At 39.0% G+C, this 72,089-nt stretch overlaps 1 protein-coding gene across 1 annotated transcript; it reads right to left on the bottom strand.

Moving 5' to 3' along the window:
* Positions 1-43,882: 43,882 nt before the first annotated feature.
* LOC127946715 (39S ribosomal protein L23, mitochondrial) lies at positions 43,883-71,566 on the bottom strand. The gene is made up of 5 exons (XM_052543438.1): positions 71,448-71,566; positions 70,443-70,565; positions 65,433-65,515; positions 56,956-57,029; positions 43,883-44,627 (listed from the first exon to the last, which is right to left on the bottom strand). Exons 1-5 carry the CDS (start codon positions 71,462-71,464, stop codon positions 44,463-44,465), a joined length of 462 nt encoding a protein of 153 aa, XP_052399398.1. The 5' UTR covers positions 71,465-71,566; the 3' UTR covers positions 43,883-44,462.
* Positions 71,567-72,089: the final 523 nt, after the last annotated feature.

Here is a 72,089-nt window from a genome sequence, read left to right as displayed (position 1 = left end):
ATTATTCTCGGGCCAGATCTTTTCAATGATCAGTAAATTCAGTTCACAAAACTTTTCATTTCCCAATGACTGATCTCAGGTTCATTTCCAAAACAACAACATTGGAGAAGCTAACTAACCAGCTAGACATAGCTGTTCTCGAAAACAAAGAAACATTGTCATTCATGTGTTGTTTAAACCATATTGGTTAGAACTGCCGTTAAAGTGTTAGTTCACCCAAAAATGAAAAGGCTGTGTTTTACACACCCCCGTGGAATCCTAGGTGTATTTGACTTTCTTTTTTCAGACGAATCCAGTCTGAGTTATATAAAAATGGTCTTTGATCTTTCAAGCTTTATCATTGTAGTCAGCGGATGTTGTGTTGCTTTAGTCCAAAAGAAGTTAAATAAAATTGTCAGGGATACGCAGGACTCAGATGCAGGTAACAGAGTTTATTAGCCCTCACTGGGCAAACAGGAAAAAAAAAGAAAAAAGAATGGCTACTCCTCAGAGCAGAGCAAAAGAAACCTCTCAGCGGGGACCAGTCCAAGCGTCTTCTGTGACACAACGTCCAATCACATCCACCAGAGCGTCGTTGGGGACGCAACGTCAAGTCGCACCAAAATCCCTGAAGGAAAGGACAGAGTGCAGAGAGGAGCTGGGGGTCAGGTTTCAGAAGATCCAAAAGAAAGGTGAGGCAGGGACCGGAGGCAGAACCAGTCTAGACTGACAGGAACAGTACCAGAGGTAAAAAAAAAAAAAACACAAATCCAAAAACACGACTAGGCAGACAGGTTGAAACAATCACACTCGAAGCACAAAACAATCACAAAGGTCTGACAAAAGACAGAGCACGAGAGGAACTAAAATAGAGAGCTAATGAGGAAGGAGTGGCTACAGGTGTGACGGAACACAGGGAATTAAGGGTAATGAGTGGGAGGGGGAAGAAACACTGACAGCAGAACACATGAGCTGTCAAAACAAAACCCATGTGTTCTGAGACTAGACACACAGACAACAAGACAAAAATATAGCAACACAGACCTAAGTCATGACAAAAATGCTCCCTTCCATAATAAAAAGTGTCTCACAAGGCTCTGGGGGTGAACCAAGGCCTCCTATTGTTTGCATTTGTGTAAGAAAAATATCCATATTCAAAACTTAAAGGGGGGGGTGAAATGCTATTTCATGCATACTGAGTTTTTTACACTGTTAAAGAGTTGGATTCCCATGCTAAACATGGACAAAGTTTTAAAAATTAAGTTGTACGTTTGAAGGAGTGTTTTTGTTCCAAAAATACTCCTTCCGGTTTGTCACAAGTTTCGGAAAGTTTTTTTCGAGTATGGGTCTGTGTGACGTTAAATGGAGCGGAATTTCCTTATATGGGTCCTAAGGGCACTTCTCCCGGAAGAGTGCGAGCTCCCATATAGCGAGGCTGAGCACAGAAATTTCACTGATCAGAGCGAGAGCGTCGCGAAAAGTCACAAAAGAAGTGTGTTTTTGGTTGCCAGGGCAAGACAACCCTGCACATATCACCAAAAGAGAAACAGCATTAAGGGACCAGTGGATGGAGTTTATTTTTTACAGAGCATCAACGGAGTTGTGCAAGTGTTTGTGTTTGTTCCCTGCATTTCGAAGATGCTTGTTTTACAAACAAAGCCCAGTTTGACGACGGATTTGCACATCGTTTATTTCTTAAGGATAATGCAGTTCCCAACGAAAAAGGGTCACGATCGTGTGTTGGAACCGCAGGCGGTGAAGTAAAACTGCTTCAAATATCTCTGTGTTGTTAGCTTAGCTATCGGCGCGTGAGCACATCAAGTAAACAAAATGCGATGTTGTCATCAAACTGCACTTTCCACATGTACAGCTTAAAAAAATAAATAAAAAAAAGATGACATAAAGTGGAACTTAGTCATTTTCCAAAACCGCTAAGCAAATATATACAGTTTCAGTACATACCACATAGAGACGCTGTTGTTGCTGCTGCTCTTGTTAAATTTCAGCCTCTGGAACTGATTCTGGATCATAAATAAATGGCTGAATCTGACTGTTAGCCATGGTTTGTTTTGGATGATGGTTTTTCCCTCACGGTAATGTCACAGCTTCCACACGCTCTCAATGCAAAAGCTTACTCACGCTCGTGATTCTTTAGCTCCGCCCACACGTCACGCCTCCAGCGGCTCGTGTTTTTCCGGGAAAAATCGGTACAGACTATCTTTCTCTTATAAATATAATAAAACTAAAGACTTTTTGGAGTTATGAAGCATGCAGTACTACTCTATAGGTACTCAAGATTAACAGGATATTGAGTGAAAACTAGCATTTCACCCCCCTTTAATAATCACTTGAATCTAGCTCGCGTCAACAATTGTACTTCTTCTTATCCACTGTAAAGAATTTCCAAAACACAAGAGAAGAAGAAAAACGATCATCAGACATAAAACAGCATCAAAAACTGTGGCTGTGTTCGAAAAGTGAGTGAGGTGACATTCAGTGAGTGAAGTGACATTCAGCCAAGTATGGTGACCCATACTCAGAATTGTGAAAGTGTGAAACAGTATACAATAAACAACAAATGTTTCAGAGTAGTATGCTAAGGTGTTGTCACATGACAAAACATTAATTCAGCACAGCACTAACCATTGTTTACAGTCTTGTTAATTAAGGATTCATACTTGTAAACAAACCCCAATTGCCCAATTGAACAATTTCCTAATTAATGGACTATACATACTGAACAGAACTAATAACAATTGTGTAAATAGTAGTTAGGTGGTATATATTTATATTTCAGTACTGTAGTACATTATAAAATAGTATGCAATAACATAGTGTGTTTGAACTATCATACATAAAAATACCATTAAATAAACAAAACTTTATCAGGACAAAAACCTCTAAAAACCTAATTATAATTACTTTTCCCCACCTCCAAATATCCCATGCAGTGTCTTCAGATGCATACATACATTTTCAGCAAATGTAGCAGGTAATCCGAGAAGACATGTCCAATCATATAGGCCCAGTATACACACAGCATACTGCAAAATAGTAGGAGTTTTATGGCAGTATGCCATTCAGAACACAGATTCTGTACTGATTTCAGTGTACTTGAGTTATATTTAGCCCATTCTAGTAGATATAGTAGGTCATCTGGGTATTTTATGCATACAGAACATTTGAACACTATGCACAGCATACATACTGGATGCTGCAGAAATAGTAAGAGTATATGGCATCTCGAACACAGCATGTGTAACATTACGGAATAAAATGTTGACCCATAAAAAGGTAATGACTGTCTAGCTTTGGTGTGTAGATCCATCTATGGTTTGATTATCACTCTGAATCCGATTCATAGTTTTTTTTTTTTTTTTTTTATGTTGTTTATTTATTTTGAATTTCTGTATGACACTTACCACATTCAAGTGTTTATAAAAAAAATGGTAAAAAAGCATGGCACTAAAAAAAAAAAAGTATTTTGTTTGTTTACCAGCAGATAACCTGTTAATTCTTTCTTTTGATGTTTTGTGTGTTCAGATATTCATATAACAAAATCTATATATAAATGAATACTTAAATAGGGACATAGTAGTATACTTAAAGTACGATGTAAAGTTTACTTAAAGACACCTTATGAGTATAATTGCAGTAAAAAACTACTGAACTAGTATTTTACTGAGACTATACTTCAAAGTGTACTAAAAATGCTACAAGTGATTAATAATTAGTAAACTATCAGTATACCTATAAGTTCATTTTTAGTTTAGTTGCAGTACAAACTAAAAACTAAGATGTAAGCTAGTTGTTTACTCAACGTTTACTGCTGTTATACTGAAGGGATACTTAAAAGTATACTTTTATATACAAGAAAGTGGGCCAATTGAGACCCAAGGAGTATGGAAATATTACACTTACAAGTATATTACTAGTGCACTGATATTTGAATACTTAGTACATAAAGTTTACTTTAAAATATATTTGAACTTTATTTAAGTATATTTAATAAGATAAAACTTGAAGTATACTTCTTTTTGGTAAGGGCTATTTAAGTCTATATGTCATACACGAAACACTGCTTCTAACCACAGGAGTTCCAACCACACTTTGTGATACTGTTTGCGAATGTTTGTTTGATTCGAAAACACCAAATCATTGAACAGTGTTGGTAACAACAAAACTTGAGCAATGTTTTTGGAAAATACATTGGCTTCTCAAATTAAACTCAATCAGTGGTTCAGTTGCAGTAGTTAACAGCTCACTGTTAGGACAAGAACAACTGTAATTAAAAAAAAAAATTCTCTCATATATCATAAAACTTTTCAATATATTATGACCAATTTTTTTCTGAAGAGGCACTTCCAGAGTTTGTCCTTAGAGAAAAGTCCCCTTCTAAGTGTGCTGTTGAGTGCATGCATTGTTGAAGATGAAGACCATTTACCACAAGCTTTTGTTGACATCATGACAGCATTTCCTTTGACCTTTGTGTAGATCAGTAGTGTGGTTCTTTCGAGGGAGCAGGCTTGGTCAAACCCACCAGCATTCCCAGAATGTGAGACACAATTAACCATCCAACAACCTCCTCTGTATTTCAATTCATCGAAATGTCACTGAGAATCTCTCAGAGTCCAAAAGAGGGCAAAAAATGAAGCATCAAATATGTTAATATGGTTAGTTTTGATGAGATATGCGGAACACTGGGCTGCTGGTGAACTTATACTGTAGATGCCGAGGGATTCAACAGCCATTTTTGTTGGTCCTTTTGTTGGTCCTAATGAACATCACAGTTAATGGCATCACAAAAGCTTGTTTGCTGTTAAAGACAAAACAGCTTTTATTTCCCCTCACTGGCTCTCTGACCTTGTAAACAAGAAAGCCTTGGCACCCTCTAGGCGCCATGTTGAAGAGTTCACCAAATCATGTATCTTTTCGTGTCTGGTCCTTTAATTTCATTCCATCGTGACAGGCTACATTTTTTCATCCATATTTAATTTGGATTTTGCATCATGCGTAACTATAAACAAAACGTAGCAGTCCAAATTCATAAATCTGGAATGTTTCAGAACTATCAGTTTGTGTTCACCAAGAATACAGTAACACACAATTACATTGGCATAAACACACTCTGACACACTCCACATACCAACCATCCCCCTCCATTCGGCTGGTCTGGTGCCTCTGAGAATGCCAGCAGTTATTAAAATTCCAGGATCTGAGACATGTCCAATCATATAGGCCCATTGATCCTCACACAATGAATGTAAGGATGGGCAAAACGGGCATGGTTATTCACAAAGATCACATGAATGAGACATCAAAAGGCCACAATTGTATAGCATTCATAATTTAGTCTACATCAACATTTTTAACCATTTCTGACCTTCATAATTAAGATAATAATTTTTTTTTTCAACTGTACCTTTAAGGCTACTATATGTAAGTGTCGTTCTTCATGGTGTCATTCTTCAGGATATACCAGTTTAAATTCATGCATTTGGAATACACTTTTAGTTAAACTGGCTTGCATTGCATTAAAGATACTCCTTTTATCAATTCATGCAATCCCTGGGAAATGAACCCATGACCTTGGCATTGCTTATGCCATATTCTACTGCATGAGCATGAGAAATCTGTAACACTACTGGAATTGCATTGTTACAGTATATACCGTAAGCATAACTGGATATAAGTTAAAAGAGTTCATGAACATCAACTTAGACTAGTTGGCAGACCTAGGTCAGAGACTGACGTCAATCAGCAAAGCCCCCATTTGGTTTTTATGAGAAACTTGTACTCGGTCTTTATTCACGTGAATTGGTTGAACTAATCTGAAATGCACAGTTTTTCAGTGTTACTATCATAAACAACATTTATAATACTATTCATGTCAGATTTATTGCTGTTTTGAAATACTTTATTGAAATGAGAGTTTGGCAAGCAGTTTGTGAGATTTCAGTTATTTCCATATTCAGTTAGACAAGACCTATACTTGGATGACTAAAAATAGCTTAATGAGTGCATGCCCAAGAATATCGAAGAGTGATGAAAGGCCGAATGCCTGGTACCTACTGTAAGGCACACAAACTTGAAAACACTTTAAGGAGATTTGAAGTTCTTGCCTGACTTGTGTCACATTCTTAAACTGTCCACCTAGAAACAAAGCTGTGGTGCTGCCAAACCCCCTCATGGAATAAGAAACTAATCATGTTTACAGCTGTGACAATGATATCAAATAAACGCTGAATTTTCAAAAGTATGTTAAGTTCATGGGAAAGACCAGTGATCTCCAACCCTGCTTCTGGAGAGCTTGAATACCACAGACGTCGGTTTTAACCATGCTCCAACAAACTTGCTTGTAATTGTCAAGCAACCCTGAAGGCCTTGATTAGCTGGTTCAAGTGTGTTTGAATGGAGTTAGAGTTGAAATCATCAGAATGGTAGCTCTCCAGGAGCAGGGTTCAAGACCCCTGGCATAACCTGCGCTATTGTTGCAATAAACTTGCACAATGTTCTTGAATGAATGATTTATTGGTTGTTTGCTGGTCTGTTATTGTAAGGACATCGGCTTTACATTTTCATAATCCCCAAAAGTTGGAAGTGAAGTCTGTAGGAAGGTAGCTCTCCTGGAGCAGGGTTGGAGAACCCTGGCCTATGGCCAATGAAAGCTGACTTGGAGTCCAAACCTTCTGCTGTCAGTCTGAAGGTCTGGCTACACCAGACTAGTCAAACTCAGGCTAATTGGACAAGTGTGTCTGTTGCGACATTTCTGCAAAACAATATAATTTTTTTTTGCACATTTCACAACATTTTTAAGGTGAAATGTCCAGTGAGTGGCAATAAAAGCATGTTCGATTTTTTTTTTTTCAGATACAGATGAGCATGAATTTAGTTATATTTTGAGGTTAAACCCATTTGAAAATATTGTAGCATCTACACTTAACCTAAACCTAAGGACTGCAAGCCCAGCATTCTGCTTCTCAACTGCAGCGCTGTATCAGGTTCGATTTCAAGCAAGTTTATTATGTCAGAAAAGCCATACATATGGAAATGGTCATGTGATGTAAACTTCAAACTGTGTTACTTTACAAATCATGCATTATGGTAAATATATTTTGAGGTCATTACATAGTATAGTACAAAAAATTTAATGAAAATAATTGGCCCTGAAGTCATAATTTGTGTGAAAAGGAATAAAAGTTGTTGGTGTATTACTGACTCTACTGTTCACTCCAGCTGGAAACTATTGTATATCTGTAAGTTTTTAGAATTTAGCAAAAATGTATGTAAAGGCAAGCCTTTATTGGATTTTGTCTAAGTATCTGTCAGATGGGGAAAATGTAAAGGGGGTTGAGGGATAGTATGGCTCCCTTGTAATGGGTGTGTTTTAATTTGATTGCAGTGTAGTGTGCAGTGTCAGTGTGTAAAGATATTGAGCACGTGTGATGTGTGTTTATAATGAGCACGTGTGTTAACGTTGTTTTGTTGGAAGCCTACTGTGGGTGTGTAATGGACTACTACAGGTGATCCCCATTGACTAAATGGCTGCCACACCTCCTTATCATTATAATCATAAACTTATAGCTCTATAAAAGGGACGGAAACTTACGATGCAGGAGGGGAGTCCGGACGCTGATCTATCTTTCCTATGCGGGTGCTCCTCGGCTGGCAGACAACACGATTGATCGAAGATACGAGTAAACAACGCACGCAAGTATTCCTATAAAGGGACGTTCTTTTTTTTCCTTTCGAAATCCATTGCTTGATGCCGATGGTCTAGCGCTCGCTGTGGTTGCTTTGCTGAGGACTTCCTTTTTGCTGATTCTTTATAGGACAGAAAGTTGCCAAGCCACACTAGAGACAGGCCGCCTGCTCGACAGCGCAAAGGAGTGGAAGGCGTCATTCCCATCCTGGACAGGAAAGTAGTTTTTCTGCACTCGTCCAGGAATGAAAGTTTGAGCTCTGTTGCGGTTCTGTCTTTTATTGATTTGCCATATTACTCCTTGTTTGGGTCGGAGAAGATCCGTTGCCGGTGGTGAAGACATTTCCGGGATTCCCCGCTCTAACGCGTCTGCATTCGGCCACGCCTCCAGGGAACCCCTGTGTCTCGCTGTCGCCACGCCCTCCCTTCTCCTCCCCCGGCGTGGGTTGACTTAAACGGCCAGCTTGAAGAGCAATCTGTGTAGCTGTTGTTTGGGAACAGATCTTATTTTATTTGTAGAAAACTGTGTATTTATTCATTGTGGCAAAATCTGTCTTAGTTTTAGTGTGTGAATTATAAGGAATAAATTGGATTTTAAGGTTTCTAAAATATCTGTTTGGCTCTAGTTCCTGGGATTCTGTTAGTGTGTAGAGGGGTATTTCCGACATTTTTGGCGTAGTCGGCAGGGTCCCAGCAACATGAGCCAACAGAATGATGACGGGCAGTCAGGTAGTAATATAACAGTTCCACCTATGTCGCCACTAATTATGCCCTGGTTTTTTAGTGCGTCCTGGGACCCTAAGTTCGCTGGGGAGCGACACAGGTTTGGGGAATGGCAGACCCAGATGAGAGCCATGCTGCGTGCCCAACCCCTGAATGGCCAACAACAGGTAGATTTTGTCTTTAGTACACTGGATGGAGAAGTCCGACGGGAAGCAGCCCTTCTACCGGATGCGGACCGTGCCGATGGTGAGAAAGTCATAGAGGCCTTAGGAAGAATTTTTGGGGATACAGCCACCCATGCACAGCGACGTGCAGAGTTCTATAAATGTCACCAGGGTTCAGATGAGGGCGTCAGTCTATTTGGCTTGAGGCTACGAGAATGCTATGCTAGGTGGTGCGCCACCGAACGAAATGCTGCCATGGACGAAGATGCCCTATTACGCGACCAATTGGTGTTGGGCCTTCGGACAGGACCAGTGAGACATGAGTTACAGCGACTTTTGCGAAGAGACGAGAGGCTAACATTTCAGGCCGTCCTGAAAGAAGCTCGTGTATTGGAAAGGGAGTTAGACAGCCCCCCTGCTGAAGCAGAGGCTCATACTATTCGTACCCAAGTAGTTTCTTCTGATGCAAGGGGTGGACGTAAGTCTGACCTGGATGACCTCCGAGAGACCCTGAGGTCCGAGCTGCGGGATGAGCTGGCAGCGCAATTAAAAACCCTTAGTAGCAAATTGGTAGAAGAACTGCGGAATCAATCTCCCTATGTGGCTCCGGTAGTTAGCCAATCAGCCATTCCTGGGACCCGGCAGGCTCCTCCAGTGCGACGTCAACGTCCGCCTCCATCCACCATGAATTATCAGTGGGACGTACATGGCCGGCCAATCTGTCTGGATTGTGGTGAAGCAGGTCATACACAAAGATACTGCCCAAGGCGAGGACAATCAAAGGGTTTTTAGCGACCCCCGTCACAGGGGAAGGAGTGGCGGGGGTGAATGCGACAGAGGGTGGTCCGTTGTCAAAACCTGCTTTAATAGGTACGTGTCCTGGAGTAGAAGTTGAAGTTAATGGTAAACGAATTAAGTGTCTTTTGGATACAGGTTCTCAAGTGACCCTCTTTAGTGAGACCCTGTTTAAGAGCCAACTCCAGGAGACCGTCCTTAATACGATAGATGAATCTAACTTGTTGACACTGAAGGCAGCCAATGGACTACAAATACCTTACATAGGCTATGCCATGATGGACTTTAAGGTAGGAGGGGTATACATTACTAACAAGGGTGTGATAATTGTTGAAGACCAGTGTTTGGGCAGTGACAGGGCAGTCTTGGGAATGAATGTGATAACCGAATGCTGGAAAGAACTCATGCAGGGTATCCATCCAGGGGTGGTGGCTTTCCGGGCTGCTGTGGCGCCAACTGAAGGTAATTTATGGGAGAAGGCCTTTGCAGTGTGTCGACGAATACAGCAGAAGGGGTTACCAGCATTGGGACATGGGGTGGCAAAGCTAACTAAGCAGCCTTCTGTTGTTATTCCTCCTCAGACAGAGATGGTGCTGTGGTGTCGAACGAGTGATGAAGTGCCTAGAGACAACTGTACAGTGCTGATTGAACCAATGGCAGAGGAGGAGTCAAGTTGGCGTACAGCACGCACTATTGCTGTAGTGCATGATGGCCGCCTACCTTTGAGGCTCTGCAATCCAACTATGTTCCCTGTAGAGGTCCCCCAGCGTCGTCCACTTGCAGAGATTACCCCACTGCCCCCCGAACACATCGTAGGACAGAGGGAGCTTATACTGACACCGGGCAGCCCTGGAGTGGTTGAAGTTGGGGTCAGCACTGTCTGTGCCGATCCCCCCACCTTACCATCTGGCCTGGAACAAGAGGGTGCTGCATTGAACCAGGAGCAGCGCCAACGCCTGCAGGAGTTGTTGGTGAAATGGCGTTCCATCTTTGCGGCGCATGATGAGGACTTTGGCCACACTAATATTGTGAAACACCAGATCAACACCGGGGTTGCCCCTCCTAGCCGTGAGCGATACAGACCAGTCCCACCCTCATTATATCCTGAATTAAAGAGCTTGTTGAAGAATATGCTGGATGGTGGGGTCATCAGGGAGAGTTCTAGCCCGTGGGCTGCACCCATCGTACTCGTAAAAAAGAAGGATGGGTCCTGGCGATTCTGTGTAGATTACCGGAAGTTGAACTCTGCCACGCATAAAGATGCTTACCCCCTCCCCCGCATCGAGGAGTCTCTGACTAGTCTCAAAGGTGCCCAATGGTACTCGACATTGGATCTGGCCAGTGGCTACTGGCAAGTCAAGGTGGACGAGCGGGACAGGGAGAAGACTGCCTTTACCACCCCTCAAGGGCTATATGAGTTTGAGCGTATGCCCTTTGGGCTTTGTAACGCACCAGCAACGTTCCAAAGACTCATGCAGCGCTGTCTTGGTGAATTTTTGAATGAATCACTATTAATATACCTTGATGATGTCATTGTGTATTCATCAAGCTTTAATCAGCACCTTCAGGATTTGGACAGAGTGTTTGAGCGACTCAGTGGCCATGGCTTAAAACTCCAGCCCAGAAAGTGTCGATTATTCAAGAAACAAGTGACCTATTTGGGACATATAGTAAGCTCAGAAGGGGTAGCCACTGACCCTGAGAAGACTGCAGTCATCCAGGCCTGGACTGCCCCGCAGAATGTCCGCCAGGTCCGGTCCTTTCTTGGATTGGTGGGATATTACCGTCGGTATATTCCTGGGTTCGCAAAGATTGCTGCTCCCCTCCATGGCCTGTTACGCGGCATGGCAACCGCCCACAAGACTGCACCCATCCATTGGACCACAGAGTGTGAACAGGCATTTCAACAGCTGAAGGAAGTTTTGGTGAGTCCTCCCATTTTAGCTTATGCCGACTTCAACCTACCTTTCCGTTTATACACTGATGCGAGCCTGGAGGGTCTGGGTGCAGTGTTGGCCCAGGTTCAGGATGGAAAAGAACGTGTCATTGCCTATGCCAGTCGAAGTCTCCACCCTACGGAAAGGAATGACCAGAATTACAGCTCGTTCAAGTTAGAACTACTGGCCCTTAAGTGGGCACTGACCGACAAGTTCAAAGACTATTTGTGGGGAATGGAGGTAGAAGTCTTTACCGACAATAATCCACTCGTGCACTTGGAGACAGCGAAGCTTGGCGCAGTAGAACAACGGTGGGCAGCCCAGCTAGCCAATTTTAAGTATACAATCCGATACCGTCCGGGGACTGCTAACCGTAATGCTGATGTGCTATCTAGACTTCCAGGGGAACAACAAGAGGTTATGACCTGGCTGGTGGGAGCAAAGTCCACTGAGGGGGGGGATTTTACAGAACAATCTGTGTGGTACAAACGACAACGTGAAGATCCTGACTTAAGTCAGTTGCTCTCCTGGAAACAACAGGGTCGACCCCCTCCTGTAGAAGAACAGGTTGGACTAAGTGTGGGACTCCAGCAGCTCTTACGGGAGTGGGACCAGATTGAAGTAGGCCAGGATGCCCTGCGGAGAATAACCAGAACCGAGGGGCATATGGGTGAGTCCTGTAACCAGATCTTGGTTCCCAGTGCCCAAACGAAAACTCTGTGGCAGGAATACCACATAGAAGGTGGCCATCCTAGTGCGGAGAGAACACTCTCCCTGCTGAAGAAGCGCTTTTTCTGGCATGGGATGAGACGGGACTCGATTGGGTGGGCTGCTGAATGCCCTAGGTGTGTGGTGTACAAAGCAGGCCCCGAGGTAAGAGCACCTTTGGTGCCCATAGAGACTTCATATCCATTTCAGATGGTAGGCATTGACTTTTTGTCATTGGGTCGTCCAGGAGACGCGCATCCCTATATTCTGGTAATGACCGATTTGTTTTCAAAATACGCTCTTGCAGTGCCTACAAAGGATCAAACCGCTGCCACTACTGCTAAGGCAGTATGGAAGAACCTATTCCAGGTGTTTGGGAGCCCGGAGTATATCCTCTCGGACCGCGGAGCGGCCTTTACTTCAGATTTATTTCAGCAGCTTTGTCTCTTGTATGGATGCCGGATGAAGCGTACTACGGCGTACCATCCGCAGGGTAACGGAGCCTGTGAGAGATTTAACCAGACACTCCTGAAGCTGCTGGGAACCTTAACAGATGAGGCACAGTTCCAGTGGCCATCGAGATTACCTGCCCTTCTTCAGGCGTACAATAACACTCCACATGGTACTACTGGACTCACTCCTTACTATGTTGTTTTTGGAAGACATGCAAGGCTCCCAGTAGATTGGATTCATGAGGCTGGGCCGGTGACCAAGCGACAGACCCTTAATGGGTGGGTCCAGTCCCACAACCAGGTACTTAGCCAGGCGTACAAAGTAGTCCAACAACATACCTGGCAGAGGCAGCAAAATGATAAAGCTTGCCGGGATCAGAGAGCCAGGGCATTGGACCTCCTAGTTGGGGAGCGTGTTCTCCTTAGGCACTTCCGTCGGCGAGCCCATGGAAAGCTGGCACCTCGATGGCGACCAACACCCTTTGTGGTAGTTTCCCAACTGCGCCCGGGCCGACCGGTATACCTGATTCGTCCAGAAGGTGAGGAAGGTCCTATTCGTACTGCTCATAGGAATAACTTGCGAGTGTGCCCAGTGTCTTTTCCACAGCTGCCAGCCAATGAACCGGCGCAATCCATCCAGGAGGAAGGAATATCTTGGCCACAGGGGGGTAGTAACCACCGTGGATACAGACCCCTGGTATTCTGGAGCACTCGGCCCCCACCAGTACCGGAGGTAACTGTACCAGACCCTCCACCACACTTGGAATTACCTCAATTAGAGGAGGTGGAGGCCACTAGCAGCGACCCTGACTCTCAAGGGAGGCCCAGTACAGCCCTTCAGGTACATGATGGTCCCACAGAGATGGAATGTCCACCATCAGAAGCCCCTGCAGAAGAGTCCCTAGGGCCACGTCGCTCCCAGCGATCTACACAGGGCACCCGGCCATTGAGGTACCAAGTGGTGACATAGTCGGGACGACTTATGTTAAAGTGGGGGGGTAGCTGTCAGATGGGGAAAATGTAAAGGGGGTTGAGGGATAGTATGGCTCCCTTGTAATGGGTGTGTTTTAATTTGATTGCAGTGTAGTGTGCAGTGTCAGTGTGTAAAGATATTGAGCACGTGTGATGTGTGTTTATAATGAGCACGTGTGTTAACGTTGTTTTGTTGGAAGCCTACTGTGGGTGTGTAATGGACTACTACAGGTGATCCCCATTGACTAAATGGCTGCCACACCTGCTTATCATTATAATCATAAACTTATAGCTCTATAAAAGGGACGGAAACTTACGATGCAGGAGGGGAGTCCGGACGCTGATCTATCTTTCCTATGCGGGTGCTCCTCGGCTGGCAGACAACACGATTGATCGAAGATACGAGTAAACAACGCACGCAAGTATTCCTATAAAGGGACGTTCTTTTTTTTCCTTTCGAAATCCATTGCTTGATGCCGATGGTCTAGCGCTCGCTGTGGTTGCTTTGCTGAGGACTTCCTTTTTGCTGATTCTTTATAGGACAGAAAGTTGCCAAGCCACACTAGAGACAGGCCGCCTGCTCGACAGCGCAAAGGAGTGGAAGGCGTCATTCCCATCCTGGACAGGAAAGTAGTTTTTCTGCACTCGTCCAGGAATGAGAGTTTGAGCTCTGTTGCGGTTCTGTCTTTTATTGATTTGCCATATTACTCCTTGTTTGGGTCGGAGAAGATCCGTTGCCGGTGGTGAAGACGTTTCCGGGATTCCCCGCTCTAACGCGTCTGCATTCGGCCACGCCTCCAGGGAACCCCTGTGTCTCGCTGTCGCCACGCCCTCCCTTCTCCTCCCCCGGCGTGGGTTGACTTAAACGGCCAGCTTGAAGAGCAATCTGGCTAGCTGTTGTTTGGGAACAGATCTTATTTTATTTGTAGAAAACTGTGTATTTATTCATTGTGGCAAAATCTGTCTTAGTTTTAGTGTGTGAATTATAAGGAATCAATTGGATTTTAAGGTTTCTAAAATATCTGTTTGGCTCTAGTTCCTGGGATTCTGTTAGTGTGTAGAGGGGTATTTCCGACATTTTCTTGCTAGTTATCCTGGTTCCCTTTCAGCTGGTCACTCTCGTCATCACGTCGGTGACCGATGAATTGGAATATCACTTCCATAGACCAATCTAATTCGAGTGTAAACTAAATGAGCCAATGCACATTGACATGCAATTATTGCATCAAGCTGCCGGTGATCAAAGCATGAGTATAATAAGGCAGCAGGTGCAATGCATGCCAGCTTTCACTTCGGAGCTGAGCGACAACATCGTTCTTCTCCATCCAAGTGTCTTCAGTGAGCTACGAGCTCAGTGTATTCTTGGAAGCTTTTAATGTTGGTGGTGCGGCGCTTCAGCGGTGGTCGTTCATGTGTCAAGTTGGTTGTGCACTTCAGGTTGCACTACCCCTAGTTGTGCTGCAAGAGGCCATTCCCCTGTGTGCCTCAGTACATAAAAGAGCATTTCCCTAAAAGAGAAATTTCTCTAAAAGAGCAATAAATGTGCGTCTTTGTAAAGACGACGTGCGTTTCTGAATGCGGACGTTACCTGGCACTGGGTGATGGTCATGATCGCTACCTCATGTGTCTGGGCAAAAATGCTGAGGAGGCATTAGCGGAGTCATGCTCCCATCATGGGAAGATTACCGTCTCTGAGCTGCGGGCCAGTCTCCGTTTCCTCAAAGGGGGCAGAACTCAATTACCCCTGCTGTGATCTAAGGCTCGTCCTGGTTTTGAGGATCACAGCGGTGGGAAATCCCTCAGGGAACCAACCCTCAGGGAGCACTGCTCCTCTAGCACTCCGATCCAGTAGAGCAGCCATATGGAAGGTGCTGGGCCCTCTAAGAGTGTATCAGTGGTATCCTTTGGTGCTCCTCCCGACTACCGGATGTCGATCGCTGCATTGGAGTGCATGTGGAGCTCACCAGGTTGTTGATGGCACCTTTTACTGCCAGAAATCAGCCTGATGGTTCCTCCTTCCTCACCACCCTCGACGGTGGTGCAGTGAGGTGGTACACAAGGGTTCCCCTGGTGGAGCGGGCGGTTGCGATGCAGTTGTGTCCTAATACCGCCTCCAACTGGCCTGGGTAAACTTTGCCTCCCCTCCTGGTCTGTAGGTACTCATCTGGCCTGTCCGGCAATGCTTATACATCCTGTGGAGAAGCTGCCTCCACATTACATGCTGCAGCATTACTGCAGGTGCAAGCTCCAGAGAAGGCAGACCCAGCCCGAGCTTTGCTCTGTCCCTTCCGAGCATTAAGATGGTATGTAGACTGGACGCAAAGTTTTAGGTCCTCAGACCAGCTCTTTTTCTGGTACGGAGGCCTGCAGAAGGGGAATGCCATCTCTAAGCAGAGGATGGCCCACTGGATTGTGGATGTCATTGCTCTGCCTTATCAGACACAGGGTGTGTCCGTTCATGGTTGTGAGCTCACTCAGATAGAGGTGTTGCATCCTCCTGGGCGCTGGCTTGTGGTGCCTGGGCGCTGACAGATATTTGTAGAACTGCGGGCTGGGCGACACCCAACAGGTTCGCTAGATTCTATAGCCTTCTTGTAGAGCCGATATCCTCCTGTGTCCTCACCTCAAATGGGTAGTAGCACTAAGAGGCCCCGTTTAGTGTCGGTTGCTTAAACTGCTCCAGAGTGTCCATACTGTAGACCCTGTTGAGATCGTCCATCACCCTTTGCAGCCGGATGCGGGCGGAATTTCCGGCACAAGGCCTTCACGATGAATTCGTGATAACTGTGGAAGCCTGGGTGACATATTAAGGTCTAAGTGGTACTCACGTGTGTATAGTCCATGGTATAGACTTAGAGCCTTTCTTTCCCTGACAGACTTCTGCTTTCCCAAGAGTGTTACAATCACCTCAGATTTCTCTAAATACACCTAAAATGATGCTATATGTGTATTTGTTTCCCAAAACTCCTTCGGGAAGGATGGGGCTTCTGCAGCATGCCTGTTCCAAGTGGAACAGGTACGTTTTCCCAGTGTTATCCAATCTCACTCAGTGTGGTAGTGCTTTGACAATGACGTCGAGAGTGACCGACTGAAAGGGAACATCTCTGTTACGTATGGTAACCCTCGTTCCCCGAAGGAGGGAATGGAGACGTCATGTCCCGTTGCCAAGGTTATTGTACCACTGCTGAGCCACCGGCTCACTGGCTCAGCTCCTCAGTGAAAACCTGGTATGCATTGCACCTGCTGCTTTATTATACTAACCCTGTGATCAGAGGCAGCTGGATGCAATAACTGCATGCCAATGTCCATTGGCTCATTTAGTTTACACTCAAAGTAGATTGGTTTATCAAAGCGATATCCCAATTCATTGGTCACTGACGTGACGTTGAGAGTGACCGACTGAAAGGAAACCAGGCTAACTAGCAAGGATACTTAGACAAAATCCAATATAGGCTTGCCTTTACATACATTTTTTGCAAAACTCAAAAACAACGTACAGATATACATACAATTCGGTGCAGTTTTCAGCTGGAGTGAACACTAGAGGCAGTAAAACACCAACAGATTTTTATTGCTTTTCACACAAATTATGACATCAGGGCCAACTATTTTCATGTTGTTTTTTGTTCTATAGTATGTAATGACTTAAAAATATATTTACCATAGTGCATGCTTTGCAAAGTAATACAGTTTGATGTTTACACCTGATACAGTACTGCAATTGGGAAGCAGAATGCTGGGCTTATAGTCCTTAGGTTTAGGTTTAGGTTTAGTGTAGATGCTACAATATTTTCAAATGTGATTTTAAAATATAACTAAATTCACGCTCATCTGTATCTGAAAAAAAAATCGAATATGCTATTAAAAGTGTTGTGAAATGTGCAAGAAACAATGTAATATTGTTTTGCAGAGATGTCGCCGCAGATACGCTTGTCCAGTTAGCCTGGGTTGGACTAGTATTGTGTAGCCAGACCTTCAAACTGACAGCAGAAGGTTTGGACTCCAAGTCAGCTTTCATTGGCCATAGGCCAGGGTTCTCCAACCTTGCTCCTGGAGAGCTACCTTCCTACAGACTTCACTTCCAACTTTTGTGAAAATGTAAAGCTGATGCCCTGATGCTGATTAATAACAGACCAGCATGCAACCAATAAATCATTCATTCAAGTTACCATACAAGAACTTGTTTATCTGTTGGTGGTTTGCTATAGCTTCCAGGTTATACAGGGTATTGACCTACAACTGGAAAATAATTTTGAGAGATACCTTGATCATGAGAGGCTGCTGCCATTTGCACAAAAATGGTTTCTAAATGTGATTAAGTGGCATTTTTATATGTTTACTTTCTTCTTATTGTGTTATTTTTGCCAGTATGTAAAGGATAATTATCAAAAGCAAAGTTTCTAACACAGTGTTGTTACACTGCATTTCTGTTCCAATGCATAAAACAGCACTGGCACACACACCTTGACAAACACACACCTGATGACTTCCTTTCTTGTTCACTCACTCGGACGCCTGCCCACATTTCACTTCAGGCCGTTTTGCTTCTTAATTTTTCATGATGACCTTTTCGTTCTGCTCCCTGGAGCTGAGAAGTCTTCCTCTGCCAGGAACATCAATTCTTTATTCCTCTGCATCATCCGCAACTATTCATGCCAACAGCTGTCACTTGTCAGAGCCTGTGAAAATGTTTCGGTCCATGATTTCTCTTATTCTGCTTCTAGGGTATTTTGAGTTATAGCACTATTAGGACAGTAAGTGTTTATCAGGGTGAAAGTCAGTGAAAGAACACACATATAGACATAACAGCTGTAATATAATATAATATAATATAATATAAAATTAAAACATGCTGGAAATTATGTTTATGACTTTGACTGAATAATAAAAACTTACAAATGAAAAAGTTGATTCTAATCAAGAATATTTTATTAAAACATTTATAATTATTCATTGTAAAAAAATAGGTTTGAAATGTCATTGAATGAGAGTGAAATAATAAATATTATAAGCATTATTAATAAAACTTCTTAATTATAACCATTAATAATAATTTAAAAAAGTTATTTCAGACATGTCTATTCAATGAAATGTTAGAGGTGGTTCACAAAACCTGTCTGAAGGGTATATTTACAATTAGGACTGAATCATTCTTGAGTCAACTGAATCATTCTGAGTAGTTCATGAGTCGATTCGATGACTCATTTAACCAAGAGTCATATCTTTTGAGTCAGTAATTTTTTAGGAGAAAGAAAAAAGTTACTTCAATAGCCAAATAGCTCTAAATAAAAAGTAGTGCAAATATATTTATGAATTAATTGAATAGCAACTGAAACAGTTGAACAACAAAAAAAAGTATATATATATATATATATATATAACAAGCATTATTATTAATAAAAAAAATGGTAGATACATTGTACCTATTTCATTCATTTTTATCAGTTCATGACTTTTCTGGGAAGCAAACCTGTGACCTTGAGATTGCTGGTGATTATATCTGCTGTTTTAAATACAAAAGTGCTAATAATTGCCTTTGTGACTTTAAATGAATGTATCAGAGCATGTAATATGCCATGATGTCAGTGACTTAAAAGAACCACTGAACTGTTCGGAAGAACCAATTTGTGGAAATGAGTTGGACTTCCCGTCATAACACAATCCTCAATTTTATCTTAAATTTAAACTCATATATTCTCCTACAATACATGCACCCATAGAACAGCATATCTCTTCTGATTCCTCCCCTTTATTTTTCTTTCCTTTTGGGTCATGCAGGGGTTACTGCCACAGTTGCTGCCGCGCCTCACACTGCATAAACGCCAGAGTCACTCACAATCATACAAGACATTTATACGTTTCCTTTTTCCGCCTCTTCTTTGAGTTTTGGAACTTATATCAATGGTCTATCTAAAAGCCACATGGCTCTTCTACGGGCTTCTGCATTTGGCTGAGGACACAGATGAAGAAACCCTTTATCCCTCCCTAGCTCTGTTTATGAGTCGCTTCCAATCTTTGATACAGTTGAGACTGCGAGATAAAAGCGATGGTGATGATGCCAAGTCCATGAGTCTGTGATGTGCGCTTAAGCTCAGTCTCCTGAAGATTGGCTATTCTTTGAAAAGAGGAGACAGATAACCAATTGCCTTGATTTCCCTGATAAGAAAGTGAATCACAGGAATTTGTCAGAGATAATTGAGTGCTGTGCTGGTATGCTCCTCACTGGAAATAAGTGGAAATCCTGGTCACACCCCTTTCAAAATCTTTTGCAGATGTATAATCCCTATTATGAAAGCTGTCTGAGGGTTTCCTCTCAAATGCCTCATGGTTTGGTGGAATAACTCAATCGCTTTAAATGTGTGCAAAATTTGAATGTGGATTCAGATGAGGTTTATGGTTGATCTGGAATTTGAACTCTGGCTTTTGACACGATCGCAAAATGTGATATGCTGGTCTCTTGAGAATTGTTTGTGAAATTAAAAATGAAGTCTGTCATGCAATGGTGAGGTTATTCATTTCATTCAGTGGGTGTATATCATACTTTTGCATCATTATCATTATCACTTAACGTTTCTTTGAACAGCTTGACCAAACATTGACCAAAAACCTGACCAACTTTAGTTAAACCAATGGCGATCGATAGCAGGAAACCTGTTTGAAAACAGTAGCTAAATTAAGGGGTGAACTTAGGTGAAAGTAGAGATACTGGCCAAAAGCACACTTGAGTAACAGTAAAGAAGTAGAACTTTTTTTTTTACTTGAGTATTAAAAAGGTACAATTACTCCAAATAAATAAATAAATAAATAAAGGAGATTCTTATTTCAGCATGTTGAACCATCATCTCAATTCAAAGTAAAACTGCTTAAAATTAGACTGTTTTGTCAGACTGACATACTGTCCAAATGTTTGGATAAAGTGAAAAACAAAACAACACACAATTGTAGTCATCTAGTGCAACAACAACACATAAAAATAAATATAATACAGCCCTTAAAGGCATACACCATCCTTTACACCCTCATACCATCCTATAAGTATATGACTGCCTGTCATCTCTCTGTATATAATGCAAGTGTACAGGACATCCAAAAATAATGCTTGAAAAACTACACAATTACACAGTGAAGACAACGGTAACCCAAACAACTCTTATTGATGAATAAGGCAAAATGATAGGCTTGTGAAATAATAATATTTTGAACTTTACTGTCATGTTCGAGTTGTCAGGTTTCTGAAGCGGTCCTTTACACTTGCATTATTTGCACATACTAAAAGTATGTTATTGTTCATCTGAAGAAAGAAATTCATAAACAGCTGGGATGGCATGAGGGTGAGTAAATCATGAGAGAGTTTTCATTTTTGGATGGACTATCCCTTCCAAGATCCAGATGTGATGCAGAAGCCAGAGACATATAATTAAAAGATACAAAATTAACTTGAAAAGGGCCCTTTTTGTGTTGTCCGTTCAACACCCCTGTCTGTAACAATAATTCATGTTTTAATCGTTAATTTAATGTATTTAGAGTTTTTTTTTCTCAGCAAATACTGATATATAATTATTAGCAACTAATTTTATGAATTAATGAGCAAAGCATATAATTGTTTAGATTAAATAATTCTTAAAAAACAATATTAATTGACAAACCTAACTGTTACTCAATATATTATAATACCACTGGATCCACTCCATAATAAGAGCAACACATGATTTACAATGAACCATTTTTTATTTTTATTTTTATTTGTTATATTTAATTTTAAAAAGCAGTCATTCCCACCACAACATGAATTAGCAAATCTGAGGAAGCTGTGTAATATATTGGCTGATAAATCAAAATCAAAATGCAAATAAAATCAGTGTGGTTAATTTAAATATGGCAAACTTTTGAATAAACCACATTGGTTCTCACACATCAAAAGCATTTCTAAGCTTCTGTTTGTCATATTTAATGTGCATAAGAGAAAAGAAAAAATGCAAAAATGTAATGAGTACTTTTCAAGTTGAAATCAAATGGTAAGTAGTCAAAAGTACTGTTTTGTTTTTCTTCAGAAATATAATCAATACATCACCACTGAATTTCTCATCCAATTGACAATGGAATTATATGGGAACAGAATTTTATATATATATATATATATATATATATATATATATATATATATATATATATATATATATATATATATAAAATTCTGTTCCCATATAATTCCATTGTGTGATTCTTATGCCATCTCTGACAGACCAATGATGTATTTATAATGATATTGCCTCACCGTGACCAAGTAGTTATGCAATAGCCGTTAATGGATTTGCAAACGTAGATGGTCATTGATGTATTTGAATGACGTCAAGACGTTGCAGAAGTTCAAAACAAGTGGTTTTGGGAGTCTATTATATGCTCCTTTTAGACTTGGGAGGGAGTTTTATGTTCTGAAAGTTACCGTGCATTTTCCTACACCAGAAAAGATCACCGAAAAGGTCAAGGAAGATTTGTTTCCTCGTGAGGTGACCTCATAAGTCGTTGTTTCTCATTTGTTAATCATAGAGTTGTTCATAGGGAAAGCCTCCAAAGACCCAGCAGTCTCCCCAGACCAACATCACAAAAGACATCTTGCTCCCAGACCCCGACAGCTGTTTCTTTTTTCTCCCGCCACACAACCTTTATTCATTCCGTCCATGAATCCGATTTGTTTGCAATATAATCTAAAATGAAGAAAACTCCTGAGGAAGTGGTGTGAGAGCTAGCTACTTTCCCTCAAGAGGGGCTATTATTCTTTAACAGTGTTTAGAGTGTAAGGCCTCTGTTGTTTTTCATTACGAAAGGAATCACCTTGGCTTTGCCAAGGATCTTGATCAAAACCAGCCGCTTATGACTTTTAATTGAAGCAAGCTGGACCTCCGCGTAGAGCTCAATACACATAATGTGACAAGTTAGCCCATCTCTTTAACAGCATTTCTTGAAAACAAGGCCGAAAGAAAAACACACAGAATGACTTTTCTATTAAGGCAATCTGTATTTGTCATAATTCAGCGTCTAGGTTATAATCAAGGAAACATAAAGCCAGTTTGGCATTTGCAACGTCTCTGGTACAGCTGCGTGCACTCTTTTGTGTTCATTATTGACGTGTTGTGGGTTTTTTTCTGCTCCCTCAGGTCAGTTTTAGCTAGAACAAAGTCGAGCGCAGTCTAGTTATGAAGGCCGGCAAATTTTGAAATCACAATAACTCTCCATTATTCTCCCACACATTCTCCCGCTTCTCAGATGTTTTTCCTCTGAAAGACACCAGTAATCACAAACATTTCTCATCCAATTGATTAATGTACCAATGATCAATGAGCCATTCTATCAGCATTCATTTAAAATCTAGGCCTATAGTCGTCTCGTTTTGTTCCGTTGGTATTTTTAAGACAAACATCTGAGATTTTGTTTGACAGAATTATTATTATTTTTTTCTTATTTCTAACCTGAGAAATGATCTGAATGTCTTCATTCTATCTAAGCTGTTGTGGCCTCTTGACACATCATTACAACTAGTGTGGTATCCAGCACCCATGAACATAACCTTTGACCCCCCCCCCCCCCCCCCCTTTTTTAAGATTTAGGAGTTTGTGAATTATTCAGTGATGACTTTCTACATGATTGTGTATAGGACCACACTGTGGGCATATAGCGATGGACATGGTCAGCAACAATACTCAGGTAAGCTGTGGCATTTAAATGATGCTAAGTTGGTACTAAAAAACCCAAAGTGTGAAATATCCCCAACACCATTACTCAACCACTAGCAGCTTGAACCAGTGATACAAGGAATGACGGATCCATGCTTTCATGTTGTTTATGCCAAATCATCTCTTCAAACTCCTCAGAACAGGCAACCTTCCTCCAATCTTCTAGTGTCCAATTTTGGTGAGCCTGTGCAATTCGTAACCTCAGTTTCCTGTTCTTAGCTGACAGGAGTGGCACCCAGTATGTGCTTCTTCTGCTGTAGCCTATCTGTTTCAGGGTTCGATGTGTTGCATGTTCAGAGATGTTCTTCTCAGTTGAGTGGTTATTTGAGTTACTGTTGTCTTTCTAATCAACTTGAACCATTCTGGCTGTTCTCTGGCATCAACAAGGCATTTTCACCCACAGAACTGCCGCTCGCTGGATACTTTCTGTTCTTCAGAACATTCTCTGTAAACCCTAGAGATGTTTTTTATTTTTGTGTGAAAATCCCAGTAAATCAGCAGTTTCTGAAATACTTAAAGGGCAATTACCCGACACACACACACACACACACACACAAAAAACAACGTTTTATTCATTTCGGCCTTTCATTTACATGACAACGGTGTCTTGGGGGTTTGAAAACTTTTAAAAATGGCTTTCAAAATGCAAAAAAAAAAAAAAAAACGGTAATGTGTAAACATCAAAAATGCAAATGGTGATGTTGTGTGCATGCATCTTATGTGTTCGTGTAGTGTTTCTTTACCAAGTGATTTCTCCAGCTAAATGCTTCACATGCATAATACAGTGTTTTAAGTCATTTGTGTGAATGGGAATCATAATTTCAATGTTATCATCTGTACATGAAAAACATAAAGGAAAAATGTTCCCTTTTCTTTTTAGTATACCGTTGTCATGTAAGCGTTAAACAAACCCATCGGGTGCCAACAATCATGACACATTCAGTCACTTAAATCACCTTTCTTGTCTATTGGTGATGTATTATACAATGTATTGTACAAATAATGCTCAAGCAGCATACTGTTGCTATGGTTCATTTACATGTCAACCGACAGTTTTGCCAGATATAAAGATTCTCAGAGTCGTATCATTCCAATACTTGAACAAGAGAGCTTTGGGTCACTTAAACTTGAGTCTGGCTAGCGATCCCACCCCCCTCTCTTAAATCCAATCGTTTCTCATCTCTCTTTGATTTTCCAGTTAAAATAAAGACAGAAATGCCAAATATTTCACTTTAAAAAGTTAAAAGTTACTTATTAATCAGTGACGCAACAGTGTCAGTGAAGAGCTTGTAATGAAATATGAGATGTGTGTAGAAAACAAAGAAAATGAAGGTAAATATCAACATTTTTAATCATACATCCTTTTTGATCAAGATATGCAAAGAGACAGAGAGAGAGAATTGTGTGTATTTATGTATAAATAAAAATCTTACTATGAAATTTGTCATATTTTATTCCAAAAATGTCGGAGATTGTCGTTTCTGCAACAGAATGAACAGTGCATTTGAGATCACAGTCTGTTTCTGTGTTAAAAGTGTATTTTAAGAGAGTGTAAATACTTAAGACCCCCAACCTTTTATTTCGACTTGCTCTGAATTCAAAAGAATTCAAAGAAGCACAACCAGGTTTATTATCACTGACTAAAGCTAAAGCTATTCACTTGAAATAATGTTGAAACAATATTTGTTATTCCTGCCATGCTATTTTCTTTGGTAAATTACTTCATCTCATTGCATTTCTGCTTTCACTACTCATCCATCAGAAAGCTTGACGTCTTCCAGGATGCTTTCTGAGTCGAAAACCTCTCCCAGGAAGGTCTTTTTGAAGTTGCTTTCGGCTTTGAGCTGCGCCGAACAACAACCGAATGTGGGAGGCAGATGAGTGGCGAACGGTCTTGGCACGTGATCAGTGGAATACAAAGAGGGATGCAATACGTCCGCCGGCGTTCGCTGTGGATGACTGAGCTGAGGCTGGATGATCAGATGCGGAGGACACACAATGCTTGGCTTCTCTCAGAGATGCTTGAGTTTCATCACCCTCTAGAAAAGGAAATGATTCATAACGGTTAAACACGAATAATTAGCCAGTGCAAACCATCTCGCTTTGAAAAGAAAGCTGAGAGGCATCTGTAACTCCCGTTTCAAGGTCGCCCGCTCGCTATCTCTCAATAGCCGATCGTAAATCTTAACGTGGAAGTGGCCCCTTCGGCATGAGGAAAGGAAAGACAGCCTGGTTCAGGAGGTTTGTGCGAAAGCACCGTCATGGGGAACACAACTGAGGATCACATCCAGGAAGGCCTTGGCAAAGCTTCGGGCTTAAAAACAAACACAGTGTTCCGACGCCCAGTGGATTTGCCAAAGGTTAAAACAATATCACTTGTGCAATTAATTCAACTGTTCTGCTTTTTCATCAGTTTGCCTTCGCTGACACATTTCTTGTCTCTTTTACGTGTCTCCGACATAGACCATCACTTCATTGTTTTCCCGTGACCGCTATGTTTATTTCGCCCAAAATATTTAGTGACTTGGTCTAATGAGAATCAGTTGCGCAGCCAGCGGCACACGAGGGAAGAGTTTGAAGTGGGACTCCTTTGAAGAAAGGAAATGATAACACACAGCTGGAGACGCAGCCGTAAAAGAAACCCCCGGACACCCATCATGGACATTTACCATTCATCATGACCGAAATTTTGCTTTCTACATTAGACCAGTCATAACAACCACAAGTAGACTGAGTAATATCGTCATTCATTCCCTTCAACGCGCTTTCGGTTAGTCTTTGTTCAACTTTTCCACATTCTGCTATTTGTATCTATTAAATGTAACTATAAACTGCAGAAAAGCGAAAAAGCTCAACAAAAGTTTAGCATTCTACAAAATGGGCTATTTGTATGGTTGTTAATGTTTTGACAGGCAGACTATTGTTGTGTAGCAACAAAGTCTTTTACATAATTTAGCAATAACGTAAGAACTTACATAACAACTCATTCATTTCAATTCAACTACAGCTCCCAGCTTGGCCCCATGATTCGCAGACGCACCTCGGCCAGCTGAAACTGCACTCTGAACTTGTTCTACAGTGTTTACAAACTGCTCGGAACAGCAGGGGTCCCAACAGGCCGCCTTAGACCTTTTGACCTCCACACCTATTGCGACTCTCTCCCAGTGTGGGCTCACTGAAAACAATAATAGTAAATGTCTGGTAGACATTAACTAGTAGATGACATTTCAACGAACAGGATATGCTTTGGTGCCCAATGACATTTATTTTATTTTTTTAAAGCATCAGAGGTACAAATCCTGTTTGGTATTCTAGAAAAACTATTATCTTACATAAGATTAACGTAGCATGAAGAGTAGCTAGTTTTAAACGCATCAAATGTCTGATAAGGTTTATTGCATAGTAACAAAATTACAGTTTTAAATTATCTCTAAATCTGATGTATCAAATTAAAAATGTTAGGTTTAGCTCATTAAATCAAATTTCTGCAAGATTAAGTCCCTGCTTTCACTGAAAATGTATTAATTTAATGTATTTCTTTCTTTCTTTATTTTTACAGGTAGTGTTTCTCTAAGGAGGGTAAAACAAATCAAAATAGATCCAGTCAGTTGAATAAATAAAATATATAAATAAATAAATAAACAAATTAATTAAGTTTTAATTAATTTGAATAAATAATAATAACAATTTTAAAGTAATAATAACTAATAATAAATGTATTTGTTGTTTAATATTTAAAATTACATTTTATATGTTATATATATTTTAAATATAGAACATTATACATATTACTAAACATAAAATAGATTATTATAATTAAATTAATAAATTAAAATTATGGATTATAAATTAATAAAATTTTAGATAAATAAAATTTATTTAAAATAAATAAATATACATATGTATTTTTACTAAAATAATAATGAATAAATGATAAATATATATATATATATATATATATATATATATATATATGTGTGTGTGTGTGTGTGTGTGTGTGTGTGTGTGTGTGTGTGTGTGTGTGTGTGTGTGTGTGTGTGTGTGTGTGTGTGTGTGTGTGTGTGTGTGTGTGTGTGTGTGTGACTCTGAACATGTGCAACAATATAATTATTGTGAGTTGATTTTCTTGGCTTTTACATTCGAACACATATCATATTTTCAGATTGGACACTGTTATCTTCTTTAAATAGCTTTAACATGCCAGTAAAGGTTGGATTGCATACACAGAAACACTCATATGTGGTGTAGACACGTTTGCAACACTGAGTCACTGCTCTCCCACCCAATGGCTGCTTATGGACACTCATATGTATCCATACAGCCACAGTCTGATGCTTGAAATAGATCAAGAAAAGGGCAAATAACTAAAAGGTACATTAATCAAGTCAGGGTTATAATAATTAAATATATATATATATATATATATATATATAGCATGTATATATATATAGCAGCATTATATAAAGAGGAGTTATTTATGAGTACTTAAAAATGAGCACAGAAGAAAAATGCGGTGAAGGAAATGAAAATAGACCCCTTTTGCCTTCCAAACGACAACAAAGTGAATAATATCCTGAACACTTCTAGCTTTAGTGCGCTATAACTCATTCTTCGGTACAAGCAGTTCAAACATACACGAAGACTGCAATATTTCGGAGAGAATTATTACAACTAGATTTAGTTGCATAAAACTGAGAGTATATAGCAAATGTTTAATTTATGAAATGTAAAAAAGCAGAGCAAAGGGTCTTGGGAAAGCTCAGGAACATGCCTCCCATTGCAGATGGCTCTGAAAAACGCCAACATAGACATAATTGCTCACATTTGTAGTTTTCCTGGCCATTTTTATCCAGCTAATAGTAGAAACTAATATTTATTTGATGTTTAGACATCACATATACACATCACAAGGACATTTCTTGATTCCAAACATCACGTCACGCTTATGACGTCTGTAATCTGCACACTGGTAAACAGACAGATGCATGTGTAAGAAAAATAAAAGAAATAAAAATCAACAGTGAGCTAGTCATCTGGGGGATGCATTTCATAGCAGTTTAAAAGGGAAAACGTAGCAAGCGGTTTGATGTGGGGAAGCCCTGTTGGTTAATTGAGAGAATGAAAAAAAAAAACTCTCCAAAAGTGTAGCTGGAAAATCCATGACATCATTCCAAACGAGAGACATCGAGCGGGGGAGAGCGAAATGAGGAGCAAAAACAGCAAAAGGTCAAAAATTGGGCCTGATTAGCAATGGTTTCCAGTCGGTGAGGCACGCCACAGGTTTCCCAAATGAAGGGAAACAGTGGTGTGTTTTTGCGTGGGTCTCGTTTTCACCCTCTCACTTTCCCCTACCCGCTGTGTTTTAGGGGCGAGCGGGTTTGTCTTTGAGGTTCATTGTGGTGGCAGAGTTAGTGCTGTGTGATCTCGTCTCTCTCTGAGCAGTCTGTGCGTGTTTGTGTGTGTCTGACAGGAGCAGAGGTCATGCTAAGGTTCCGATGAAGTCAGAATGTAATTATGTCTCAATGAACCAAAGGGGAAAATAATACAAAACAGCTGGATATATTTGATTTTGACTTAAGAAATATAGATAGGGTTATGAACAGCGTTTTCTCTCTCTCTCTCTCTCTCTCGCTTTCAGTCTTAGCCGCTAGTGAAAAACAGATTGTTATGATGGAAGGTGTTCCATTTCTTTCTTTTTTTTTGGTTTTGGTTTATGGTGTTGTATCCTTTATTTAATAAAGTTAAAATGCACTCAAGTTTTGTGTCTTTGCATTCCAAAATGTGGACCGCAATTCTTAGTACTACCACAAGGGGCACTAAGGCAGGCATAAGAATGAATTATTTAAATTCAGTTTAAAACCCTTGCTGTAAAGTACAGGAAAACCTGTCAGTTACATTATTAGCATTAAAATAATAACTGTCTGATTATTTAATTATACTTTTACTCTGACTAATTTTTTTTAAATGAAAAAAATAAATAAAGGGAGGGTAGTTGATTTTGAAGAAGCTAACAATAGCAAGCTAGCTTTGAAATGTCTTGGTTACGTATGGTAACCCTCGTTCCCTGAAGGAGGGAACGGAGATGCCACGTCGGTGACCGACGAATATGAGTTATCGCTTCGATAGACCAATCTACTGCGAGTGTAAACTAAACGAGCCAATCCACATTGGCATGCAATTATTGCACCCAGCTGCCGCTGATCACTGCGTGAGTATAAAAAGTTAGCAGGTGTAATACATACCAGTTTTTCGCTAGAGCCGAGCCGGGGACCCGGCAGCTCGGCAGCGGTAAAGCAAACAATGGCGACGGGATGTGGTGTCTCCGTTCCCTCCTTCAGGGAAAGAGGGTTACCATAAGTAATCGAGATGGGGGAGGTGTTGCTTCAATTTATAACAACGTTTTCAGGATTTCTCAGAGGGCAGGCTTCAAGTTTAACTCGTTTGAAGTAATGGTGCTTCATATAACATTATCCAGAGAAACAAATGTTAATGATAAATCCCCTGTTATGTTTGTACTGGCTACTGTATACAGGCCACCAGGGCACCATACAGACTTTATTAAAGAGTTTGGTGATTTTACATCTGAGTTATTTCTGGCTGCAGATAAAGTTTTAATAGTTGGTGATTTTAATATCCATGTTCATAATGAAAAAGATGCATTGGGATCAGCATTTATAGACATTCTGAACTCTATTGGGGTTAGACAACATGTTTCAGGACCTACTCATTGTCAAAATCATACTGTAGATTTAATATTGTCACATGGAATTGATGTTGATAGTGTTGAAATTATGCAGCCAAGTGATGATATCTCAGATCATTATTTAGTTTTGTGCAGACTTCATATAGCCAAAATTGTAAATTATACTTCTTGTTACAAGTATGGTAGAACCATCACTTCTACCACAAAAGACTGCTTTTCTAAGTTATCTTCCTGATCTATCCAAATTCCTTAGCATATCCAGAATCTCAGAACAACTTGATGAAGTAACAGAAACTATGGACTCTCTCTTTTCTAGCACTTTAAATACAGTTGCTCCTTTACGCTTAAGAAAGGTTAAGGAAAACAGTTTGACACCATGGTATAATGAGCATACTCGCACCCTAAAGAGAGCAGCCCGAAAAATGGAGCGCAGGTGGAGGAAAACAAAACTAGAGGTATTTCATATTGCTTGGAGGGAAAGTAACCTATCCTACAGAAAAGCATTAAAAACTGCTAGATTCGATTACTTGTCTTCTCTTTTAGAAGAAAACATACATAACCCCAGGTATTTATTCAATACAGTGGCTAAATTAACGAAAAATAAAGCCTCAACAAGTGTTGACATTTCCCAACACCACAGCAGTAATGACTTTATGAACTACTGTACTTCTAAAATCGATACTATTAGAGAGAAAAGTGCAACCATTCAGCCGTCAGCTACAGTATCACATCAGACAGTGCATTATAGACCCCTGAGGAACAGTTCCACTCATTCTCTACTATAGGAGAGAAAGAATTGTTTAAACTTGTTAAATCATCTAAACCAACAACATGTATGTTAGACCCTATACCATCTAAGCTCCTAAAAGAGGTGCTTCCAGAAGTCATAGAACCTCTTCTGACTATTATTAATTCCTCATTGTCATTAGGATATGTACCCAAAACCTTGAAAATGGCTGTTATTAAGCCTCTCATCAAAAAACCACAACTTGACCCCAAAGAACTAATTATAGACCAATCTCGAATCTCCCTTTTCTGTCCAAGATACTAGAAAATGTGGTATCCTCACAATTATATTATAGGAAAATGGTATATATAAGGATTTCCAGTCATGATTTAGACCGTATCATAGTACTGAGACTGCTCTTCTTAGAGTTACACATGAGCTGCTTTTATCATCTGATCATGGGTGTATCTCTCTATTAGTTTTATTGGAACTTAGTGCTGCGTTTGACACAATTGACCACAACATTCTTTTGCATAGACTTGAACACTTTGTTGGCATTAATGGAAGTGCATTAGCATGGTTTAAATCGTACTTATATGACCGCCATCAGTTCGTAGCAGTGAATGGAGATGTACAAGTAGCTCCACTCACAATTGTCAAAGCACTACCTCACTGGGTGAGACTGGATAACACTGGGAAAACGTACCCGGTCCGCTTGGAACCAGGACGCTGCGGAAGCCCCATCCTTCCCGAAGGAGGTCTCGGAGGCAAATACACATATAGCATCCATTTAGGAATATACGGATAAATTTGAGGTGATTAAAAACCCTCTTGGGAAGGCAGAAGTCTGCCGGGGAAACACGGGCTCTAAGGCTATACCATGGACTATACACATACGAGTACCGCTTAGGTCTTAATATGGACCCCACCCTTCCATGGTTCTCACGGATACATCATGAAGGCCTGGCGCTGGACGTTCCCCCGCATCCAGTTGCTTAGGGTGATGGAGGATCTCAACAGGGTCTACAGTACGGACACTCTGGAGCAGTTTAAGCAAGCCGACACTAACCGGGGCCTCTCAGTGCCACTACCCGTTTGAGGTGAGAACACAGAAGGATACCGGCTCTACATGAAGGCTATAGAACCTAGCGAACGTGTTAGGGGTCGCCCAGCCCGCAGCTCTACAAATATCTGTCAGCGAGGTGCCACGAGCCAGCGCCCAGGAGGATGCAACACTTCTAGTTGAGCGAGCTCGCAACCTCAACAGGCATCAAGTACATCAAGTATGCGGCAGTCCTGTGGGCGAAAATGCCTTGTTGATGCTATATAGAGGTCAGAGGAGAATGGGCTGATTCAAGCTGATAGAAGAGCAACTTTGACTGAAATAACCACTCGTTACAACCGAGGTATGCAGCAAAGCATTTGTGAAGCCACAACATGCACAACCTTGAGGCGAATGGGCTACAACAGCAGAAGACCCCACCGGGTACCACTCATCTTCACTACAAATAGGAAAAAAGGCTACAATTTGCACGAGCTCACCAAAATTGGACAGTTGAAGACTGGAAAAATGTTGCCTGGTCTGATGAGTCTCGATTTCTGTTGAGACATTCAGATGGTAGAGTCAGAATTAGGCGTAAACAGAATGAGAACATGGATCCATCATGCCTTGTTACCACTGTGCAGGCTGGTGGTGGTGGTGTAATGTGTGGGGGGTGTTTTCTTGGCACACTTTAGGCCCCTTAGTGCCAACTGGGCATTGTTTAAATGCCACAGCCTACCTGAGCATTGTTTCTGACCATGTCCATCCCTTTATGACCACCATGTACCCATCCTCTGATGGCTACTTCCAGCAGGATAATGCACCATGTCACAAAGCTCGAATCATTTCAAATTGGTTTCTTGAACATGACAATGAGTTCACTGTACTAAAATATATATAGTAAAAAATATCTATTTAATATCTCTAAAAATAATCATCAAGTAAAAAGCAATTAAATACATGAAAGTGACAACGTCTGAATCATTGTTATTATTATTTTTTTAAATAAATATTTTAAGATGTTTTTGATATCATAAAAAATATGGAAATTTATAAATATTAGGTTTGTTGGTCACTATACCAAACTCCTTTTCAACAAAAATAAATATTTTAAATTAGTTTATCTTCATTATGACACCTGGACAGTTGTTTCACATTAAAATGAATACAGATTTTTCATTTCAAACATTTTTAAACTCTATTGAAGAAGGCATTTAACAGTAACTGAATATTCAAGGTCATGTCTGCTGAAATAAAAATTAAGAGTTTAATGCCAGAACATGGCGACCCAGGAACTGGACGATCCTATTATGTTACCATTATAAAAGACAGTTAACTCAAGACTGCTCTGGATAAAAAAGTGGTACAATGTCTGTCCCTGCAGTGAGTTCATTGTTCTCTTGAGTTAAAAAAATCTCATTCTCATATATGTTTTTGTACTTTAACACACTTTTCCAATGTCATAATGGGTCCATTCAAAATTGATTACTGGCCTGCTCCACCTGAGTTTCAACAAGCTAGTTTTGTTTGTGTTGAAACAGAAGTCAATTATGCTTCCACTGCATAATTATGGAAAAACCCGGGACACCTCAGCCAAACAGGCCATGGAAATCTTTGGAAAACCTTTAATTCAAGCCTGTGTAGAAGAAACATTATACACAATACTGAAATCAAGGCTTTTGGAAAGGTACTTCAAACATACTAAAGCGTTGTAATGTCAGAAAAATAATTCTGTGGTCATCTTGGTATTTTTATATGGATTTTTGACTGAAGTTGTCCATTAATTTATACATAGACCAATCACTCAAATAGTCAATATAATAATTCAAAAATAATATTTAACATAATAATGCCAATTTAACAAGTAACTTCTGTAAAATTATTTGAAAAAGATAAAACATTTAACTTGGCATATTTTCTCTACAAATATTGATATATATGATTCATTGCAATTTGATTATTTAATTGCCATTTAATTATATTATACCTTCTTTTAAACAATCAAGAGTCCTATTAAATTGAAAAAAGTCAAAGTCATCACGATTAAATCTTTTCAACTTCTTCAATTACAGGTCTCATCAATTCTGAGCGCTGTGAACCGTTTCCAGCTCCCCTAGAGTTAAGATGAGGATAAAGAGCCCCTTCAGGCGAGCTCACAGAATGGACAGCTTCTAAATCCCACCAGCTGCTGCCTTGCTGTAAACTTCCGACCTATGTATTTGTAAAGACGGATCCATGTAGGGTCATCAGTGTAGTTGCTCTGTTTTGTGTCCCAATGGCAACTATCCAAACATTGAGCTCAATCCTCGACAAACTTTCCGCCATGAGACAATAAGTGTCAGCATGCATAAACTGAATCCAGGGTGTTTTATTAATATCATCTACCATACATACTACTGGGTTCACAGAGAAATCAAGCTTTGAATTATCATAACAGAACCAAATTAAGAAGAATTTCAGAGACATTGAACTGTAACCTTCTTTTTTTTTTTTTTAAGGAAATTACAGTCGATCTAATTCAGTCCCAAAGTTCTTTAAATTGAATGTGTCATTTCTCTCAAGCCATTTGTAGGTTTTTTTTTTCCCTGAAAAAGTGTTAAAACTGTTGCCAGACACAGAAATAGTGGCTTAACCAATGGCTAAAATTTGGCAGTGTGGCTGTCTGGTTTTCCGATCAATGGCAGAGGGTGAGCATGTTTGGGAAACGGTTACTTTTACTGTATGAATTATTATAATTTTTTTATTTTATTTTTTTCATTTCTATCCAATGTGCCACTCAATTATGTAGTCCCATATATATATATATATATATATATATATATATATATATATATATATATATATATATATATATATATATATATATTAGAGTTGGAATTGTTTAAAGTCTGAAATCTTGGTCAGAACGCATCATACAGCCTTTTGGGTTTGATCTATTTTTACTTCGTGACTTTACAGTGCCTGCCAGTGACTCTAGAAAGCAAAAGCAACGTGTCGGATATCCTCACTGTGAGTCCTTCAAATTTGGCAGACTGTTTCTGAACTTCCGAGCTTTTGGGATTTTTTAACAATATGTCAAACATCAGCAGGATAAAGAACTTTAGAGATGACATTTCTCTGTTTTCTCATAAAGCTGCAAAGCCCGTGTGAGTTGCATCTGTGAGGTCAACAATCTGTTAGGTTTCTGCCAAAAACAAAGATGTCTGACTGAAGCTGTTGCTCCGTGAGCGTGGGTTTGTTTAAAGAAACACAGCCTTGAGGTTTTTCTTTTTTTTCTTCTTCTAGGAATTCCAGAGGAGATTTCTAGGAATTCTGTATGTGGTAAATGTGCCGTCTGTTGGAGGGAGTTTGAAGACTTTGTCATTCAAATGTAAAAAATTTAAAAAGACATATATTTCTGCGGTGTGTATATATATATATATATATATATATATATATATATATATATATATATATATATATGTATGTAAAAGGTAAGTATATGTTTTTACTTATAATTTTTTTTGTGCTTAACTAATCCTTAAAGCAAAATTAACCCATGTTTTTTGAACTTATTAATGAGGGGCTTCTTAGTTAGAAAGTGCAGTTTTATTAATTTCAACCCTTTAAAAGTTCAGTTGCTCTCTGCTGAGCTCCTTTACATCAGTTTTTCCTCAACGTGAGACAAAAAAGGCATGATGCCAGTAAACTGCACACATGAATCATTTACCTCTATTTGTAATGCATGATCTGGAAGCTACCACCATTGTACAAATGCTGGTAGAAATTTGTACAATTGATTTTTACATTCACATTAAAGTTATGCTCCACGTGGAGAAAAGCAAACCCATTTGGCAGTTCACAATTATATGATCACATTTAATGGTGTGCAAAACATTGCAGCACAGGAAGTACTATTTTACATTGTTTTTGCCCCTGTTAAATGTTTATGTTCTTGTAAAAGTAGGGGGAGAGGGGTTTAAAAGCACTCTCCAATCTGCTTACAAGGGAAAGCTGAATCATCTGACTCCAACCTGAGTCCACATATGACACGTAGATTCAGCATTGAGTGTAAAATGTGAAATGTGAACAGAAAACATGACCGCAAGCCTACAAACTGACTTTCAGAGACCTAGTAAAATGCCTTGCTGTCTGATATCTATATAAGGAGCTGTCATCTAAAGATGCATCACATTTACTGTTGATTGGCACAGATTTTTGCATCAAGTTTAGACTTGTCAAGCAAATTTTCTGCACTATCTAATAGAAAGCTGCTTGGTTTGAAAACACCTTCTTTGTGAACTATGCTTCAAACATCACTGCAATATAGTCAATGGACGCTTTTGCCTCCAAAATGTCACCAAAATCTCTCTAATGTCACTCGAAATGAATAAATGAATAATTAATAAATCACTCATACAAATTTCTATCTCCAGGCATAACTTCCAGACCATCCAATTGCCAAAGTTGAACAATGGGTTTAAGTTGTTCACGTGAATGTGACCAACAGAAAGCTGTGTTTCAAACATCACTGCAGTATTGGCAATTGATTTTTTTGCCTACCCAATTTCACCAAAATCTTTCTAATGTCACTCATACATAAAAGTCACTCGTACAGATTTCTACCTGTATCTCCAGCTGTAGCTGTAGCCCAACTGTTCACAATTATAATTTTTTTTTTGGATGAAATACAGCAATTTCAATAGGAATCCATGCAACTTGTAAATTTGTGTGAGGAATGAAAGATTGCTAATGACTATGGACTGTTGGTGTTGCCAAGCTAATGGTGCTTATATAAGCATAAAAACACATAGCAGATACAAACAGAGCTAACCTAGAGTAGAATCTAATTAATCATTTTTAATTAGAATGAACTATTTTAATCAATAATTTACAGTATTGAAAAATTGCTTATTGCAATGCATTATGGTACTGCTTTATCACTCAATAAATTTTATTGCAGTGTAGACTAAGGAGTTGCCAGAAGTTGAGAAATGGTCAGTAAATACAAACTCAGAACCTCAGACAGATGGATGAAATGGAAAAAAAGTGGTATCATTGCAAGTGAAATACTACTCGTATGATAAAGTCATCATAAATCAGGAATACTGCTGTAATGTAGATCATTTCCAGCCTCCACGTATCCTCAGCTGAGGTGAAGGTAAATTATTTCAGATGCTAGACATGAAAACAACTTTCAGTCAAAACAGATGGATTTGATGTCTGAATTAAGACACCAAGAGGGCGAAAAAGAAAAACATTTTAATTACAAATAGATTGGCTGCTATGATGTTGTTGGTGGTCTTTTTGCAAACACCAAAAATTTGCTTTGAGACTAGATGGAGCTGTTCCTTTTGTCTGCCCTCCCAAAACAAAACAGAATTACACAGGGCCAGGCCAATGTTTGTATAGAACACCAAACTTAGGACACCCCCAGGGGCAGAAAATGTTTGGTCACATGCCTCGTTCTAGCCTCTGATTAGCGTAGCTAACATTGTTTTTCCTTTTCTTGTTACTATGCCCAAAAGTAAAGGATTAACTTACAATAACATTAAATAATAGGCGGCTGTTTTTGATCTCACTGGCTTTACCAAAAGAAGAAAAAAATAGTTTTCATTGTCTGACAACAACAGCGTGAAGCACATTTACAGAATGGGAAGAAGGCCAGTTGAAATTTGATCTGCATAAGAACTTTCAAAGATTACAATCTTTTTTTTTCTAAATGCATCTGATGTAATAACAGTGGATTTTGATTATCTCCTGTGTATTTTCTATATCATTGGATTGTGGTGTAGAGTTCAGCATCTTGACTTTTCAACCCTTGGAACGCCGCAAAATAAACATCCTCTCTGTTCACAGCCCAGTGAAAACCTGCTTTTGGTGTTTTTACGTATCGAGACATTAGTGCATTGCATTAAATCTGAAAAGTAGGATATTGAGTATTTACTCTTAACAATTAAATACAGTCATCATATCGCAGCTAAACAAACATGAAGACACCATAAATATATATAGATAATTACATTTACTTAACTATATTAACCAGAGGGACATTTACTTATTTGCTTATAAACCATTTATGTTGCTCAAGCGACTTAATGGATTCCAATTTTTTTTTTGCTTGTTTAATTTAATTGCATATATTTCTTCTTAAATCTCAAGGAGAAATAACAAGGGCACAAAGGTCTCACAATTTTGTCCAAATGTCAATAGGGTCCAGTGTTGTTTTAGATAAATAAATAAATAAATAAATGTATGCATTTAGCAGATGCTTTTATCCAAAGCGACTTACAGTGCATTCAGGCTATCAATTTTTACATATCATGTGTTCTCGGGGAATCGAACCCCCAACCCCCAGTGCTCTACCAGTTGAGCTACAGGAACACTGTAGATGCCAATGGACTTTTATAGAAACACATTTGCAACCTAATTTTGTGTTCTTCAACAGAGAAAGTCATACAGGCTTGGAATAGCATGAGGGTGAGTAAATAATATGGCATTTTTGGGTAAACTAATCAGATCTGAGCACATTTTTTGAGACATTGTTGTGTTCTCTTCTAAAACATCTGATGCTGACAAATAAGATTTAGCTGGTGTTTTTTTTCTCAGAAAAAACTTACTTTATAAGAAACATGGGCTTCATGTAAATTCTCACTATAACTCTCAATTTAATTGCATTGACCTCTAAAAGAAACAATTACAATTTATTATTTTTCTTTTCTATCGGTTTCTTATACATCTGTAAAAGAAAATCTCATTTAAGATTTGTTTTTACATCAGTTTCTTCAATTCATTATTTCATGTTTCTGAGTTTAGCTGTAGACATAGCAGACCATCTGCCTGATGTTATCGAGCTAGAAAGATGAGTCTTCAGAGTCTGACATCTTCCAAGTCTGACATCTCACTTTGCGTGTGGCGAAGACAATAAATGTGATGGTTTTCATGGAAAGTGAAATGATTCTACAAATGAGAAGCCTATTCACTCCAATGACAACAGAACTGACGCTAACTCCCAGGCACCATTCGTCGACACCAGTGACGGCAAGGCTTCTCACACAACAAAGTGCCAGCTGAACTAACATAACCTGGATTCAATTCTCCTGCAACCATTTCCCATCCAGTATCCACTGTGCGCAATTAGTACTATGGCGTTTCACCCTGCACCCCCCTCCCCACACCCCCTTTATTTTTTAACCATAACAAACCCTCCAGCTGCCAAAAAAACAGTCCAATTATGAGGAACAATTCATCAAGTTGCAAGCAGAAGTCTTGGAATGGCGACAGCTACAGGAAAACAAAAAAATGTGCTTCTAACAGTAATGGAAAATCTGTCTTTACAATCCCTAGGCTTCTCACTGCCAACTTTGTGCTGGCTGTTGGGTGAGCGGAAATGAAAGCGTGCTAGATTCTACCCCCCGGAGAATAACTCTAACCCTGCAAAGAGCAAATCAAACATACAATCGACGTCACAGGAAACCATTTTGAAGCCTAAAACCTCCCAATGGAAGATCCATTTGAGTGCCGCGGGTGTGTGCGAGCCACTATGCCTCCCTCTTTCAAGGCTTCAGCTGCAAAATAACCCAAACCATACCACACCACCAGTGCTCTTAGGACAGGATGTCTTTCTCTTTCCCTCGCTCCCTCCCTATCGCAGTCGTTCTTTCTCGCCATCCCATCTCTCATTCTTGTATCCAACACGCAAAACTCCTCTTCTTCTCCCACTCTCTTTTGTCTGCTGCTTATCAACAAACACAAGATTGTTTTAAACAAAAAGGCAATTGTGGGTCAAGTTTTTGCAGACTAGAGATTGAGGAATGGCAGCTCTTGATTAGAAGCACCAATTTGAATCAAGAGGTCTATTTTCGGTACTCCACTGGTCACAAACCAGGGGTTCTGGAGTCAGTAATGATCTGTATCGCATTGTGTTTAATTATCTAGGATCGGTGTAAGGCTTGGTGCCAAACCCTTGAGCTTTCGTCTTAGAGGACCACATGACCCCCACGCCTCCCCATCCAGCCTGCTTGACATTTAAAAGATGGGTTGAAAGGTCAGACCCCAAGCAATCAACGAGTTTGTTTTGGCACTGCTTTTCTTTCACCTATCCCACTGGCTAAGGAAATGCCTTGACATCACCTCGCATGCCTCCCTGAGAAACAAAAATGTCCTTAAAGATAATAGTGGGTTGAGGCCACACATTTGGATCAGTCCAGGGTAGGCGCCAATCTTCACAGCTGAGCTAAAAGAAGTGGACGCAAATTAGAAACAGGACACATCACAAGGTTTCCCTCTGAGCTAAAGGTTGGCTGAGGTTTCCAAAAAAAATACAATTCAGAAAACATCCCTACAAAAACGTGGAATTTTTGAGTGGGTTTAAATTCCAGTCACCTACTGGCCCCACTTGAATGATATCAGAGGATGTGTGTGTGTTTGTTCTTTCTGTGATTAACAATGTAGCGCTGCCTAAACTATTCCCAGCAATCCATTTGAGTAAGGCCAGGGGGGCGTCACATATCCATTAAATAGAAAAAACCCCACAGCATTCTCAGACGTTTAAGAATCTCTAAATGAAATCCTCTAACATTTATTGTATTTGCCACCTGATATCACTTAATCAGACATATTTCAAGTAATGCAATTCAATTAACCTAGAAGGTTTCCCAAGTTGCTTAATTCAGACTGTTGTCCTGCTGTTCAGGTGGACTGTTGAGGTTCCTGGTTTTAAAACTCAGAAGAATCAAGCTCACATTTGGCATAACCTTGGATTAAGAGGACCTAAAGAAGTACAGCCGATCACTGCCAGAAGAACCTTGTCTAAATGATTCTCATCTGTATGATTCTATTGATCATGTATTTTAAAGGAGCAGGTTAGTTGGCCACAAATTGTTAAGACTAAAACCCTTTTTTTGTCACATTCAGAACATCAAAACAGCCCCCGCCTCCTGGTCTTTGAGTTTCATTATTATTTTTAGCTTGTTCAAAATGCAAATGTGTTTCTTGAAGAGCTGGTTTGGACAAAGACCACCCAGTGGGAATAAGGCATTGTTGATTGCAGATAAGAAGTAATGGGGTGCCGGGGGAACTTATTTATCCCTGTAAGGCACACCACTATACAGGAGACTTGCAAACACATCACTGGTAAAAAAAAAAAGAAAATAACGTGTAATAACGTGTGTCAAGATGAAACTGATCTGGTGCGAGAAATGTGAACGTGCCGGATCAGACTTTTTTTTTTTTTTTTTTAAATGTGCAACAAATATACAACAGTTCTGAGATTTGACTGATTACTTGGTTGGATGGCTTTTTCCAAGAAATAAATCAGTGCAGGATGTTTTGAATCAACTGGACACGTACACACTGCCACTTGATTTTTACGGCGTCATTGCTTCTTATTCAAGACTTCTGTTTTTGACAGAAGGGACAGCCATACTGTACAACCAAATTTTAATTAAACTTAAATAGTACTTCCAGAACCAAACTGAACAAGATACTGTCACCATTTACCCCCCGTCTTACGCCATTCTAAACCTACCATGGAACACAAATAACAAACGGACATTCTGAATAATGTACAGGGCATTCCTTTTCGTGCAGTTACAATGCACGAGCATCAAAAAGAATACGCTTCACCATAAAAGTATCATAACAATACGACTTATACAGTGGACTACATTTCAAGTCTTCTGAAGTGATGCGATAGCTTTGAGCCGATATTCACTTGAGAGAGTTCATTTGAATGAATGAATGATTTTTTTTAACTTGATCAACAAATTAACTGAAAAGGTTTTACATAACAACAACAACAACAACAAAAAACACAACATCGTCTTTAGGTTTGGATAAATTGATATCAGGTGCTGAAAAAGCATAAACAGCTGGCTGTTGTCACAAATCCTAAGGACCTTTAGTTCACAATTGTGTTAGGCTTGTTTCTTTTTTTGATTGCTAAAAAACACTGCACCCACTATTATTCGACAGCACCAAAAGAAAAACTGCATTTGCTAACTGCTACCTGACAAACCAGTTGTGTACATTAAATGTTCTTCATAATGAAGTTCCTTCACTATATTTATTTGTAAACTATGGTATATTAATAGTATAGGACAGTTTACATAATGTATTCTCATCACCCTGAAAATCTCCTTTGAATACAGCTGTGCATATGGGCACTTCAACAGAGCTTCCTGCTGGGCTAAACGCACTGCTGTTTGTGCACTAGGCCAAGACAGAAAATGTGGGGTGACAGAGTGCATTGGCTGAGCTCAAATGAACCAACAGCAACCTGGGGGTGTCAGGAATGTCTATGGCTCCTGTCCAACACTCCTGCTCACTATGGGTTGTCTTAGAGAACATCTTTCAGAGACACTAAAATGTGTAGTGAGTGCAAAGTTGTTTCACAAGATTTGCTTTGCATCCATTTATAGGAAGAGTATGTATCGTCCCATCATTTCCTGCAGATCACTCAAGGTGGCACCATGTCCTGGAACTAAAGGAGCATCATTATAAATGCTTGAGTTTCTGAAATGAAATACTTGCCCATTAGCTTCAGGATCGACACCCAAATGAATGTTGTCAGCAAGAAAATCTGCTGGGTTTGAAGCGGTGGAAAGATTCTGTTTATTTTAAAGACCCAGATGTGTCTCTCCAAGGCCTAAGTATCACTGAAAAACAGCCACATTCGTGAGTCAAGAATGACAACATATTTTATTATCAGGGGAAAGAGCCCCCATTACAGTATGAAACAGCAGACCACACATGGTGATTGCAAAAGCTTACATTTATTAAATGGACAATAACCATGATATATTCATATTGTTGAAAAGGTTAGTTTATCTTTCTCGATAGATCTTATAAATTCTACTTCTACTCTGAGAGAAACAAGCCAGTTTATAATAGGTCATCTAAGTAGTGCATATTTGGAGAACTCTTACAAAAATACTCCCTACCAGTAGACGCTTTGCAGGTATGCATTTACGTGATGTGAAAAAATTGGCTTAAAATTGGCCTGTTTGCGTCATTTTAGAGGAAAAAAAAACTGTATTATAAAACAGATGAATTCACTGATGGATTATGCATGTCTGTACAACATTTTGTGGATTTAACAGCTATGTAATATCATTAGTGGTATCTTATATCTTATAATGGGCAATTTAGGGTTAGGGTTAAAATGGGTCATGGATATCTGGTGTGTTGCCAACATCAGTGACAATCTAATGTAGGCATGAGTGGAATGATGGAACTCAATCTCACGGTACAGCTAGTGATGGGAGTATGCAGAGTTTCAATTACATCATCTTCTATCTTAAGACGATGATGTCATGTCAGTTCCAAACTTGGCGTAAAAAAAAATAGGGTCATTCCGACTTTTCGTACAAGAGCCTGAATGAGAGGCAAAGAGAGTCTGTTAAATATTCAACCCTCTTCCATTAGCTTTCCATGGAGAAACAGCGAACACGGCTCACACTGTCAATTTCATAAGACATTAAAGAATGGAGAAGGTTAGAAACGAGATGAGATGAGAGAAGAGAGCGTGTGATTCACTAGTTTTCAATAATAACACATCTTCCGTAATCCGTCAGTAATGTATGTTTTCCCCTTTCCTCCTAAATTCTGAGGTCACATTTTGTTTTCATCACCAGTAGGGGAGCATCATTTTAAAACAAAGCAGTAATCCTGGAAAGCAACCTTATTACTCCTATTATTGCTGCTTTGAAATCAAGGATGCAAGGTTTCCCGAATCCAGAACATCATGGGCAATATCAGTGTGTTGGGAACATTAATTTAAGAAATCTGTGCCAGCTGTGTGTGTAAAGCTCAGATAAATGCATTGTGTTTCAAGGTTTTATAAGGTTTGGGCAAGAGAAGGGGAGTTGATTGGGTTCTTGCAGGGAGGGATGCTGGGATGAAGGAGGCCAACCTTGGCAAACACAGTGAGACTTCCCGAATATAACGTAGGCTCTCCTCATTCATTCAAGCAATGAAGATACTGGACAAAAATCCAGGGATCTTTCTTTGTTGTCCAGCTGGTCCCTTAAAAAGCATTTTTTGTCTTAAATCAAATGACTTAATTGCAATGCAGGGGGTACTTGAGTACAAGGACAAAACAATGAACAAATGTTATCAATACTGACATTCTCCCTGGCGAACACCAGGTTGGCTGGGTGAGGTAAGCCTCTGTGGTATGAGAGTTGGCAAGAGGTTATCTAACACATCTGTGGGGAACAGCTAACTCTAGAGCCAACAAAGTTGAAGAAAACACAAAAACAAGTCGTCATGTTGTACTATTTTATTGGAATTGAAGTATGCAGTTAAAAAAACAACAACAAAAAACGTTAAGGAACAACATTAGGAGTATGATTTCGCGTGAAACCTGGGGAGTCACTTGATTAGATTGACAATTTACAGTATTTCATGAATTATCTTGAAGATCCGCAAGGGGAAAAGGAAAACATTTTGGAGGAACTTTAAAGAAAGTTGTATGACCTTGTATGGCCAAGGACTTTGCAAGGAAGACTTTTGTTTAAGCAAGTTTCTGAGACCTGTGCGTGGTGAACACAACCTGAAATACTTTTGTGACATGGCCGAAGCTTAGGAGTGATCATATGCTGAGTAGACATTGGTGTTCTTTGGAAGACCACAAGATTCTATTGGAGTAAAGGATTTCCAAGCCTTCTCCCAGGCAGTCCGTCTTTCCATCGAGTCAGATCAGACCACTGCAAACGGCCCTCTATGGACACTGGTCAGATCACTGTAAATGACTCTGTCTGCACAAATAGATAATCTACAATACACCACATTCTTCATTCAGCTGTTGCCTTTCTGAAGTCATTCTTCATTCAACACTTGTCTGTCTAGAGGCCAAACCATTCAGTAACTCCTCCTCTTCTGGGATCTGGTTTCTGCCTCTGACGCTCGTCCTCCATGAACTTCTCCTGCATCTCCTCAACAGAGCCCTCCTCGTGCTTCTTATCCTTCTCAGGAAAGATATCTGGGAACTGGAAGGTTTGCTGCTGGGTCTGTAAGAAAAGCAGGAATTCTTAAAAGTTTAAACAATGACTGTCTGTCTGTCATGAACACTGTCAACCGTTGGTTGTTCCAAACTTGTGACTTGGTTTATGGGAACAGCAGTTTTTAAGAATGCGTTATGCTTCCTATTAAAAGTAGTAACTATGAACACTTGTAAAACCTTTAACGCTTAATGTTACTGACAGGAATTGTTAATCCATTCCACTTCACTGGAAAGCACACAGTCTCCTTTTTCTGGAGCTCATGCTCTCCAACACTGCCTCTGAAAAATACGTTCCTTCTACAACAATGTCATTTTTTTTGAGAGAGAGAGATAGAGAGAAAGGAAGGGTGGTAGGCCTTGTGCATGACGACAGAGAGACAATGTGCTAGTGCTCCAAGCCTGTCTCCATACCAGAGACCATCAATATTGTTGCAAAGATAAAACAAGGTGTGGAAACAGCAGGAGGAAACAGGGATTGCAGTGAGTTAACAGCTAATGAAAAGCAGTGCCTTTCTGAAACAAATGCTTCTACTGGGATGATGTATTATTTTGGCTCTATTCTTTGTAACAAATACAGTAACTTTTAACTGAGCAAAATGACCAAATAGTGGAATATAAAAAAAAAAGAAAAAAAAAGTGAAACACTTAAAATCAATGGCTCGGCAGTGGCACTCCAATGCAAACCCCCACACTATAAACACAGAGTCCAGCCAAGTGAAAGTACAAGAACCAAACCTATTAAAAACAGTACCTTAGTAACAGAGTACTACAATGGATGCCAAAAAATGTCTGTTCCTTCACCTGTAGTAAACTCTCCTTGGGAAAACAAAAAACAAAAACCAACAACAACAAAAAAACATTATGACTAAAAACCGGCAGGGGGACCCATTCGAATGACAATGCAAGAGTGGAGTAGAAAAGTTCGGACATTCTAGCCCTGATGGAGAAGGGGCCTCAAAAATTATACATTTACAAAACAAAATGCATAAATGCTCACACAAATGCATCTTACCCCCCAAAAATTACAATGTTTACACAAATATGTATATATCAAGTTCTTGAATTAATTTTTATCACACATTTATAAATTATGTTACATGTATTTATGGATTCCAATTTACGAATCAGATTTTGTAAATGTAAATTGTGCTGTGAATTTTGTTGATCTGGCTCCATATTTTGTTGGCTAGCACTAATGTTTATATAATGCGTATAAACTCTTGTCTCAGTCTATGGCAAACACTTCCGCAGTTTGATTTAAGAGAAGAGTACCTATATTACTTGAACATGTAAACAGCACTGCATATTCATTTTTTATTATGTAATAGTAATCGTCTTTAGGAAGAGCATGTAATATATTATCCTGAAATTGCATCAATGCATCAAATACACATGACATGTCCCATCTCATCTCTGTGCATTAAAAAAAAAGTCAAATTATTGTTGGGGTGGGAAAACTTAAGCATGGAACAAAAATTCAGTTTAAAAAAAAAAAAAAAATTGTTGGGTTCAACCCAAAATCTGTCCCTGTTATACTAAGAGTCATTCCCCTATCACTCTATAATCCAGGCCCTGAACTTACACCATAAACTGTGCATTCAGTGGCTTTACATCAGGGATAGATGTGCATTATGAGCCCCTGTGTGCAAGAGAAATATCTAATTATATTAGGAATTAATGGATGAAAAAAAAACAGTAGTGTCAAAAACATGTAAATGCATTATGGTTTCATTTAAATTTACGAATCAATTTTTTGCACAATGGTTTGTGAAGACAGATCAGTTATTGCTTCTGGTCTCAAGATATTTCATGAAGGGGGTACTTACATTACAGGAGGAACCTGAGTCATTAACATTAAGGCAGTTAGCAGACACTTTTATCCAAAACGACTTTTATTGCATTCAGGTTATTATTATTTTTATAAAATCAGTCAAACAGTGGGTATAGAAAATACCCCTTTTATCCGTATTTCGTTGAACCACGTTTTTGCTTTACTTACAGCCTTTGGTCTGTTGGGATGTGTCTCCACTAACTTTGCACATGTAGACTTTGCAATATTTGCCCACTCTTCTTTGCAGAACTGCTCAAGTTCAGTTCAATTTGATGGCGACCATCTGTGGACTGCAGTCTTCAAGTCATTCCACAGTTTTTTAGTGGGGTGTTAAGTCTGTTCTCTGATGAGGCAATGCAAGGACTTTCATCCTTTACTCCTTCAACCACTTTGTGCTCAGTTTTGCTGTGTTTTGGGTCACTGTCATTTTGGAATGTAAACCACCTTGCCATTGTCAACTTTTGTGCAGAGGGCAGCAGATTTTCCTCAAGAATTTGGTGGTATTTTATAAATTGTTCCTTCTATCCTGACAAGTGCTCCAGTCCCTGCTGCAGAGAAACACCCCCAGAACAGGATCTCACCAACTCCATGCTTTACTGGACGAATGCTGTTATTTGGATGGTGAGCTGTATTGTATTTCTGCCAGACATATCGTTTGGAGTTGAGGCCAAATAATTAAATTTTAGTCTCATCTGCCTCAGAATCCTAAAGGTGCATTTTGGCAAAGCTCAGTCTTGCTGCATGTGGCCTTTCTTCAGTTGCTTTTTTCTAGCAACCCTCTCATACAAACCACGAATTTGTGATATTGTTGTCACATGCACACAATGATCACTCTTTGTCATAAATTCCTGCAGCTGCTTCAGAGTTACTGTAGGTCTCATAGTCGCCTCTCTGAGAAGTTTCCTTCTGGCTCTTTCATCCAGTTTGGAGCAATGTCCTAATGCACTGAGTAAATACAGCTGGATAAAAAGGCTGTGACTATTTTAAAGAGGGTGATTCTTTTCTTTACCCACTGTATCTAACAACAAAAATATCATATAAACTTGGTGGTGGGCTTGGGCCTGTAAGCAACCACCTAGTAATCCCCAACAATGAGCAACTATCAAGCAATATCCAAGCAATCATCCTGTCATCTTGACATTAGGAACCACTCAGGACACCCATTAGGAAATATCAGGAAGTCTGTCATAGTTTGTCAGCAAGCATTGTGCTGGATGATTTTATACGGCAAGAACCACTCTCAAATGTACCGACCAAAGGTGGACAGGGAAGTGTTCAGAAAATATCTTTAAAAACAGTGATTCCATTTGGTGGTACTAGTGTAGTGTCACAGAAATTATAGACTTTACCTTTCATCTGTTTAGTCTTATTTATATAGCAATTACTAACCTACCATTAAAGATTCTTAGAGTTAGTATCAATGAATAGAGTCTGCAGTCACCCCAAATCAGGTACCACCCTAACACTAGCACTCTTTGGTCGGTACATTTGAGAGTGGTTATTGCCGTATAAAAAAAAAAAAAAAAAAAAAGCACATACCAGAAGGAAACAGAATGAACTGGTTTGGGAATATCAATTAAAAGGTTGTAATATTTAAATAGACTAGCAAAACCCTCCTGAGGGACTGGGATCAAGACCTGGAGGTATGCCGATATCTCCTCAGACACATTCATTTTTCTTTTCATGTTTATTTTTATTTCTCCTTGGCCAATCACTGATGCAAGAATGGAACTAAAACAATTTTGATTTATTTTGCACCGAGGAGTTAAAGCTAAACAAAATGTATAAATCGAAATCATTCTGTGTATGTGACTGTATTTTCAGGATGTTTAATTGACGAGGAAATGTTCACGTAATGTTGGAAGTCCATTAACTAGTTCATTACTAGACAGGGGAGCAGGAAATGCAGGGAAATGCTTGTAAACAGCTCCCTCTGCCAGTCTCACTGGGTGGGCCACACTGCTACTTTCTCCGAGTCCACAGCCTTAGCTGACAACCAATAATCACTAAGCACAGATATTTGGCTGCCCTTAGATACCTCATATCTCTTTGTCTTGACTCATTCCATACCAAAAATTAAGCCTGAATAAAGCCAAAAGTCACAACCATGGTGGGATAGTAGGGACAGGCTCCTGATAAAGAGATGATTTGTAGCTTTAATGGTCCTTGCAAAACAAAGTGGCAATTCAGGGTAGTTCAATGGCTAGGAAAAAAATTCAAAAGCTAGTCTCAGTAGCGAAGACCCAGGTTGGGACAAACAAATGGAAAACTCCCAGACTTTACCACAAGGGAGGAGTCGGATGTTCTTAATGTGTGCATGACCTCCAGTCAATCTCAATAAACTTGCAAATTTGGTGTGACTTTTAAACCACAGTGACCAACAAAATGCTATGTGGATGGATTTGTTTATGTAAAAGTATAATTGCGTTTAAGTGGAATGCAGCATATGTACAATCCAAAAATTTGTAAAAACAATAGAGACAATGGGACTATTGTAGCGTTTCATTTTTTGGGACTATTGCAGCATTCCATATTTGATCTCAAGAAACAACAAAAATCATGGGTTTGATTCCCAGGGAACCAGTGAAAAAAAAAAAAAAAAAAGAGGTTTACTTTGAATGAAAGTCGCTTTGGATAAAATCATGTGCAAATTTGTAAATAAAGCGTGTGAAAAAGTTGACTCATGATAGAATGACAGCAATTCATAGTCTTGGAAACCAAAGACAATTCCTACTACTGGAATGGAATGGGACAAATGAGGAAAGTTTGTTCCACAAAGAGCACTGGTCAGTCTTTGTGTTCCGAATTTGTTGCTCCCTCTGTGGAAAACAGCACAGACCAACAGTAATAATGTAAAGCATTTCAGAGACAACGAAGGATTTGGCCAATCTGAGGCCTATCTGGGCCTATGCCAGACTGTCGGTCTGCTCTGCTTCACTCTGATGCCTTGACTGACTCCCAGCAGAGGAGCAGCATTTGTGCACAAACACTTCCTTCAGGCATGGGTATAGTGGCCCAGCTGTCAAAACCTGACTGGCTACAAAAGTAGAGAACATAATTCATGCAATGCGTTCCCCATGCCAAGTCAGAGCTGCCCTTCCAAACATGTGTGGGGGTCCAGAGCCTTTGTTTCCAATCCACGCTAATGAATCCTCAATGTCAGGGAAAAGAGTGCGTAGGGAAAAATTAAACAAAACATATTATATTTCCTCAATGAGGACAGCCATAAGCCAGACGTTTTTGTAACCATTACTGTAAAACAGAAGCAGGTTTCCACTGCAACTGGGGAACTGTTTCTCATATACACTGGTGTAGACAATCGGCTGGCACACAGTCTGGCTTGTTAAATCATTACGGTCAGGCCAAGCAGTCAGTCTAAAAGAAGGGGTGGCAAAGTCTCAGAGCAGTATCAGCCCTCATGTCATTTTAAGCCACTGAGTCACTCGTTCCATGTTTGCAGTGATGACAGTTGTGACCAGTCGACTTGTTCAGACTTGCCCAAGTCCTGGTTATTTTTTGGTTCCCAAGGATATTGGACCTTGTCAACAGCAATCAAAGATAACCCCTACTTTCGCATATAGGGTCCTGAACCTCTCCCTCAATCTCCGATGTACAAAACACACAAAAGAAAAGAAAGGGGGAAATGAATAGCGAGAGACAGAGATAGAAGCAGGAAAACTGACAAGGTGGTACCATAACAGGAAAAGCATTACTAGTATCGAAGTAATTTATTTTGAAAATAACAAAATAAAGCTGGGTGGCGCCTGGACATTAAGAGACTGATAAAAATTGTAATGAGGTTGAAAAAGGTCAGTGTTTCATGATAATGGGTGTTTGAAGTTATACTAATTGAGAGTGACTTCAAGGAAATGCAAGAAATACACAGAACACGGCTCATAAAGGACGTGGATTGGAGTTGGAGGAAGGGCTTCAATATCATCTTCGCTTGCTTCTGCTGGCACTCACAGAGGCTGTCTCGTAGTGGACGTACACTGGGGGGCTGAGTGTGTGTGTGTGTGTGTGTGTGTGTGTGCTTGCTTCAAACAGGATGCCAGAGATCCCACTGGCCTTTCCATTATTCATGCAGAGCTTCTTTCATCCGAACACAGCCTTACAAAAGTTCTTGAGGTGGATGAAATACTGTACATTTGCAATTTGAAGTTGTAGTTAACCTTTTAAGTGCCACCCCCATTTTTGAATATAGATATGAAAGTGCACTATTCAAACTTAAACTGTTATAATTCATGGATGCTTTGGAATACAGAACTAAGGTTGGACTCTTTTTTAAGAAGACAATCTGCAGATTGTTGCAGAAGTGGAATCATTTCAAAATATTAAAGTATCAGAAGCTGGCATATTTCCTTGTTTACATCGTGACGTCAGACAACGATCAGTTTGAAGTGGTCGAATCTGACTATCTCTGACTTCCCTGTCGACATAGTGACGTCAGAATGCTACGTTGACTTTTATGCTGATGATCTAAACTGTCTTTGAGGACACCAGATATAGGTCAGTTTTACACACTTACCTAGTACAGATGCCTCATTGTGTTGGGGGTACGGCTTACGAATTTGATGATGGTTGGAAAAATAGTGTTCTGATATTGGACTGTAATTAGTTATTATGCCTTAACTGCTTCTGTTTACATGGTGTAAATCTGTCCTTCTACACCTATGACCAACACTTCCAAGTTAAATTACCCAGTCCTAATTCTGCGAACGCAGTTAAGCGGCATGTTTTTGTTTGTTAATTTACTTTTACTTTTGTCTGGAAATATTGACCCTAATCCTGAAACCTGGCTCTCTGAGTACTCCAGATGAGTTTAAATCTAGATCTGGTATTGGTTTTATTCATTTAAATAAAATGATTCTCTTCTTACTTGAAGAGTATCTTTCTGCCATTGAATTTAATGAGATACTCTTAGTTGGGGATTTTAATTGGGATTGGTTAACTCCTGTCCCAGATCATTTTAAATCCTTTTGTAACACTTTAAACCTAACGCAACTAAGCGACAGTCCCACTCGGCTAAATCTCAAATGTTTAGAAAAATCAACTTTATTAGATCTTTTTCTGACTAATGCACCCCATAAGTATACTGATAAAGGTGTTTTTGCTCGTTGTTTAATCCACTCACTGCATCCTTAACTTATACTTCATGTAATTTAACTACACAAAAATTTGATTTCATTCAGTTTTCTGTTTCCGATGTTCATAAAGCTCTTACCCAGATAGATCAAAAAAAAACCTGCAGGGCCTGATGAGCTGGAACCTTTTTATCTAAAGGTAGCAGCAGATTTTATTGCTGAACCTTTAGCACATTTATTTAAGCTTTCTATCTCTTCGTGTGAACTTACAAGGATCTGAAAGACTGCCTTCATTTCTCCTCTATTTAAAGGGGGTGTCCCATTGCATTTAAATAACTATAGGCAGGGGTGCACATAAGTGGTCCGCATGCACGACCAAAATAAAAAATGCGTTATATTAATATGTTCTGACAGCACATTTGCGTACCGACATTGACAGCTGTTAATACTCAATTACGATTTTAGATCACAGACTGTACTATATAAGTTTTATTTTCAACCTGAAAGCATAAATCTAGGCTATGTCATGCCGTTTTCAAAGCACAATTCAAAACTGTTACATTCATCCACTGATGCTCTTTTAATCAGAAGCAGCTCTAAATCCAGAAGCGCGTATACTTGTCGGTAACCTGCCAAAATTAAAGCCTGCTGATTTTAAGTTTGAATATGATGATGAAAATGCTTTTAATGTATTTATTTTCAGACTCTTTTATCCAAAGCGACTTAAAATTGGGGAATACATAAAGTGATTCTTCTTAAAAAGGCAAACAAAGAAATTAGTAGTAAATATTAGCATTTTATTTTTCTTATTTACTGTAAAATAAATGTATTTAATACTAGGACTGCATTTTATTTTTAATAATATTATCACACACTATTATTTAGTTTATTTACTATTATTTTATTTAAAAAAAAAAAAACGAAATAAAGTGCAATAATATTATACCTATTAATAATTCATGTTTTTATAGTTATATTTAATGGGTCACGCTATATGCAGTGTTAGGACCAAACCAAATCTTCAGGTTCTCTTATGAAAACCAGGCTGAAAAAATTATGTGCACCCCTGACTATAGGCCAATATCTAAATTGTGTGTCTTATCTAAACTATTAGAGAAACTAGTGAATGAACAATTAAAAACTTATCTGGAATTAAATAAAATTCACTTTCCCTTTCATTCCGGTTTTGCAGCCACAATGAAAGTGCTAAGTGATATAAACTGCTTAGATGGTAAAGAAATTTGTTCAGCTCTTTTCCTCAATTTATTAAAGGCTTTTAAAATAGTTCATGGCATCCTATTAAAAAGACTTGCCACTGTTGGTCTTTCTGATTCTGATATAAATTGGCTTGCTGTCTGTCTCGCAGGTAGAACACAGTCTGTGGTCTTGAAACTGTCAACTGTCCTGTCAGTTTCAATGGGTGTCCCTCAGGGATCAGTTTTGGGACCCATTTTATTTTCGTTATACATAATATTTGTAATAACATCCAAAACATTAAATATGCATATACATCTTTATGCAGATGATAATGTTATTTATTGCTTCGCGTCATCAGCTTTGCAAGCACTTCAATGTTTACAGTCAGCCTTTAATACTGTTCAGTCTCGCATTTGTCAACTTAAGCTGGTTTTAAGTAGAGATAAGACTAAATTAATGATGTTTTCGACCTCTAAAGTTGAACCAAAAGATTTCCTGATATTTTATCATAGCAAGGCACTAAAACTGAATGTGCTGTGTCTTATAAATATCTGGGCATTGTATTGGATAGTGAGTTAAGTTTTAAAGTGCATATCGACAAATTAATTTCCAAACTTAAGCTAAAAATTGTTTTTATTACAGAAACAGGACCTTATTTTCATTTAATGCTAGACAATATCTGGTATCTGCAACATTTCTACCTATGTTGGATTATGGAGATATATTATATATGAATGCCCAAACACATTACTTAAAACAACTTGATATAGTGTTCCATAATGCCTTACGTTTTAAAAGAAGCAGAGATTGCTCCTCTTGGCTTCTATCGAAATCCTCAGACATTGTAGTTTACAAATCCTCATTTACACTTCTAATTAGTGACCGTTGTTTCGTTTTGATCTCTCCCCTGCACTTCACCGTTCGTCACCCCTGAGCAGTGCATGCACAATGCCAACCTCATGTGTCATCCGCCTGGAGCTGCTTCCTTGCACTACATTGAGCACAAGCTAGAGTACATTTCTTATTGCATTTTAAATTTAGATATATTTCTTACAAAAACGCATCAATTAGCTACACGAGAACTTTGTTCACCCCCTGAACTTTTGAGACACAGCTTTTTATTAAGGATGGGCACTTTTTATTTAACTTCTTTTGGATTGAAGCACTGCAACAACTACAGAGTGCCATTAAACAGCTTGAAATATCAAAGACAATTTTTAATATAACTCTGACTGCATTCGTCTGAAAGAAGAAAGTCACCTAGTCTACACCTAGGATGACTTGAGGGCGAGTAATTGATGGGCTAATTAAATTTTGGGGTGAACTAACCCTTTAATTTGTTCCTCATCTGTTCTATAGTACAATGATAAACTTACGCTGTACCTTTACTACAAGACAAACTTACCTTGTACCTTTGCTATTCTACCGTTTGATGATAAGCTTTCCTCGTACCTCTTCTAAAAGACAAACTTACACTGCATCTTTTCTGTTTAACAGTACAATGATAACACAGTAACTTTTCTAAATGACAAATTACTCATACCTTTTCTATTCTACAGTTATAAACTTGACTCTCTCATTGCTTGTGAAATTAATATTTCAAAACATGTTCGAAGGCATGCAACGTGAATAACTCATAGACATGCCAGTTTTCTTCTTTCATTACTTTGGCTTACAGTACTCTGAGCTGTAAAACATTACAGCAACATTGTAGGGCCCTATATTCATTCAAAACCACTGAAGCCAAATGTTGCCATCTAGTGTTGATAAGATCGCAATTTGAACTTTTCACGAGCCATCAACTTAAAACAACAAAAATTGCAAGGGTGTTAATTTGTGCAGGGCACTCGGTAGGGGAGATGTGTGTAACAGGAAGGAACCCATTTGAAAAGAAAAATAATAGTATTACTTAGCAAGGTTGAGTTTCACTCGGTTTTGTTCAGTGGTAATTGAGCAGAGTGTGCTCACAAGTTCAGGTGGAACATTGTGATCCGATCTGAAAGGTAGCCTGGCTACCAGCTGATCCAGACCGAAACACCCCAAAAAACAACGACTCAACAACAAGCTCTCAAAAAACAAAAAACATCCATTAGTACCAACAACAGTTGCCTTGTCTTTCCAAATACTGATGCTTGCCACAAGACCCTTGTGGAAAAAGCTGGTGGGACAAAAATAAACAGTTGATGTCGACAAGCGGGCAAACTTGAGTGTTCCCGCAAAATCTTGGTTTTGTGGGGCAGTTTATAGTTAAGCAAAATGCCAACAAATTATAAAACAGTACTACAACAGTACAGATTAGTGAAATTCAGTGTAGGGGTAAGTGGTTCTGATACAGTGTCTACACAATAAAATGTCATATGTGCATTTCGCCAACCAGCACAGAAAACTACAGACGCGACATCAACAAACAGAACCTTTACACCAGGACCAAAAAGGTCACGGCCTTGCAAAGGGAGCACAGGATAACATTGCATTTAACTAGAGCATTACATACAAAGCGGTCATACGTAAAGCCTTGATATTGTCTTAAGATTTTATGTTGCTTAAGATTTCCCTGACCCCTGTCTGGACCTCCCTGTTCTGGCACGGCTCCATGGTGCCCTCGCTCACCTCGCTTCATGTGTCGACTCCATCCGCAACCCCCTCCCTCCTCTTTGATGAACTCTCCCTCCTCCCAGACTCCTCCCCACAGTGGGGAGGTCTGATGAGATAGTGGCCAACAAGGAACCGTACTAACACATGGCTTTTTCAACTAACCTTGGAGATTGAAAAATCTCGGGGTTTTGAAGGGGCCTGGGGGTGGGGGGCTGTGAGCGTTCCTCACCGTATTGCTTCTGGAATATTAGCTGATGTAGTGCGTTGGGGGGAAGGGCCGGTGGGGGGAACCGTTGAGGGTATCCAACCACAGAACACTCCCCCACATGTGGTGTCAATTAGGAACAATCTTGTTTTTACCCACCACTGAAAAGAAAGGAGGGCTTTTCTTGGGCAGTGTTTTTTTTCTCTTTGCAGACCTGCTGGAGGAGAAGAAAGTGGCCGGAAATTTGGTTTCATATCAGTGTTTTTCGCCACAGTCTGAGATTCTTTAGCTTGCATGTTATTCACATAAATAAGCAGGACTTTTTGAAAGATTGAACAGCAAGAAAATTGTTCTCTCCTGAAATGTTCAAGCAAATATGGCACTGCATCTGAAAAAAGACAAATGTTAGGAACAGGATGCAGTAATGCTCTAGATCCAAGTCCCTAACTGGGTTTATGGGAAGGTTCAATCGATGGGGCAAAGCCACACAGGAAGTCATTCAACTCTCGTCAAGAGGAAGTTCACCTTTAAATATTCATTTGGTTTTTTTGTATGTATCCCATTACAAGCTTCTCTGTTTTGACAACTTTAATTATTTATCCCTGGCTTGATTGATGGATGAAAGAAAAAAAGAGAGCAAACAATCTAATGCTTCTCTTGAAAACTAAAAACGTAAAGAAACAAAAGCAGCTTTCCCAAATGAATCAAAGATCAGATTAAGGTATTTTCACCCCGGCGTACTTCAAACACGGTCCGTATCAACAGCCCAGGGCTCAGCCCAAAAGCAGGTGTGAACCCAACAGTGCGGTTCGCCACTGGATCACGACCAACGCTAACGTTCTGATGCCCCGAGAAACAACTCTCGCATCCACCCATGATAATAACCATAGCTCTCTGAGAACTTTGTACTATAATTCCTGCACAAAGTCTGGCATGTAACCAAAGACGACCTCTTGCCTTCTTGGCCAACGAGAGAAACTAAACTGCTGCCTTTCTCAGGAGGGCAGGGGCGAATATGTGGGAGACAGAAACTAAACAAGCAGTGCTTGGACTCAGGGAGTCGAACACAATAAGGTGAGGGTTTTGCATCAAAGAGTACCTGTGCCTTAAGGATTTTCAAGGGAACAAAAGCTCTGATGGGCCCTCAAAACAACGAATAAAAAAAATTTGAGGAGCACAAACATCCAAGCATCCGGTTTCTCAAGGGGTTCTTGTTTTGTTTAATAACTTCAACTAAAAAAATACATCTGACACAAGCACCCATAATCAAAGTATTGAAAGGTTATTTTACAGTTGGTGCCCTCCACTTTGAATTGTCCTCTATTAATGATGGGGGCACTTTCTGAAATTCAAGATGGCCAGAAGAGACCACAAGTACAGATGGGGACTTTAACAATACATGTCACAACAGGATAACACTCACCAGTTGAACGTATGCCACTTTGTAATCTGGCCTCTTCACTCGTTGGTTTAAGTGGTTTCGTTTCTTGTTTGTACCTAGGTAGAAGCAAAACAAAAGGTGGTTAGGAGTATTAAGTTACAATTTTATTGCAAAAATGACTTTTTATTTTGCCTAAAGAAATTTTAATAAAACATACTGCTACAAAGTAAATACTATTAATGTGTTTGTTCAACAACTAATATCTCAACCAGCAGTACAGTGAGAAAAAAAAAGATCCCTTGCTGATCTTACATGTTTGCCCACTGAAATGATCAGTCTATAATTTTAATGGTAGGTTACTTTTAACAGTGAGAGACAGAATAACAACAACAAAAAATCCAGAAAAAAATGCATAAAAAAAGAGTTAAATGAGTATTTGATGCCTTATCATTTAGTAAGATTTTTGGCTCCCAGGTGTCATTTATATAGGTAAAAAGATGAGATTAGGAACACTTTAATAAAGGGAACAATCCTAATCTATTTTTTTTTTTTACCTGTATAAAAAAGACCTGTCCACAGAAGCAATCAATCAATCAGATTCCAAACTCTCTACCATTCCCAAGGATGTCAGGGACAAGTTTGTAGATCTATACAAGGCTGGAATGGGCTACAAGACTATCGCCAAGCAGCTTGACAACAGGTGACAACAGTTGGTGTGATTATTCGCAAAAGGAAGAAACACTAAATAACTGTCAATCCGCCTCGGTCTGGGGCTCCATGCAAGATCTGACCTTGTGGAGTTTCAATGACCATGAGAACGGTGAGGCATCAGCCCAGAACTACAAGGGAGGATCTTGTCAATGATCTCAAGGCAGCTGGGACCATAGTCACCAAGAAAACAATTGGTAACACACTACGCCGTGAAGGACTGAAATCCTGCAGCGCCCGCAAGGTCCCCCTGCTCAAGAAAGCACATTTACAGGCCCGTCTGAAGTTTGCCAACGAACATCTGAATAATTCAGAGGAGAACTAGATGAAAGTGTTGTGGCCAGATGAGACCAAAATCAAACTCTTTGGCATCAAACTCAGCTCGCCATGTTTGGAGGAGGAGGAGTAATGCTGCCTATGACCACAGGAACATCATCCCTACAGTCAAAAATGGAGGTGAAAACATTATACTTTCGGGGTGTTTTTCTGCTAAAGGGACAGGATGACTTCACCGCATTACAGGGTCGATGCACGTGGCCATGTACCATCAAATCTTGGGTGAGAACCTCCTTCCCTCAGCCAGGGTATTGAAAATGGGTCGTGGATGGGTATTCCAGCACGACAATGACCCAAAGCAAACAGCGAAGGTAACAAAGGAGTGGCTCACGAAGAATCACATTAAGGTCCTGGAGTGGCCTAGCCAGTCTCCAGACCTTAATCCCTTAGAAAATCTGTGGAGGGAGCTGAAAGTTTGAGTTGCCAAACATCAGCCTCAAAACCCTAATGACTTGGAGAGGATCTGCAAAGATGAGTGGGACAAAATCCCTCCTGAGATGTGTGCAAACCTGGTGGCCAACTACAAGAAACAGCTGAGCCATGTGATTGCCAACAAGGGTTTTGCCACCAAGTACTGTTTTGCGGAAGGAGTCAAATAGTTATTTCACTCATTATAATGCAAATCAATTATATATATATATATATATATATATATATATATATATATTAGTGCTGTCAATCGATTAAAAAAAATTAACTAATTAATCGCACAATTTTTTAAAATTAATCGCGATTAATCGCAATTAAAAGACGGAAACTTTTTGGATATGTAAATGTAAAATGTAAATAATTAATGTAAACTCAAGACAAAGAAACTATTTAAATTCAAAATATGATTGTTTATTGGAATTTTTGTTTAACTTGTAACACAGATTTTCTCATGTAAACAACATACCTGCAATAAACCATCAATATCCTCCAAATTAACTGGTGGCTTGAAAGCCATATTTATTACAGAAATAAAAACACAGGCATGTAAGTACCATTTGAATTTCAAAACAATCAATGCCAATAAAAAACAAAAATGATTTCTATGTTGAATTCTAAGTGGACTGCAAAAAAATTCCAAAGTATAGTCATTGCCAGTGCCGCCACTTCCAAATATAGCTCTTGAGCTTACCGCCACCTCTCCGTGCGCCCAGAATGGCTTGTAGCGTACCGGTACGCTCATTTGGACATCTGTTTTAATAGAGGTTTTAATCTTTTACCTGCACTGCCAATTTTCAGAGCGCCCTTCACAATGCAAGCTTCCTAATTCATCCCACCGAGAGCAGAAACTACATTACCCATTCACCCTTAAGTTATACAAGTGAATAGCGCATGTGTCGCTTTTCTCACTGTTAAGTGTCAACAACTCAACGTGGCCGGAGAAGGTGTGTGAAACTCGTTGTGAGTTATACTAAAGCAAAATCTTGAGTATTTATTGTCTGATAAACATTAAAAACTGTCTGCGGAGGCTGAGTCATCCTGCAGCCCCCGCTGGCTGTTCATTGGCTGCAGCATCTTTTTTCTAAGTTCTAAAAAAATACCGTAGATGGCAAGGCACAAATTTAGATATTCATTTATCTAATTAATCTATAGCCTATGCACAAAGACAATATGATCTTTTTGTCCCCTTTTTGTTTTAAAGCTTGATGAAGAGAGAGAGCACAAGTTGCTGCAGCTGAGGAGGACAGTGATGCGCGCGTACAGGAGTGATTGACAGTTCGCGGCACTTTGTACAAAAAATACTCCGCTACACAATTATTTCGTTATTTTCGTTTAAGCTTATTAACGTTAGCATTACAGAAAGGTCTGATTTACGCACTGTTACAGTTATTGTTTTTTTTTTCTTTTTAAACAATGACATTTGAGTTCATGATTTTAATGTTGCTGTTTCTTGTGGCAGACTAAATGAAGAGTAATGTTTCTTGTGGCAGACTGAAGAGTAATCCGGCAGAGTTTTATACTGAAACTTTCCGTCTAAAAGTCCTTCCTTGGTCTTATCCATATTTCTTTGCACGTTGAACACACATAGGCCACAACTGGAAATAAAAAAAAACTGCAACCGCGTTAATTGCGTTATTTTTTTTTAACGCGTTAAATATTTCAAATTAATCGAATGCGTTAACGCGCTAATTTTGACAGCACTAATATTTATTAAATGTAGTTTTTTTGGATTTTTGTTGTTATTCTGTCGCTCACTGTTCAAATATACCTACCAATAAAATTATAGACTGATGATTTCTTTGTCTGTGGGCAAATAATGTCCCCCCTCACTGGATCTGATCAGTGCTGACTAGTAAGAGCTCAGGGGATATAAAAATAACCACTCTTAACAACCTACTATATAACGATGTTGCAGCTGGGTGTATTTGCATTGACAGAATTACACCTTCAAAGAATATTATGTTTTGCAGAACAGCTCAGATATCCAATATGTCTTTTGGGGTAAGACAGGGCTGGGTTTATCTGTTAAGAAGCCCATGTCTTCAGTCCTGTTAACTGTGATGTAACTGTACAAAGCCTGCTGGATAATATTCACAAGAACCCAGGGAAAGGAGTCAAGAACCAAATCACTTAAAAACAAAAAAACAAAAGACAGTACGAGAAGTATTTAAAAGATTAAATCATTAAAAACAGGACGCACTCTGTGAACAACAGTATACTGTTTTTCACATTAAAATATCTTCACAGCATGACATTTGGTTAGTTCAGTCCGAAAGGTACTTTATAGTTCACCATGCAGCTCTTTTTTATTCAACAAGTTCATAGTGACCACGTCTACCAAGCTCCAAAAAAAAAAAAAAAAAGACCAAAAAACCAACCAATTGCAATTTAACTGTGCTACATATAACGTGTGTGCTACATTTCAAGGGCCTTTTTCTTTAGATTCCCCTTCCACAGAAGAATATTCTGCAATGATACAAGGTTTGAAATGATATGAGATTTATATAGTAATGTCAAGAAGATTTGCGGAGAAATCTCTCCTTAAAACCTGCTCAACTGAAAAGTTTCAGTGACGGCTTGTGTGATGAGTTTTTCTATACGGGATTGGCAGTCTTATTTTACTAGTACAAGGAAAACCTATAAACACAAACACTCCCTCCATTTAGGGTCAGCTGGATGGTCAACCCTAAAAACAGGTGAGAAGCGCTTTTGTTCATGTATGCGATCCCTGTTTCCATTCCCATACTCCCACCCAACATTATATAGTATAAATAAATATTCAATCAAGCTCTCTTTTGAGGTTGTGTGTTGGCTGGTTACTATTATATTACAAATCCCAGGCCTGAGGGGTAGTTATAGAAACCCTTTTCAAAATACTTGGTAGGAAAAAGAATAGACGCCTTGAGCCTGGGGGTTCCACCGGTGCCCCCCTTTTCTCCACATCCTTTAAACCATCAGAGGCGTAGAGCCCATGACGCAGAGCGAACACCTTCTCTGTCGCGGTCTATTTCACCTAATGGGTGTTCCACATTTTTTCAGCTTTTATGTTGTGGCTATAAAAATGGCCACTTTGCTTATTGGCCCTCTCCAACGTTGGCGTGGAAACGGCACGGAAAACAATCCCAGTGGCGAAAACCCAACTGGCAGCTCGTAAAAGTGGTTCCCTCTGCGTTAACCAGACGGTAAAGCCTGTAATAATCCTAACATTATTTACTTACCCTCAGGCATTATTGTTTATGTTGTATATACATAACCTTTATGCTTTAAAGCAGTGGTTGCCAACCTGCCAATCGCGATCTTTATCACTGTTCCAGTAGATCCCAAAAATAACAGTACAATAAATACAAAAATGCATTATTTTTTCTATTCTTTGTACTGTATTTTCCTGTTATTTTCAGGATCTACTGGAGCAGTGATAAAGAAAAAGACCTCACACCAGTGTCTGTCAAGAGGAATGAACAGATGGCAGAGACGCTGAAGACGCGCAAAGAGGAGAAAATACTGTTAGCAGGCAGAGAACAATAGCCCACTGTGTTCCTGATGGTCGAAATATAGCAAGAAAATATAACAATTGAATTGGGGGTGTGGGGTTATGTTAATGTTAATCACTGAAGAGAACTGTCTTGAGAAATAATCTTTTTTTGAGAAAGAAAGGTTTTAATGGCAGTGATCTAAATTACGTCATTTAGATCAAAGGCATTTTCTTCGCCTCTTACCATATAAATCACAGCTCTGCTTTGTTTATAGCGCTAACCAAGGAACTGATATATTGTGGCTGGTTCGTAAGTGCCACCTGCTGTCAGAGAGTGAATTTGCACCTCATTCAGACCTACTGTTTTTGTTTCATGCAGATGGTTTTATGAAGCAAAAAAACCTTAAGTCAGACCATTCTGTTTTTGTTTTAAATACTGAAATTATACAACGTAATTCAAATAACAAAGCAATTGCTTGAGCAACGTGTGTAGCATCTTTGTTTGGATTGTGATTAAAATGCAGTGGTTGCCTCTCATTTCCAATGATTACAGATATTTAAGAAAGAAAGAAAGAAAGAAAGAAAGAAAGAAAGAAAGAAAGAAAGAAAGAAAGAAAGAAAAAGAAAGAAAAAGAAAGAAAGAAAGAAAGAAAGAAAGAAAGAAAGATAGAAAGTCTGATTCTGAATCGGTTATGATCTGTGAAGTAAATAAAAAGGCCTCAAATTGGAAGAACTACCTGGGATGTCTTTTTCTATCAATTCTTCAATAGGTAAATCTTGTTGTTCATAAAGGCTGAGGTCAGGGGACTTGGGCTTAAAAAGGATGGTGACCACTGCTTTAAAGGAGCAGTTAAGATTTTTTTAAATGACGTCATTTAGTCACCCTCATGTCGTTTCAAACCCATATGACTTACTTTCTTATGCGGAAAACTAGATATTTAGAAAAACTGCACGCAAATCTTTTCCATACCATGACAGCTCAAAGTGACTACAGCTGTTAAGCTGAAAAAAGAAAATAAATAAATCTTAAAAGCTTCATTAAATGGGGTCAATACAACTTAAGCACTAAATGTGTTCTGAAGTCACATGATATTTCAGACGAACTTAAACTCTATTCACTGAAATCTTCCCCAAAGTAAGCTGTTAACTTAAAGTCCACGTGAACTGGAGGCTTGCAACCGATTTTATTCTGTATTTTGATGTACTTCCAAAGGAAATGGAATATTCAATGAGGAAAGTAGAGGGAGCGTGGTTTATTTGTATTATTTGTATTTATTTGTATGCCTTAAGTCACACTGACATCATCACAGAAGGTCCGTCGATTTTAAAGGGGGGAGCATTCTAAGATTTGTATTAAAGATAACAAAGGCAAACATTTTTTTTTTTCTTTTTTGTGGATTGAATTGCAAGGATGAATTGTTTACCACAAAACTAGCAATGTGCGCTAACAGTATAAATATAGTAAATTTTGATTTCATGTGTACTTTAAGAACTGCAAATCACTGATAAACTGCGTTCAGAATTCAGATTTGCGAATTATCTGTTTGTTCGGTCTGCCAACTAAATTAATTCACTGAAAAGAAAAAGCTCAAAACATGTACGATTTTATACGGATTATGCCAAATAAATTGTGTAATGTCAAGTAAAATGAAATCATGAAATGTTTTTTAACTATTTAAACAGATGATAGTGACTTAAAGTCCCATTGAAACTGAAGTAGCGACAGATATTTTTTACTGTATTGTGATTCAAACTTTGAATTAAATGGATTATAAAAGAAGAGGCAGATCTGAATGAAAGCTTGCCACCTATAGAGTGCAACAGTCAGGTTCCGGAAGTCAAAATGGCATTAATTGTCTTCATAAGGAAATCGTTTTTAAACGATAACTTACAAACCTTTAAAAACATGCATACTGTGAGCTTAAAATATATTGTTTAAATCTACATACAATATATATAATTTGCAATTATTTATGGGATTGAGTACAGAAAGATTAAGTACACAGTCTTGTACCTTTTTGTCTGATTTTCATGAAAGTTTTTGCCGAAATGCATATTTTGTACTATTGTGACTGACCTCGTAGGTGGTTGGCTTGATTAGTGTCTTACAGAGCTTTAACTTTTAAAAAAATGAATTCTAAAAATATATAAATACTTCCAGAATGACTGGAGATATCCGACATACACTTCCAGAAGTCTGACATTTCACAGGTAGAGGAAAAATTTATATAATAAGCAAATTAATAAATGAAACAAAACAAAAGGAAGGATGAATAGGGTGAATATAGGGTTTTTATTATAGGGTTGGGGTTAGTTTTTTTTTCTGCATCTAACAAATACTATTCACTTATGAACTGTCATTGTATATAAAAAAAACAGCTGCATGGGAATTAAAAAAAAAAATCTCCTTTTGTGTTCCACAGAAAAACAACTGGAATGGTGGTAAATAACTAAATGACAAAAATTTCAAATTTGGGTAAACCACTCCTAACAATGATTGTAAAGAAAAAGAAACATGGTTGTGTAACACTATTGGCAAACTTTGTGAAGAAATAAACAGGGCAGGGCATCCTAGGACAACTGTCGACTGGAATGCTACGGCCATGGATGGAGAGATAAGCAGCTGTGAGTGGAATCACGCAAACCACTCCTTCTTTAAACTTCCCTCTCCTTCCCTCCCACAGTGTCTCCCACTTCATCCAAATTCTGAAAACACAGCTCCCTGAATTAGCCATATGTTTATACATCTAATTCAAACTTGCGCTGAACTGTCAAGTATCTCCATAACATCTTGTCAGTATTGATTATTCTCATTGACAAACACACTGTACATATTATCCATTTACTGTAGGTGAACGACCACCCCAGGAGTGCAAAAACAAGTGATAAACACAGAACACTGATGAGATGTTGGGACCCATAACTTCTACTGTCAGTTGAGTTCGGCTTGCGTTGCTAGGAGAGTAGACCAAAATAAAATTATAAAAAAAAATTATTAAGCAGAGGTGCAAAAGAGTGAGGGGATGCTCACAGGACATGCTCTTGCATTTGAAAACAGCTGGCTGGAACGTACTGGAATAAACCGGAATGGAGAGGTCTTGACACTTTTTTTTTTTTAATCAACAAGCCATCTTTAAAATGAAACAATTATAGCATAATATGCTAAAGATACATGAGATTTGATGCAATTAAAAGTTTAACACGTAATTTGTCTTTTCAAAATAATGCTGTGCAGTTTAAAATACCGGTAATACCAAACAGAAAAGCAAGTATAAGTTCAGAAAATATTGAAAAAAAACTAAAAGTTTATTAAGCTGATACAAATTCATGATCACCCCAAAATCATTGTTTTATGGTGGCACAGATACACTGTTTTATGCCGTTTTTCCACCAAAGCGGCCCCCCCATACCAAACTGACTTACTTATAATTGTTTACATATACATGGGATAAAATATATTTGTAATTTTTGTCTTGTAAAAAAAAAAAAAAAAAAACCTTTAATAAAACCAGATTAAGTTTTAAATACTCTTCAGTAACAAGATTAAATTATAATGACAGAAAGATTTACTCACAGTATTGGATCCTTGTGCGTACAGCTGCAACAGGAACACTGTAGATCTTCTCTAGATAATTTCTGACATCAAACTTGGTCATTCTTGAAGAAAATGAAACAGATAGAGGTTCAGAGTTTCCATGGAGTAAGGGAACAAAATATGAGAATATCTATGGTGTATTGAAGTAAGACCTTAAGATTCATGTCATATGGAAGCATTTAATACAGAGATTTCCAACATTTTTTGTTTTTTTAAGTTCCAAAATTATTGTGACCCCGCAACCCCACCCCACCCACATCACAAAATTAAAGATGAACGCTTGAGAATCTCACAGGTGGCAAAATATGTTAATCTGCATCTCTGGAGAACCCAATTCTGAGAAAACCCAAGTTATTTTGAAAACATTCTGATTCTCGAGAACTGAAATTACATAAAATGCATTTTCTGACATGCTTTCTTGAACAAACAAATGAAAACTGTATCATTACATTAATGAGAACCATTCAGAAAATATGACACCGGAGCTAACGGGAACAACATAACGAACTGCTTTGAAAAACAAGGATGTTTATCACAAGTCAGTCCATGTAATTTATTTTTTATTTTTTAAAGGTGAGGGTTTCCAAGAAACCCAACAAACAAATGCTCCTTCGGAAAGAATATTGTACGCACATCTTTCCGAGACAGCACCAGTGTGTGATGCCCAGATTTCAATGAAGCTGAGTGGAGTTTTGGCCGTGTAATTTATGTGAGAGAGGAGATGTGTACAAGTGCGCATTTGTCTGTGTGAAAGTGAGAGAGTGAGGCGATTTCCTAGAGAGCAGAGCACTCGAGCTACAGTGAGAGGAACAGTTAGCAGACCTGAGTGCTTTCTGAGATCTTGGAGTGGAGAAACTGAGATCTTTTTTAATTCCAGCCCCCTGGTGACCTCGACAGCTCTGCCAACAGGAAAAACCTTTGCTTCCCCATCGACGTCTTGCACTGTATAGGCCTGGATCGTCTGATGTTAATATATGAGCTAAAAGACAAGATTGAATTTTGTATCAATCTCCTTTTTAGGCTTTTTGAGGAGGACTGGGATGCATTTAAACCACCAGGCCACATCTCTAAAACTTCATCTAGTAAGGTAGAAAAACCATCACATTGAACCTTGGTGCTCAGATGAGAAATGCAGGGTCGAATTTGCCTGCAACATATTCTAATCCTATTTTCTTTCTTTTCTATTTCATGACATTTTCCACTTCATCTATCAAATACAAAATAGTGAAGAGTGACAAAATATTGCAAATATAAAAGAGTATGTGAACCTTCTAGGGGTTTGTCAGTTGCACATCATTTTTTTAACACGGTATAATTAAAATAAATTTTTACATGCATTTAAAATTTAAATACATTTAAAAACAATCAAAATTAACACTTAGTAAAAGATTTAATATTTTGATAAATTGTGTAAAAAAGGTTGTTAAATTAATGAAATATTGAGCTATAATAGTAAACATTTTAGTTTAACCAAACTAACTGGACTCAACCCCACATGAGCACATTTCTGACACTTTATCTTGAAAGGAAGAAAAAATACATCATTAAAGTTTCAAGCTACTCTTTGATATGGGAAATTTGATAAGGTTTGAGTTTATCCCACAACATATTCCTATAGTATTTTCTTCTTTTTCCCCATAATAATGTTGTGTCATTTTCCTCTTCATCTATCATATAATGCAGGGTTCCTCAAACGGGGTTCGCAAACCCCTGTGGGTAAATGAGGGAACTGCAGGGGCTTGGTAAATTAATAAAAATGTAACCATAATATAGTTTTTGTTTCAAAATTGTTTATTTACTTTCCATATCAAATAAACCACTTACTTAAAATTTAATTTTAAATATATAAGTTTTTTAAATCATGTAAATAAATGAAATATCAAGTTACAATTGAAAATGTTTTAGGTTCAGCTGACCAAAAAAAAGTTGGGGAATCTCAGGTATAAAGACAAACCAATACTGTAATTGTTTTTTTTTGTTTTTTCTGTTTGGACAACGTTTCTCAGTTCCATTCCATAGAATCTATTAAATGAAGCACTGGGCAACACAGTCATGACCTTCAGCAGATGTAAACAATGCCTTACGCCTGTGTGGCTTATCTTTTGTAAGCGCTGACGTCTCATAAAGATAGAGACCTCCTTGTTGTTCAATGCCCTCTTCTGCGAGTTTGAGCTGCGCCCCACCCTTCACACATAAACAGTCCACACTCATCTCTAAACGTGCACTCACACCACCCATTTCAGAGGCTTTCCAAGTAGGTGACTCAGAGGTAGAGTGACAAAACACTCCAAATTTTGAGGAAATCCAAAAAAAGAGGGATCTTTTGTAAGCCGGTGACCTCTAGGTTACATTCACACCACTGGGACTAATACAGGCGGCAAGAGAGTGGACAAATAGCTTTAATGAACTAAGAAAAGATCATTAAAATGAAATCATTCAAAAGGAAAAGTAAATAAAAAGATGAAAGCTCAAATGTTGATGCTAAATCAAATACTTAAAAGGCACATAGGATCATAAATAAACGAGGTTAAACAAATCCTGCAAGTAAAAACACTTTGTAAAGAGGCCCTCTTTCACAAAAACAAGTGCTTTGAAATTCTTTGGCTCTGATAATCACTATGCAAACCAGGTTGGTTTCAAGCAAAACAACCCCTTGCCAAAGTGAAGGGTATCTTTGAAAAGTAGAAAGTGAAGAGGGGGATCTCTTTAATGTTTTAATGATACCTCTGTTGCCTTGTCTACTTTCATACTGTTTGCGATGGGACCGTGTCAAACGCAGCCCTGGAGGAGACAAAACAGATCTTGATGTCCAATGAGGAGGCAGTGGTCCCAAAACAAGAAGAAGAAAAAAGACATTTCCTTTGATTGCACAGGCAGGAAATGTTTAGAATCAGGTGACAAGGATGCCCGGTGCGGATTAAGACACTTAAGGTCACAAAACAGTCTGTAAAAACAAAGAAGTACAAGCAGGTACAAAAAAAAAGCTTTGTCTAAGCACTTGCGCAAGTGATAGCATATAGCCCAATTACAAACGTGTGCGGTTTGGAACACACACTGGCGGAATAATAACTGAGGAACAAGGCTGCACCGTCACCGTTTTAGATGTACACCCTGAGGTTCTCCAGAAAACAAAGCAGACTTTGTCCTCTTTTCTTGTGTGGACTCTGATTAGACCCATTATTAACAGTCTGACTGCCTGTTTCATATTACAATGCCGCAATGCAATAATTACGGCTGTATTTTTAGTGACGTTTAACAAACGTCATCAATAAAGGAACGAGAAGGTGGATTTTAAGTAGGTAAACGAGCTGTAAACAAATCTTGAGACAGGCAAGGGAGCTCCGAGGCATCACTGGCCATGCACCCGCCGCACGGAAACGTCATCTCGGGTTTTGTTACAAAATGCTGTGTTGCATCTAACCGGTCTGCAATTATAGTTAAGCATCACTTAAGATGGTTTAATTATTTGTGATAATCATGTGCAATAAGATTCCCACACTGCCATTTTTAAGTGCCAAGATTAAATGGATTTGTGGGATTTGTCTGCCACCTCCTGGAAAATAATGTAAATACATCATTGCAAAATTTTAAAGGGGTCATATGATGTTTCTAAAAAGAACATTATTTGGTGTATTTGGTGTAGTGCTCATCATTTTGAAAAACGCAGTGTGCTTTGATTGGCCTGCTATCCAGTGCATTGTGATTGGCCAAATACCTCAAGCTTGTGATAAAAAAAATGTTACGCCCCTTACCAGGTTCAAGAAACTTTCCTCTGTAAAATGCCCTGCACACACCCGAATATTTGGGTTTGCGCAGTGTTGTAAATAAATAAAAAAATCAATTTGAAGGTTATCTGCCTACTCCCAGGGCTTTAAAGACACAGGTGACTCTGTTTATTCAGTAAAACACAAAGATTTTTAACTCAAACCGTTGCAGTCTGTAAGTCTTATGAAGTGGAAGTGAATGGGAATCATGGTTTGAGAGTGAAAAAAAACATGCACAAACAAAACCAAATTAAATTCTGCGGGTCGGCTGTAAAGACATGAAATGATCGGTCTGTGCAAGAAACTGAACAGTACATATATATATATATATATTTATCTCAGATTCACCGCAATGACGTCCTGAGCATGTTTGCATCTTCTTCCTCAGATTGCTCATTTGGCATCTTCTTCTTTTTGCTTTACAGCAGATCGCAGATTTATAAGTGCATTACTGCCACATATCTCTCAAATGGACCATTGACACTCTCTGATTGAAGATAGAGTGTCAATGTGAATGAGATGTAAAAAATTATATAAATACTGTTCAGTTTCTTGCACAGACCGATCATTTCATGTCTTTACACCTCAGTGTATCATCACGAACCACAGGGTTTAATTTGGTTTTGTATGATTTTTGACTCTCAAAGCCATGATTCACATTCACATAAATCATATGACTGACTGACTGACTGCAACAGTGCGAGTTAAAAATCCTTGTTTGTGTTCTACTGAATAAAAAAGTAAGTTACATCTTTGATGCCCTGGGGGTAAACAGACAAACAACCAATTTTCCTTTTTGGGTGAACTCTCCCTTTAACCACTGATTTCTAGTTGTGTTTTGGAATTTCAAACAAAGTAGTTTGGCTTTCACAATGAAACACACAGCATCTCCACGACATGGTGGCAGCAACAATACTATAGCGAGAATAAAAGTTACGCCTTCTTTCTTTGCGGTTACATTTGGGCGGTGTTATGCAAATCTTTCCACACAGTGACTTAAACATGTGGGGGGCGTGTTTGAACGAGGCATTTTAGGAGGGCATGGAACGATAACTTTTAAATAGAATATCTTTGAGACTTTAATCTTCGCGACTTTACAAATCTTCTGCATGCACCGACAGTTTTTAAGACACCCAAGAAAAGGAAGACATGAAATTGCATCATATGACCCCTTTCATGTTTGACACAATGGGTATCATTGATGAAAATGACATGAAACACGTACTCCATAGGAATGCGAAACTGCACTGTATCAGGTGGCTGTTCTTTGCCGGGTCTGACCAGGGTCAGGTTGAATGTTGGCCGGAATATTCTCAGCTGTGGGTTACCGAGCTGGTATAAAGGATATCTGAACAAATAAAAGAGAAATGACATAAAACTACAATAAATACATTGTCAGAGGATTAATTGCATTTCATGACTTGAGGAGTCCTGCATTTCACACACAAACATATATACATATACATATAATTTACAGTTGTCTCTAATGAAATGCTCAAATTCCTTACTAATATGTGGACGAACTATGGTACAGTTTTTATCATATGCATTTACCAAGATCTTTACATCGTACTCAAATACCTCAAAGAGCATCATTTTACTATCATTTGTAAAAACAACATGTCTTTACTATAGTGTTACCCAGCTTTTTGTGTTAAAAATACATGTAGCATTAACATCCATGCTAAAAAATAAAAATAATAATTTAGCTGACACTGCACTAAACTGGTTGGCTGGTTTTAGCTGGTCTTCCATCCTGGCCATAACTGGTTAAAACAGGCTGCTTTATGAAGGGATTTGACCACTTCTAGTCAGGCCAACCAGCTAAAACCAGCTCGACCCTCTTAGGGGCGTTTTGTTTGTTTGTTTTTTCAGCAGGGGCATTGTTATCGGTAAACAAGAACGATGGTATTATTCTCCTACTATGTCGAAAATATCATGGTAATACCCTGGTATCATAAATAAAAAAAACATGGTATTGGAAACCATAGCTTTATCATGGTTACAAAATGATGTTAACACATGCCTCAAAACATGGTAACACCGTGGCACTTTTTGAAGGAGTAACGTATTTACTTTACAAGAATGATAATACATACAGTAAACCTACACAGGTAACGTTACACATTTTCGGAAGGACAAACTATCAATAATGTAATATTAACTTTTTTTATATATATGCATGAACAACACATCGGTGCATATTTAGATATAAAACGAAACCACTCACATTATCCGTTTCGCCATGTCCTGTTCAGTTATGGACAATCACATGTGCTGTTTTGATTATGTATTTTCATGTGCTCCAGCCTCAAGGTCCTCGAGAACTGACTGCTGTGAAACCTGCGCAATAGTGTTTTTCAAAATAAAAGTCCCGATTTCCACACTGTTGTCGTTTATAGGTTGGAAAGTGCAGTTGAATAAACAACACCTATGGAGATTTGTAATAAATAGAAGAATTTACTCCAAATTGTGGGTTTTGTTTATATAAATTGGGATATTTTGATAAATATATACATTTATATACAAACACATTTCAAATGTAATAATAACTTTTATTTTGATGTAAATGTCTTGAAGTCGTTTCCTAATGTCACTTTTTTGTTTAACTTACACGTGAGAGATGTATACAATTTTGCATAGGCCTACGTGGTTGGATAAAAAGTTGTTGCAATGAAAATAATCTAATAACTTTCCAGAATAATTTCATATTTTTCTACAGATCTATATAGCATATAATTTAACCAGCATTTGACACCGGTATCGGTTTTAAGGCAGAAACACTAACTAATCATGCTTAACCAAAGTGATACTGTTTGTAGGTCTATGTCTTATATAACAGGGTCTCGACAGGATTGTTTTTGCAAAAAAA

The sequence above is a fragment of the Carassius gibelio genome, chromosome A25 (genome assembly GCF_023724105.1).
Source record: "Carassius gibelio isolate Cgi1373 ecotype wild population from Czech Republic chromosome A25, carGib1.2-hapl.c, whole genome shotgun sequence".
NCBI lineage: Eukaryota > Metazoa > Chordata > Actinopteri > Cypriniformes > Cyprinidae > Carassius > Carassius gibelio.
This window is presented reverse-complemented; position numbering and strand designations above follow the sequence as displayed.

Excerpts from the sequence above, each read along its gene's own strand:
- LOC127946715 (XM_052543438.1), bottom strand. Across the intron at positions 65,516-70,442 it reads CAGTTTCGCATTCCTATGGA|AATGACCAAGTTTGATGTCA; the intron begins GTACGTGTTTCA and ends ATTTTCTTCAAG. Across the intron at positions 57,030-65,432 it reads ACGCACAAGGATCCAATACT|GTACAAACAAGAAACGAAAC; the intron begins GTGAGTAAATCT and ends GCTTCTACCTAG.